Here is a 71,392-nt window from a genome sequence, read left to right on the forward strand (position 1 = left end):
AAGAGCCAATCTAAACATCGTCGGTACATATTTTTTGTCACTAACTCCTTCCTACTCCCATTTTATAGACATAATTCGAATACATTTCTTAAAATTCGTGTCGGATCAAAGTGGAACAAATTTTGGTAGACGGAGGCATAACTAATAAAAGTTTTGGTTTGATATTAGAAGTACGTTAATTAAATAGAGTCAACAGCATGATTATCTGAGGGATTTTTGTTTAGTGCTGCAGTCGTACGGCGGCGAATCAGGATAATTACTAATCCATTGGAACAGATAAAATAAAATATGTAATCCAAATTTCTAACTTTCCCTCTCCGCCATGAATGCCGCCGCTATCCTCCTCACACCCCTCTTCCCGGTGAACTCCAACGCCGCTCCGACGCTTTCCATCCCAAAGCTCAACATTATCCGCTCCCTCGCAATCGCCTGCCCCATTTCTTCCAGACCGGACTTCCGCGTCCGGGCTGACGACGGCGATGCCGACGGCGGAGGCCCCGACGACTACGACATGGACGACGACGAGGTGGAGGAGGTCGACAACAAGAAGGACTTCGATGTCGATTACGATACGGCCGCCGCTCTCGCCATCGCCGCCGCCGGCAACGCCGGGGAGGAGGAAATCGCGATGGTCCACAGCAAGAGCTTCGTGTCGATTCAGGGTTGGGACTCCGAGAAAATCGTCGATTATCGGATAAACGAAGACGAGTTTCATAAGATTTGTTTGCTGGATTGCGATTTTTTCATTCGGAAGCCGCCTGATCCCGATAATGACGTCTACGACTTCCGCGAGGTCGAATTCGACTTTATTATACTTGATTAATTAGTTAATTGATGTTTCTACCTCAATTTGCTGTGTAATTTACAATTCTAGGTCATTAATTATGTGCCTGATTAGACTAAGATATTATTGACAATTCTAGGTCATTGATTGTTGAAGATAAATCTAGTTCAATTGTATCATGTATGTTGTGTGTAAATGGTCTTGCTTCTGTTGTACATCTGCAAAGAATGTTGTTACTGTTGCTCATGTAGATTCTAGTATTAATCTGTGAAGATGAATTGTTTGATGATGTATTTCTCTCCTTTATTATCGTTGCTGATGAATTCGGTTATTATATCTTTCTGTTTAGATGTATGTCACGCCTCCAGATACTGACGTGTATGCGATTCCAAAGGTTCTCGCACCGATGCCTGAGAAGGTGGTCTCTTTTGTTTGGTGATGGTTTATATTTACGCCTCTGGTTCAAAGTTTGTTGATGAGAATGATTTTATAGCTTTGGATGTGATTGCGATTGACTATAAAGTGATCAACAGATGCATCATTATTGGACATTTGTAACTTTGTTTCGATTTGCAGTATATCCGATGTGCCCAAAGTGATTACGGCTGCTACAATGTGACAGAGCCACCGATTGATGCACCTAGAGATCCCATGTATAAATCGGAGAGGGAAGTCCTAAAGGTTAGTTAGGAAAAGCCTTTGAACTTTATCATAAGTGGTTTATTAGTAATAATTCTGAGCAAATAATATAAGTTTGCTTATCATTGCCCTTCCTACATAGAACGGTTGAAACTGTAATTATATTTGGGTGCACTTCCTATATAATGTAATATTGCTGGTGGAATTTGGATGATTCATGGTATATGATCATACCATTAGGCATTAGCATCTGCAATGTTCAATCTTATTTTAGGACTTTCCAAATTAATAAGTGATGCTGAATTTTCTATCAAATGAGTAGTCTGAGCTTCCAATTTTCATCTGCTGGGATTTAGAGTTGGCTTTCAAAATTTCAAGAATGTGTGGATTGCATGTTTCTCTTCTCAAGAAAATTATAAAAGACGGAAACTAGACATTCTTTTCCAACATTATGATATTGACTTAGTGCAATCATCTTTCTGTTGTTGCAGGTTTTCTTGACGAAACACTATAGGAACCGTCGGTACGGTGATCCAGAATTTATGCTAGATTTTGAAGAGATTTATGTCATTGACTCAAAAACCAGATCAATCTCGAGAGCAACAGTTATGGTAGGCACCTTTCTTTCAACTTTCTATTGTTTCTCTTTCAAATACAACAATAATGAAAAGAAATACTTCAAACACCCTTGGACATGTAGTAGCACTCTCTTTTAGCTCTTTGTGGTGTCCAATATGAGATTTTTATTATATTATTACTGATTCTCTATGCATTTCATGTTCGATCATCTCCAATGCACGCTACCTCTGTATAATATCTATAGCAATTTGTTGGATGATATGGTAAATGTGTACATAACTATGCATTCCTGACTAATAGAAGATTATTACCATACCACTAATCCTATTACTCGTCATGCTTTACAAATCATTGTCTCCTTTCTGCAGGTGACTGTTCCTGATGGCAAAGACCGGGATAGAAAAAAAGATTTACTCGTTGTTCGTGATAAAGGGAACACCTTCAAAATAATTTCTTCGGTGAGTATGAAAGAACTCACTGTTCTTGATGGTGTCCGTTCCCCTTCTAACTGATTCTGCTTATGCTTGCAGGAAGAAAGAGACGACCCAACCACGGTCATCGAGAAGGAAGACTGGAACAAAACACGGGATGAAATGGAGAAGCATCTTAGAAAGCTTCGTGACTTCAGCGTCTCAAATTGGTTCTAGACAGACAGTATCTTGTGTAGGAATTACTGTGAAATCTAGGAGGGATGATGAATACCAGCAGGTTCTTGTAGCATCTTCGCCCCATCCCTGCTGCATGCTGAGCGGTAGATCAGTTGCCGTCTGCCTGGCTAAGATCAAATATGAAGAGCAGAAATTTGGCTGAGTGAGGGGAGATATTCAGAAGAGGTGACAACAAAATTCACTTGTAATTTTGTTCCGTAGAACTGTTGTAGTTAAGTTTTGGTAGGGTGTAATATCTTTTGAGAATTTGCTGGATATAATGTTGTTTCAAAATCAAGGATAATATGTAGCTGAGAAATTTTACATGCATTTAAAACTTAAATTCTAGTGCTAGAATGCATGCAAGTGAAGGAGAACAAAGAGATGATACAATTTAATTAATCAGATGATGTGATTTAACTAAGGCTGCGTTTGGTACCACGGAATTGGGGATGTGGAATTGGAATTGGAGCCGCTGTTTGGCAATGCAAAAATATGTAGATTTGGAATTGAATTCCATTCTACAAATTCCAATTCAACCATTTCAATTCTATCCATTCACAAAAGAATTTTAATTCAATTCCATGAAAAAACGGGTCAAATTTTAAAAAATGCGCGGATCTTTACGGGTCAAAAATAAAAACGGGTCGTATAAAAACGAAGAAGATTAGATCATTTCTCATCTCCCTCTGCCACAGCCGCTTTCTCTCTCCCTCTTCTTTGCGCCCTAGCCGCTTTCTCTCTCTGCAACTGCGATGCGCCCCAGCTTCATCTCTGATGATCGATTGATAATCAGGTAACAATCCATTTAAATTTCATCTTTCACTCTGTAAATCAATGTGTTTTTTTTTCAATGCTGTAATTATTGATTGTACGTGTACTGTGATGGTCGTTAGAGATTGCAGTATTAACATTTAAGTTGTTCCATATTTTTGCTGATAAAAAATTGATCGATTTGTTGTAAACACATTCGATGCATTTCACATTTTTCACCTTATTTTTGTGCAAAATACAGTTTATAAGCTATAATCGAGCATAAAGGTTCATGCTTTGAGAACTATTTCTTAGACTTCATTAGATTATTGGAATTCAGTCACATTTCAAGCAGAGAATAGATAGTTGGTGTCGTTGACGTGATTTTTATGTAATTATTGCATTTAATTAAAGTGGGAAAGAAACAAAACATAAGGCAATTTATGAGAGCTACTCGTTTATTTCCAATTTTTTTTTATTTTAATCATGCAGTTATGGAGTAGCTTTTAATTCTGGGTATGAGGAACTTTTGCCTCTGTCTATGTTGTTCGTGCCATTGCCTCGTTCAGGAAGGAGAGCTGGGAGGCCAAGATTCAAGGGTTCCGGGATTTGGTGGTCTCAGAGAGTGAGGTGGTGGAGATATTCAGGAAGTCGCTGTTGGTGATCTGCACTTCGTTGGATAAGTGCAGGGAGATCAAGAGGCTTCTCAACTGGGAGGTTTAGATGGGTGATCTGATCAATGATCCTTCGACCCTTCGACCCTCATGGGATCATTCGATTAACGGACAGAGTTTGGGGTATTGTGATGCGAATGTGCATAATGATGTTAGCACTTCTAGTAGCCTTGTTTCCGTGAGGGCTGATTTGGGTTGGAACCCAAGTGCAATGCTGTGAGGGGGTACGTTCATGCCGCCTGTTTCTGGTATGCTGCCTAACTTTTCGGCTGATTCTGGTTTCATCGAGAGGGCAACGAGACTTTCGTGCTTCATAAGGGGGAATTTTGGTGAAATAATGAACCCATTTGCTGTTCCTAAACCCTAAACATGGCCGAGTTGTCCAAAGAGGGAGGTCTGTTTCTGGGGAGACGGGGGCTGAAGGGAGCCCTTTCAAGAATGAGAAGAGGAGCTAGAGTTTGCATGATGAGGCTAAACAGGTAGTTGAGGTGTCGGGTAATGACTCTGATGAGGCTAAGTGTAGCGATCGTGGCCCTGAAGAGGAGGTGGCCTGCCTGACTGGGGAGTCTCCTAGTGAAGGGCTTGGCTCTAAGAAGAGGAGGAGAAAAGGGGTAGGTTTTGATCTTGTTTTGTTGTTTATGGAGTATTTTATTTGCACATTGCAACAAAAATGTGTGCAGCTTAGTCTTTTGTAATTTGATTCAGTTGTGTTTGCATTTACTTATTCAAATAAGTGATTAAAAATATTTTTTTTTTATTATGTTCTTTAGATGCAAATGTATTTTTAACAATTATGTTATTACTTATAATATAGTATATAGGGGAGTGATCAATCGCTAACTCATCATTTAATTGCTAACTACAACTAATTTAAGGCCACATAATTTTAAAAAACGTGTGGTCTACAATTTGCCACGTGTAATTTTCGTTTTTATTAATTAAATCAAAAAAAATTTAAAAAAAACGCCAAATTAGGGTTTTGGATGAAAATGTCAATATAGTGTTTCGAAAATATCAACACAATGCTTTGAGAATGTCAACACAAATTTAGGATTGACATTGTATATGCTTTATATTGACATATTATCTTAGCTGTATTGACATTAGCCTGTGTACGAAAAATACGAAAATTCTAGATTTTTTTTTTCAAATTTTGACGTCGGAACATATGCATGTAGTATATCGTTGGAATCCTTATAAAATTATCTTTAATTTGATATATGTTATATGAATTTAAAGTTTTGGGATTTTTTTAAAAAGTTAGTTATAACTAACTTGACATTAATACCCCTATTGATTTTTATTGGAATTAATCCTATAACTTTATTGACATTTTTTGTTGATCGTATTGATATTTTGTGGTTAATGATCTAGGCCTTTAATTTAAATATCTAATGGCTATTATTGAATTGTTGTTAACAATTAAGCATTGAGTTAGCAATATAACACTCCACATAGTATATAATTAACATGATCATAGTTTTCTATGTATAATGCTGCTCTTGTATTTAAAATATATAAGCACACACACTACATATATGTAACTCGGAGTATATTGTATGTTGATAAAATAAATTAATTATGGTTGATTAATTATTTTAATTATGATAACAGTACTAGTTTTATGATATGTTAATAAAAAAATTTTGAATTTTGAAGCATAAGAAAAAAGTAGAAATATGATGATTATTAAAAAATAATTAATTTAAAAAAATTAGAATTTTAAATTGAATTCTAATTTGATTCTAAATCCTTTATTTTGAGTTACCAAACAAAGAATTTAGAATTATAATACAATTTCATATCAAATCTTTAATTATACCAATTACCAAACATAGGATTTGGTATTGAATTCGAATTCAATTCCTTCCAATTCAATTCCAATTCCAATTCCGTGTACCAAACTACCCTAATAGATGTCAAAATACTATTGGCTATTATTTTTGCCGGAACCGTTAAGTAAACCAAAACATGTTCTTTAGAATCATATCTTAAAACATGAATATATAAGACCACAAAGTTTTTTAACAATGTGTGATTATCAATTTTAGTGTTACGCATTTAGTTTTTTACTCAATTCATTCCAAAATTATAGTATCATCATACACACAATCGACATTAAAGGGCATAAATAACGCTGCAGGCCGGACCGCACTTGGTCCCAGCCCGCGTCACAACGTGTTGCCGTGCTAGAATTGGCGAGTCCCAGCCCGGCGTTGGAGGTGAAGTGGGCCGGATCCAGGCCTTAATTTCATATTTATTTGCAGTTGGAAATCCTTGCAGAAATGGAGAGGGAAGAAGTGGGACATGGAGAGGAGCTTACTTTTATGTTGAGAATTGGGAGTGTAATTATGATTACAATTTTATATTGGGAATTGGGTAGTGATAAAATTAAAAATGAAATTTATAATTTATAGTTTATAATTTATAATTTTCTCATTTTGATCAATTTTTTTTTTAAATTTCTTGGTTATAATTTATAATTTTTGAATTAAAAATAATATTTTCGTATTATAATTGCTCAACGTTTTCAATTTTTACAAGTAAAATAAGTTAGAGTTGTGAATAATGTAATTTAATAGTTGTTGTCTGGGATGGGGCCGGCATGGTTAGAGAAGTTGTGGTCTGTGATTCAAATTTAGGGAAATGATGACATGGAGTTGACTTGGGCTCTGAATCCGGGCCAGGGTCGTGGATGGCCTAACGTCGACAACCCTTGCCCGTCAATCGTCAGGGCTACAATCTGAGGCGCTCACTTTTTTATGTTGTTAGGCATGTAGATTATGGGACTAGTCTTTAATTTCACCTAATTTTATGTAGTGTTGTTTTGAGGATTAGGTGAAAAGAGAACAAAGTAGAAATGCAATTAAAGTAGAGATAATGTTGTTTTCATTTTAGAAATGTGTACCACGAGACATTAGAAAACATTTTATACTTAGTGGGACAAAGAGAATATTCTAAAATCATCCATTATATATATACTCCATCCGTCCATAAAAAATAGAGCAATTGGTGTATGACACGAGTTTTAATGTAGAATTGGTAAAATAAGAGAGAAGGGAAAAAAGTAAGAGAGAAGGAGAAAAAGTAAGTGAAAAATAGTGTTAGTGGAATGATGTGTAGGGTTATTATTTGTTGAAACTTTCCATAAATGAATATGTTCTATTTTTTGTGGACGACCAAAAATGGTAAATGTGCTCTATTTTTTGTGGGCAGAGGGAGTATATATAAGGATATATAATAAAAAAGGAAATCTTATAACTAGTTAACATAATTATTTTTTATTTATAATATATTTAATAAAAAATTAAAAATATATGCCAAATAAAAAATGCATGAAAAATAATTTTCTAGTGTAACCTAACCCAGCCCGCGTTGGTGGTGGGCTTGAGTTGAGCCCCAAGTTGCTTGGCACATGGCATATATGGTTTGGGTTACACCGGCTCAACTCATTTGACAACTTTATTACTCTCTCCGTCCCACAATAAGAATCACATTTTGTCATTTCGGTGTCTTCCACCATAAGAGTCACACTTTTATCATAAATGGCAAGAAGGTCACATATTCCATTAACTCACTTCGCTCACATTATATTATTAAAAAAATCAATATAAAAAAATAAACCTCATATTCGACTAACTTTTTCAATCCACTGTTCTTTATATTTCTGTGCCCACACCAAATGTGACTCTGATTGTGGGACGATGTAGTAGTATATTCTGCATATACTTAAAAATCAATTGTATTGAACCTATATTAGTCCCAATCCTTTTCATCTAAGGCATCTCTTTTCAATACAAAATCTAAAAATATTGTGTTTAGTGAGTTAAATGAAGATAAATAAAGGAGAGATGGAAAAAGTGGAAGAGAAGAGAGCAATACAAGATAGAATAAAATAAGTGAAGTTAAATGTTTTATTTTAACCATAAAGGAAAGTAACTATAATAACTGAAGACACTCAAAATGAAATCCTTCTACTCAAGTAACTTGAAACTAAGGGAGTAAATGTAAATCTTAATTTTATCACAGTACACATGTTACATTGCAAACATAAATATTTCAGCAATAAATTTCATATCCTCGCAAGTAAGTTGGAAATTACAAATTCTCATATTCTCATTTGAGAAGGCTTGTATCCTATCAACATAATCAAATTTATAAATAGGGAGGAGAAAATCTGTCGTTGATGTAGGAGGAAAATGCATAAAGTAGAGAATAGAACATTAGGCCTAGTTTCTTAGGCTGTTAACAAGAATATAGCAAAACATACAGTGAAGCTTATTACAATTGCAACAATTCATTCAATAAAGGGATATCCAGTTAAACCTATCTCATTCAATACAAGGGATATCCAGTTAAGCCTATCTCAACTCCAAATCAGGGGCAGAAACGATTCTTTCCGATCGATTTACCACGGAACACTCAGTATCATGATCTTGTACAATAATATTTACTACAAACTACAACACCTAAATCGATTCCAGTGCAACTGTCAGTCTACAGTTTCACAAGAGAATTTACCTTGAGGAACAAAAGCAGAATCCCATTGCCTACAAAAGGGATGATTGAAGTCAAAAAGTTAGCCTGCTGCAAAAATGTCAGTTGTTCGAATGATGCAGTAATGTACAAGCATAAACTTCCTCGTTTTCCTCCTAAAAAGAGTGTTTTTGTCAGCTCAATTAGCTTTCTGACTCCATTGCAGCCATATTTTCTTCGTAATTCAGGGTTTTGGCTGCATTGAGAAGCATATCCACCCCACCTGATTTGTTCAAAGCCTCGCTGCACTTCAGTTTTCCATTCAAGGCTCTCTTTTTGGATGTGTTTTGCATATGCTCGTATGTCCTCCGGGCTCTCTGGATACGCTGAATTCCACTATCGCATTTTAGGCAGAACCATTTCCCATTTGGTATGGTAGAGCGCGGTGGCTCCATGCAATAGATGTGGTACCCATGATCACAGCCATCGCATAGAACAATCTTGTCATCGTCTTTATCAGTCAAGCAAGCTCTGCACAGACAGGAAGGGCAATACCAACATGGGCCATGCGAGATAAGCTGCTTAGTTGTTAAACATTTCTCATGGTAAAACTTATGAGGACAAAAGTTGTGCCCACAAATTATATATTCTTCATCACCGCCAACTTCAGTTCTACATACTGTGCAGTGCTGAAACTCTTCAATGGCAACAAACTCATTTGAACTCCCCTCTAATTCTTCTGCTGTTACGTCATTCCCTAGGCCATCTTCTCCACTGCCATCACATGGTGACAAAAAGGCATTTAGCCTCTCACAAGCTATGCAGTTCTCATGAGAGGATTCAATTCCCTTTGCTATACAGTTGGCACAATGCCAACTTCTACTAGGGATTTCTGTAATGGCAGGCTCGATGCAGGAGATATGATATATCTCCTCGCATGAATCGCAGACTAAACCAGTTCTTCCATCTGCCTTTTCACTACAACGCCTGCAGGTATTGGCTTCATCAAGAGCACATGTCTCTGTAAGCTCTGGTTTAGTGTGCACAAGGAACTGTCAACAAATATAGAAAAAGTCATATCTGCCCCTTAATTACCCAAGATGTGATAGAAGCTAACTTAGTTTTCAAATATATTTTCCACTGAAATCTAAGTCTTTAATCACTTCTGTAAGTGTGTAACGAATAATTAGCTCCGAAATAGACAACAATTTAATTTTAGGAAAATTGCATATCTGGTCAGCAAAATGTGCAATATTACTGAACCGATTATATATTTTCAGCTCAATTCTCATATAAGCAGAAACTAAATCAAATACATTGAATAAGTGGAGGTCCAATTAATTTGAGATTGAAGGCCCCAATGCTTTTTCCAACTTAATGAAAAAGTACAGAAAAAGAAACAAATACCTCATGTTTTGCACCCTCAGACATGCTTTGATCTAGGTTGCTTACCTGAGGATACTAAATTTACATATATGTCAATACCAGCTGTGTAAGTAGCAGGAAACCAACAAATTAAGACAATCAGGCAAGAGCCATGAGACAAAACACGGAAACAGCATTTGCAGCGTAAATAATTTACCTGTTCGTGGAAAGAAATTATAGTTTTGTCTGATAGGCACTTTGCAAGAGCAGTTACATCAGAGCCAATCTTTTGGAGCTTCGCCCAAATCTACACAAGAAAATTCAATAATGATAACTGAAGCTCAAACAAATGCGATACATTTGAAATTATGAAGTATTTTCTTCTTCAATTTCATAATCCAAGATATTCCACAATGAAATATTCAAAGTAGACATAAATTTGTCCATAAATAAAATTCCAAGGAATATGTCTAAAGAAATACATCTAATGCAGCAAGATGATCACGCCCAACCCAACAAGCAGATATGTGTAACTTCAAAGAAAAGTACCTCTTGAACATCAGACTGAAATAGCAGTGGTGACTTTTCATATGCTTTCTCCTTCATCCTTGTGTTTATGCGATTCAAATCAAAAAAATTGTCAGCCTTTATGCCTTCGAAATTTTCAAGGAGTAAACTGCATAGCTGTGAAAACTGTTCTGACATAAAAACATCCACAAAGGTGGAAGTACAGCGCTCTGTGAATGTTGTAGCATTAGGTCCATTGACTAATCCGCTAGATGTCAAACCAAAATTGGACTTAGTTGCATTCTGGAGACCATCAAGCACAGTCCCAGTTTGAGATGTGCTTTTGCTCCAATCTTCACTAGAACGAACAGAATCCTAGAAACAAATCACATAAAAGAGTCAAGATGCTTCTACTAAATAGAGGATGTGGTTGAAAGAGACCAAAACATACCAATTTGTCATCTTTGAATTAAAACAAGTTAGGAGTACAAGTTAAGTCTTATGAAGTACTCCCTCCGTTCGCGAATAGGAGTCCCATTTCTTTCGGCACGGGTTTTAAGAAATGTTAAGAAAAGTTGGTGAAAAAAGTTAGTAGTATATGGGTCCCACTTGTATTTATTAGTTTTAAATGAAATGTGAAGTTGAATGTGGGGCCTTTTACCATTTATAGTGTAAATGAACCGGAACTCCTATTCGTGGACGGGCTAAAATGGAAAAACAGGATGTTCGCGGACGGATGGAGTACAAATGATATTTAATCACAAATTTTCACAAAAAATAAATCATCCTTAGTGAATAAATTGTAAGGTTAGCCTCCAAGATAAGAAAAATACCTTCACAGGAGTTCCAGTACCACTTCCTTCAGGAAAAACAAGTGCATTTTTAATGCATTTCTTCAATCCACCACTATGGAGCGACTGGCAGATTTGATCCAGAATAATGTTTCTTTTGTGCTTGAGTGAGCAATCACTGGAACAATCTGCATCTTTCTGAGGACATTTAGCTAGGTCAAGTAAGCACTTCAGTAACTGGGAAAATCGAAAGTATCTCAGCAGCCTTACAGAGAATATACATAAAACTGATAAGACACCCACAAAGACGGATGGTTGTAGAATCAGAAAATGAAAATTAGGTACAAAATATTTGTAAACATGGGTGATATTATAACATGCCATTGTTGAAGTAAAAGGGAAGTAGAGAAGAAACCCAATACTAAATCCCAAAAATCAAGGGGAATGATAATTCTGACTCGTCAATATGCATAACTCTCTCACGTACACTCATAGTAGTAGTCCTTAACTTATTATTACAAAAGAGTAGCACCACAGTATATCTTTCTAGCTATAAACTTTTCTAAAAACTGCAGTCTCTAGTCGTGCAAAATTGTTCCAACTGAGAGTCTACAGCTAGTGCTTCTAATCAGTGAAAAGGAAAATAAAATAAGAACTCATAAGCAGAATAATCTTCACATAATTTCAACAGTAAAGTGAACAAAATAATCATAATGATAATATACTTAAAAATAAGAAATAACAGCACCTTTTCACTCAGTTGACTCGCCGAATCATCAGAAACCTTCCCACACTCCATAACCTTGGTACACTTTCGCCTCTTGTAAGTAAGCAAACTATCGCCTCCCAATCCAGAAGGACCAGCTTCAGCATCGACTGCAACGCCATTAACCTTCACCTCCTCAACATCAGAGGATCCTACTAAACTCTCAAAATAACTTCGACTACCGTTGTCACTACTTTCTTTAAGAGCATCCACCATGCCTAATCTTCAACTAAGCAAAGCTAACCACCTAAGAATAGTCTCATAACAATTCGTACAAAATACAAAATACAATTGAATTCCGGAATCCCCTGCGAATTGCCAGAAACAATTGAATTAAGTTAAAATACAAAATTAATAAACTGCAATACCCCGCTCTCCCGAGAAAAGATGTAGACATTTCCGAGTATACATAAAGTCCAAAATTGGTCAAGAATTTTGAAATTCGTAGAGATTTGGGAACTTACTAGAGTTGGTGAGTAGAGAAAGAGAGGAAAAGAAATGTCGGATTTGGAACCCTAGAGAGATAAAGTTTCGCCCAAATTTTCTGAGAGAGAGAGCGGTTTTCCAAAATTTTGAAAAACGGGAGGTTGTTTTTTGTGCGCTCACCACTCTTTCCTTCCGGCGGTTTATTACAAACAATAATAATGCTCCACGACTAATTTTAAATTTTATTTAAAAAGGGTACTAATTTTCTTAATACTCCCTCCGGCCCATAATTTGTCACCTTTTGAGTTTTGACCCGGCACAAGTTTTAAAAAATGTAATAGAAAGTGGGTTGGAAAAGTTAGTGGCATGTGGATCCTACTTTTATATACTCCCTTCGTCCCATTAAATATGCAACGTTTGCTTTTCGGCACATGATTTTATATAGTGTTGTTTTGTGATTTAATGAAGAGAGAGTAAAGTAAGAGAGTAGAAAAAGTAGAGAGAGTATTGTTTCCATTTTTAGAAACGTTTCATTTTTAATGAGACAGACCAAAAATAAAAAACGTTTCATTTCTAATGAGACAGAGGGAGTATTAGTTTTATAATAAAATATGAGTGAGAATGAGTTAGTGAAATATGGGGTCCACTACCAAAATGGTAAAAGTGAAATGTGACAATTTTTTATGGACAGACGAAAATGAAAATAAGTGACAAATTTTCAGGGACGGAGGGAGTATTACATAAAAAATAGGGATATTGGTCCCTAAAATCATGAACTTTAGCCAAGATTTGGTATTTCACGCGAACTTTAAAATTGGTCTAGAATATCACAAACTTTGCATTTTGTTTGGTAATTTCCAAATCGAGCCAAATAAGATATTTTCATCAGATCTTATTTTACGTAAACAACCACAATACGTTTTATGATATTTTAAACTACTTTTAAAGTTCATAACAAGTAGGATAAAAAGTTACGTAAAAGACTATATTGATTTAATTGTGTCAAGTATGATAAAAAAAAGCCCCGTAAGTTAGTCAAATACGGTGATAGACATGCCGTGAGAAATACCAAATAAAGTGCAAAGTTTATAATATTCTAGACCAATTTTAAAGTTCTTGAAAAATACCAAATTTTGGCCAAAGTTCATGATTTTAGGGACCAATATCCCTTAAAAATAATTATATTTTTCTACTAAAATTAATTTTTATATATTTATAATAATTTTTTTTCTATAATGAGGTGGATCTATTTTTTTATTAATAATAATTTTATTATTTTTCTTTTCATGTCTTTTATTTTTTTAATTTTGCATTAAAAATTTTTGTTGTCCACGTCTAACTATTTATTTTTAGACAGATATAGTACAGTAATATTTTTTTAAATAGAGATACTTATCAATCGTCATAATTCATAGTCAATTTATAGAAAATGAAAATATGATACACCCCTAGATTGGCAGTGATAAAATGCAAACTCTATATATTATACAAACTCCAAACTTTTTAACACAACGTCAACAATATCAACAAAAAGTCAACACAATGTCAACCATTGACACTATGTTGATATTTTCTGTTGCTGCTATTTTATAATCTGTTAATATCTTTTTTATGGTCCAGATTATATTTTGAAGTTTGTACAATATTTAGAGTTTGCATTTGATGACATCCCCACTTAGATATGTTCGTTTTTTGAAAGGTATAAAATCATTATATTCATCAATTTCATGTTTGTGACGGGAAACAACAAATGAAAATTTCCCTGCACTTCTCTATAATAATAATAATAATAATAATAATAATAATTATTATTATTATTATTATTATTATTATTATTATTATTATTATTATTATTATTATTATTATTATTATTATTATTTTCTCATCATTTTTGTCTTTGTCGCGGCTTGATAATTATGCGACTGTAGGGATCAGATCGATAGGATTCGCTAATTACTGGGACCTCTTTTGTTACACCGCGTTAGTGAGATGGTCAGTCTCACTATTAAACAGACCAAGATACAAAAGATGTAATGTTATAGAACAAACTAAGTACTACAAGATACTAGATTATCACCCTAGCTAAGACAAGTCTTTCACCGGATACGATCTACCAACTATCTCGAAGTATCACCTGCAAACTTAGAGTAGTGAGTCAGTAACACTAACACAATAAATGATCATTCCGGATCAAGAACAGAAAAAGGGACAAAGCACATAAATTGGAAGAATATGGCTCAGGTCGCAACAACAAATACACCGGGCCAGGTCGCAACAAGATCAGATCTGACACCGAACCTCACAGGAAACCTAAGTGGTTGCCTTCCAAGAGGAAGGTCGCCAATTGAATCTCACTAAAAAAGAGAATAATCGGATTGGAATGAAGATCGAAGAATAAGACAGGCAAAATCGCCTGAGAGAGAGAATGTGTGTGTAGAGAGAAGGGAGAACTCATCATCGTAGAGAGAGAAGGGAACAGAATGGGAGAGTAAAGTGAGGCCATCCACATCTCTATCTCTTATCCGTCTCTTAACCGTCTCATCTCTTCACTATTCATGGGTCCCACTGTACTTTTCACCCCATCTCTTAACTAAGAGACAACACTTGCATACCTCCATCCCTTAACTATTTATTCAATTTCATTTTTTATTTTTATTTCCAACAAATTTAATTAATAAAAACACACTTTAATAAATAAAAGAAAATTACAATTTAAAATCCTAAAAAAATAAAAAAGACATAATTTAAAATACTAGAAATTAAAAATTGCACACTTAAATTCAAAATCTCAAAACTCAAATCATAAAAAAATGGAGGCAAAGAAGCAAAAGAAGGAGTTCTCTAGTGATGATCATCTAACGGTTGCCAAATTTTGCCAAAATGTGCTCCACTGGAATTGGGCGGGGCGGTAGAATCACATGTACTTGCCCGAACACACAACTGCTCTTGCAAAGACGGATGCACTCCACTTCGAGGCGGACTACTTGCGGTAGAGCTTCCCGGGGTTTCAGGGTCGAACCAATTTCCCGCCTCAGGTACTTCGTCGGCGAGAATCATGTTGTGCAAGATTATGCACGTAGACATGATGTCGACCATATTCTCCATAAACCACGTACGAGCCGGGGCTTTGATAATGTTGAATCGAGCTTGGAGAACCTCGAACGCTCTCTCCACATCCTTGCGAGCAGCCTCTTGCTTCTGCGCAAAAAAAGCCTGGTTTTTGTTCATCGGCCTGTTGAAAGTCTTCACTAAGGTTGGCCACTTCGAATAGATGCCGTCGGCAAGATAGTACCCCATTTTATACTGGCAGTTGTTAGCGATGTAGTTGATGGCCGGCGCTTTACCATTCAGAACTTCGCTGAAGAGGTCGGATGCGTTGAGCACGTTGACGACGTTGTTCGATCCGAGGACCCCGAAATACGCATGCTAGATCCATAGCCGGTAGTCGGCAACGGCCTCGAGTATAACGGTTGGGTGGGTGCTTTTGTGGCCGCTCGTGTATGACCCCTTCCACGCCACATGACAATTCTTCCATTGTCAATGCATGCAATCGACGCTGTCGAGTTCTTCCATTACCAATGCATGCAATCGACGCTGCCGAGCATCCTAGGGAATCCGTGCACTTGTTCGTGAAGTCGGAGCAGAAACTGACAATCTGCGGTGCTTGACCGCTTCAGAAATTCGTCGGTGAAGGCTGTCCAGACGCCTTTGTAGAAGTTCATCAAACAAAGTCTCCCAGTGCTTTTTCCGATGTGCAGGTATTCGTTGAACAAATCTGCCGTTTGTCCAGTAGCAAGCTGACGGATCGCTGTATTACATTTCTGGAGCGTCATGTGACTAGGACGGCCAATAGCGTCGAACCCTTCTTGGAAGTACTCTTCCCGGCCCGCCAATGTATTTGCGATATGCTGAAATAGCCGTTTCCGCATACGGAAACGGCGACGAAAGTAGGTATCTCCCCACATTAGGTTCTGACTGAAGTAATCGCGTATCAACCTTGCGGTGGCTTCCTCCCGATCACGATGGATGTAAATCCGGGATCGCCTTTGAGGAGACGCCGCGGCTTCCTCCTCCCTACGTCGATATTCTTCTAGCGATTCTTCCATTATTCGACGCATTTGCTCAAATGGATCCATGAATGGATTAAATTTGGGAGAAGAATAATATTTTGAGATGAAGAATGTAGAGTGTTTGAATGCGAATATAAAGTTTTTTTATGGTGGATAATTTGTGGGAATGATTTGGTATTTATAGAAGTGATTGGAGGCTTAAAACAAATTTAAAAAAAATTTAAAATTTAAAATAGCTGGCTATAAACGGCTAGAATAATTTTTGGGATTTTTTAATTTTTTTTAATTTTTAAATTTTTTCTGAATTTAAAAAAAAAAATAATTTTAACGGATATAAACACACCCACTCGCGGGCCGGCGAGTGGGCGTCACAGACGAACGGGAGAGCGCCACGTCGCCAAGGCACGTGGCGAGACAGCTCGCCAGCTTCCTTTCCCAGGCGAGACACGGGACAAGTTGGGGACAAGATTGATTCCTGCATCGCTGTCTTGATGCCATCTCGTCTCTTCAGGGACCGCATCGAGACGCCATGTGGATTCCCTGAGAGATGATTCGCTTAATTCAAAGAAGAAGCACACATATCAATCCAACGGCTGTCATTCACGATCCGCGGAGGTGCCAGGCGGCGGCCATCGGAAGTATCAGGTAAGTTATGGGTCGGATACAAGCTTGGGCCAACACTAATGACTTGGGTCGACTCATTTAATCTCATTAGGCCAGGCCCAACCGAATTAAATAGGAGCCCAATCACAATAGATCCTCCATACATATTCAACAATACAAATAAGGTTTTAGTAACTACCAAAACTAATTAGATGTTGGTAACTTAATGTGATTTAATAAAGTAAAATACTATTACATAATTCATATGGAAATTGGAATTATGTGACTAATAAGGTTTTTAGTAACTACCAAAAGAAATTAGATGTTGATAAATGGTAATAGTAACTTTTAATGTGATTCAATAAAGTAAAATAAAATTCACATGGAAAATAAAATTATATGACTGTAAGGTTTGTACTAGTAACTACCAAAAAAATTAGAAGTCGGTAACTTTTATTGTGATTTAACTATATATAATTCACATGTAAAATAAAATTATGTGACTAATAAGGTTTTTAGTAACTCGTGTGCGGCAATAGGTGTTGGGATAGCACTCAAGGGTTGGCTGAGAACAATAAAAATTGTCGAAGAATTTATACTTTCTATCTTTGGTAATATAACAACTTTATTTTTATATTTTCGGGGAAGAAGAGCAAGGAGCAAATAATTCAAGGGATATCAAGTAGAGCAAAAGATTATTTCCCCATGTTTTATGTAATATTTGTTAAACTGAATATGCATTATTTTGCTTTTGTTTTTTTTAGTTTATTTGTTTATGAATAGTTAAATTTTTAGAATTTTATGGACTGAAACTAGGAATGTCGATCAGGCTAACTCGTTCGGATTTGGATCAACCCACTCTGCTTGTCGGGATATTCGAGTTATATGAATTTATTAGGTTATAAAATTTTCAAGTATATAACCCTAATCTACCGAGTATCGGGATAACCTATCCGGCCATTCTGGCAAAAAAGCATTCGAAAACAACTCTCGAGATCAAAATTTTCTTCGACAAAATGATTCTAAATTTTATGTATTTTTCTCTTGTAGTTTTAGAATCACATAATATCTTCAAATTTCCATGACTTTTCTCAATAATAGTTGGAGATTAGTTGATCAAGTACAACATAAACAAAGAGAACTGAAAATAAGAGGAATCAATTTGAAATTAAAGCTTGCGTTTGAGTTTTTATTTTGGCATTATTCATAATAATTTTTTTATGAAATTAGAAATCATATCTTACATGAATCACTGTTAAACTTTAAACGATAAATATATTGGAATTTTGATGGGCTAATTCTCAATTTTGTCTTGATTGGTTTTGGCGCTGGTGAGCCAGTGATGGCAGGCGACGGGACAACGAAGAATAGGTCGAGGTGAAATTTGGAAGTTGATAGTGTGGAACCGAGTGGAAATGTGTGGAATGAATATTGAAAAAGACTAGTTAATTGCGATGCATGAAATCCAAAAGTACAAGAAAAATTTCTAAACGTTAGTATTTTTTAATTAAAAACTGCAACGGAAGAATGAGTCGATGAAAGCTTTGATTATTTACCCATTTATGAATGAGTAGTATGTTTATGTGTCAATGCAAAATTCGTGACATGAATATTGATATTTGATACATAACGTATAATAACTATATAAAAGGCGAGTTTTGATTTTAATGTTATTATTTACCTATTTATGAATTCTAGGGACAAATTTGAATATATATAAATTTTAAGCAAGATTTTGTATATGATTATTTACTTCACACGTTAAGGACCGGCCAACCAAGATTAAAATATGAATGATATAGGGCCTCGGCCCTCTATAATTAAGCCATGGAATGTTTAATTATAAGATTTATAACCGCTGCCTTATTCAGAAATCAGAATTGAATTATATTAATTTGTAACTGCCATATAGTATTAAGAATTGTATTGTATTAATAATATTTTGAAATAGCATTTTGTAAATAATTTCGCATGAGAAGTTTCAAGGTGGCTTCTTTTTTCACAATCGATTTTTTGCCAAAAACTATGTGGAGAAAATGTTCCCCTACCATAATTTTTTGATGTGAATGAAGTATTAAATTATCTTAATTTTGCATCTACTTCTTTTATTGTCACTACAAAAAATGCGCTGTTTACCGACGGAATATTCCGTCGGTAATTCCCCAAATTCCGTCGGTAATGTGCTTACCGACGGAAATTCCGACCAAAATTTCCCGTACGTAAATTGCTCGTCGGTAATAGTTACCGAAAGATAAAATCCGTCGGTAATATTTTCGACGGATTCTCCGACCGATTTCTGTCGCCGGTAATGCGAAACCGTCGGTAAATGCCGATTTCTTGTTCACACTAATTTCCGTCGGTAATTATACCAATTCCGTCGGTAACTAGATTCCACTATTTCCGTCGGTAATTAAATCATTTCCGTCGGTAATTAATAAGTATTTTTTACAAATTGATTCTATAATTTACAGTGAGAGTGTGAGACACCTATTTTCATTTATACAGTCAAATCACCTATAATAGCCAAAATAATCCAATAATGAAGATATGATAGATAAAAGGTATATTAGTTAAACATAACCAAAGTACGAATAAAAAAACACAAAATAGGAAGTTTATATCAAATTTGGAATTGTTGGGACTATCATGATCCGATTCATCTTCTCCTCCATCAATATGTATCAGGTCTGTGAAGCATCATCATCAATGAGTCGTGAGAAATTGGATTGTTGAGACATCAAGATCCGGTTCATCTTCTCCTCCATTGCTGAAATTTTGACACTTTGCGCATCTAAATCTTGTCGAAATTCCCCCCTTATTTCCTCCCTAATTTCCTCCCTTATTTCTCCTCTTAATTCAGCCCTTAATTCAGCCCTTAATTCATCACGCAATTCATCTCGCAAGGTTTGTGCTCTTGCGGACTCTGTCGAGGTGTAGAACACAAGGTTAGATGCCAAGTTTCCTATCCCGAACATCCTCTTCTTCTTGTCGAGCTTTCCTCCACAAACATCATTGATGAAGATGTCACTCAAATTTGGATTTTCGCCCTTTGTTGCTGCAATCGCTTGCACCTTCGCCTAGATAATAAAAAATTATACACATAACTTAAAACATTGAACTACACCTCAAAAAACATATTACTTGAATAATTGATAACAAATAACCAATATAACAAATTGTTCATGAAAACTTCTTCATTCCCATGCCCCTGACCTCTCCTACCCCCTAAACCAGACCCCCCACCCCCTGACCTCTCCTATACCCCTGATTTGATAGTTTTTGTGTTGTGATAGCATTTAGAGTCCAAACTTTGTAATCTCATATCCATGTTGTGAAATCAACTTCAGATAATAGTAAATATCCACTGCTGCAGTTTTAATAACAATATCATATCATTAATAACTTTTCCTTTCTTTCATTACCAAATTTAATATATTTCCCAATATACTAAGCAATCTTGCATGTTGCCAGTATAAGGAATCACCAAATAAAAGAAATTCAAAAAATTTATGTGCTAGCCACCTAATTCCAGTATGACATATGGAAATCAGAATACATTCAGCTCAAATTTGCAGCTAAACCCTATCACCATGCTTCATGTAGGTAGCCAGCAGCCCAAAGCAAAAATCCAATACAAAACTAGACTTAATTAGTCTTCTTCCAACCCTAAATATCTCAACAAATCCTTTTATTAATCGAGAGGGAGGTCCAAATTCTATCATAGATCCATGCTGTTTTTTTCTTGTGTTTTCACATCTTGTCATTTATTGTAAAGATAATCCAAAGATATAGCCAGCTTGTCATGTATTATAAAGAACATCTACATTAATATATACTATAACTTACATCGACATCTGCAGCCTTTTTGCAAGTGTATGTCCCATCTTTATAGGTGTGGAGTGATTTGAATCCGGCATATGCAACATCCTTCAATGATACACCTCTCTCGGCTGCCTATTTATTAAAATATAAATATAAGTTAAAATATAAATATATGTAGCGTATAAAAAAACACTTACCATTCGTAGAGATTTCTCTGTGACTGACGTTGACCCTCCTAAATGTGTCCTCATGCCCGTACCAGGTCCATCTGGTTCAGATCGTCTGGCCTTACTTGCAATAATTGACCTTTTGACAGTATTAGGATCTTGCCAGTAAAGTATCAATCCTGCCCACATCTCTTGAGGTACATAAATTGGCCTAGGTTGACCTTTATTGTACCTATCCTTCACTTCACTAATATAATCCGAGTATCTTCTACCAGCTCGCTGTCCCCATGCTTTCTTCACATCATTCTCCCATTCGGGGGGCCAAGAAAAAGATTTCTGTACAAAAAATGAAATACTTACTCGAAATTATTCATAATACATCTCCTTGACTTCCTCAGGTTAGTGCAAATCAAAATAGTTTTCTATGTAACAAAAATAATACTTACTCGAAATTCTTCATAATACAGCTCCTTGACTTCCACAGGTGTCCTTTTCCAGTTAAACCCAGTATTGTTTTGAATCTGATGAAATGAAGATGTAATCACCCTTGACATCTTACTGTGATCGGCTATTTTCCTATAACACCAAAATATTAATCAACTATTGATAAATAATGTGAAAGTAATAATTAGTAAACTAATAACAAACCCAGTATATGGATTCCTCTGAAGTGGAATCCTACTATCAAGCATAGTAGAAGTTGCTTCAACGGTCTCCTCTTCCCTTTCACCAGAAGTTTGTGCTGACTGCGTTTGAGTATGTCTTGTATGAGATGAGTTGCTGGTCTGTCCACTACCTATAGCATGACGAACGCGACGATCCATATCTAAAATAAGTAATTGAATGTTAGCGCAGATCATGGCAAAAATCATTTTTAACAATATCCGTCATCATCAAAATAAATCAATAAACATAGAAAAAATTAACCTTATCATATATCATCATCATCATTTGCAATATTGTCATCATCAGAAATTATTATACTATCATCTGAAGGGTATCCATCATAATCATCGATGTCGACCATTCCACCATTTGGATGAAGTACTGGAATGCTATCACCTATCGTTTGGTTACAATCCAACAATGACATATGCAATTCATCCTCTTGAAACGGTGGTTGTTCAGTTACTGTTGAAGATGTTACCGGATTTGGAACTTCAACTTTAGATCTTGCTTTGACCTTGCATACTTCCCACCAATCCTTTCTTGATTGATTCATGCTAGGATACGAACAATAATACACTTGATTAGCTTGATTCGCTAACACAAATGGTTCAAACTTGGATAACCTGCGAGTGTGGTTTATAGAAACCAATCCGAAGTCCTTATGAATTAATGTCCCAGAAGGTGATGGATCAAACCATTCACATTTAAATAATGTGATGCTCTTAAGTGGGAAACCAGGATACTCCAATACACAAACCTCCAATAATCTTCCATAAAAGTTCATCTCTTCATTGCCATATATCTCACCTTTAATGCACAATCCACTATTCATCGTGGCTTGACTTGACTCACGTGTTATGGTGTGAAACCTATATCCATTAATAACATACCCATGATATGTTTTGACCTTTACTAAAGGCCCTTTTGCTAGATCTTGGATATATTTGTTCATGTCAGAGGGGCCCTGATTCCCTCCAAATCTTTTGAACCATTCAGCAAATTGTGTGTCAACCATGTCTCCTAGATCAGAATCTGATAGTCTTGGATTTGCTGATAGCATTTCATCTTCAAACAACCTTTCAAAAAGAAAAGATATAAAGCATATGTATAGAAATATGGATTGAAAGGAAAACATTTTCGGTATTTTACTACTTACTTCAGATAAATGGTTGAAACTTCGGGACAATTGAGTAGAACATAAGTATGTGCAGCCTTGTATTCTGAACTGTCCAAATATCTTACTGACATTTTTCCAAGTGGACGTCCTGTTTCTTTGAAAATAGAAGGAGCATCTGGATCCTCGTTAATGCCACTACAACTTTCTCCACCACAGTTACGAGGCTCGTTCCTTATCTTGGTACTCACATGATCCTCAAAATAGTATGAACCAAATGTAGACACTTCTTCTAGCAAATAAGCATTGCTTATGGAGCCTTCAACTCGAGCTTTATTTTTTATATTGTTTTTCAACCTCTTAAGATACCTTTCAAATGGATACATCCATCGATATTGAACAGGACCAGCAAGGCGAGCTTCATCGGCTAAGTGAACTGGCAGATGTTCCATTGAGTCAAAAAAACTAGGTGGAAAGATACGCTCAAGATTGCATAAGATTATCGGAATATGATCACTAAGCCTGCACATATCATCCATTCTAACTGCTCGAGTTGTCAAGTTCTTGAAAAACATACTCAAATCTGTAATCGCTTTCCAAACATTTTGTGGAAGAAGCTCACGAAATGCAACAGGAAGTATGCGTTGCATGAATATATGGCAATCGTGACTTTTCATTCCATACAACTTGAGTTTACTCGAGTCCACACATCTACCCAAATTAGATACATATCCATCCGGAAACTTAAGACTTTTCACCCATTCACATAAGACCTTCTTCTCACGATTGTCAAGGGTGTATGAAGCTTTTGGAAACATTCCTGTTGTTTCATCGCGCTTTAATTCAGGTCTTGCACAATATTGATTCAATTCTTCCCTCGACTTAGTTGTATCTTTAGTCTTCCCTTGGACATTAAGCACTGTGTTGAAGATATTATCAAACACATTCTTTTCAATATGCATTACATCCAAATTATGTCGAATCAACAAGTCTTTCCAGTAGGGGAGATCCCAAAATATGCTTCTTTTCTTCCAACCTGAACTAGCACGATTAGACAAAATTCTATTCATCCCATTAGAGTCCTCCATCACTCTAACTAGACCCAATCTTTCTATCTCATTCAAGAGTTCTTCTCCAGATTTTGATTCTGGTGGGTCCACTAAAATCATCTTATTCTTTCGAAACGCCCTTTTGTTCTTTCGATAAGGATGATTCTGGGGCAAGAATTTTCGATGATTGTCAAACCATGATTGTTTGCCACTTTTCTCCAACGTAAATGCATCAGTGTTTCCCATGCAGTGAGGACAAGCCAATCTTCCAGCAGTACTCCATCCAGACAACATAGAATATGCTGGAAAATCACTTATGGTCCACATCAACATTGCTCGCATTTGAAAATTTTGCTTCAATGAAATATCATAGGTGGACACGCCTACTTCCCACAATTGATTCAATTCTTCTACCAATGGTTGAAGGAAAACATCCAACTTCTCTTTAGGATTACGTGGACCAGGAATTAAAACTGTGAGAAACATGAACTGCTCCTTCATACACAACCAAGGAGGAAGATTGTAGGGAGTTAAAATAACCGGCCACGAGGAGTACTGTTGTCCTAATTGTCCGAACGGCTGAAAACCATCAGTTGAAAGACCAAGTCGCACGTTACGACTTTCTGATGCAAAATCTGGAAAAATATTGTTTACGTGCTTCCACGCTAGAGAGTCGGCCGGATGTCGCATCACCTCATCATCTATTGATGTAGCATGCCAACGCATTTCTGCTGCTGTGGCTTTAGATGCATACAATCTTTGCAGTCGAGGAGTCAAAGGAAAGTAATACATCTTTGACACTGCCACTTGTCTGTTCTTGTGGGATTCAGATTGTTCCTTAAAACGTGAAGTCCCACAATATCTACATGTATGTAGTTCACTATCATTCCGCCAAAAGATCATACAGTTATTTGGACAACAATCAATCTTTTCAACTGGTAATCCCATGCCACGCAATAGCTTTTTGGTTTTATAATAGCTATTAGGTAATAAGTCCCCATCGGGCAACCCCTCTTTTATCAACTCAGTAAGCCGATCATAGCATCTCTCCGGCCAGTGATACTCTGCCTTAAGACTCATTAGTCGAACCACAAATGACAATTGTGAATGTCTCCTACAACCAGACCACAACTCATTATCAGCTGCATCTAACATATCATAAAGCTGTTGGGCATTAGGATTTGGTGGCTCTTCTGCCTCCTCATTGTTAAATTGAGGACCACCAACGTCTAATACCATTGTGTGGTAAGTGCTAGGTGCTCCAATTTCAAAATCCATTCCGATGTTTCCAGCTGATTCTGATTCTGATTCTGATTCGACTGTGTTTTCGACTGTGTTTTCGACTATGTTTTCAGATGGTTCTATTGATCTTTCACCGTGAAACCTCCATATGTGGTAATTCTTTACGAAACCAAACCTGGAAATATGATACTCTACTTCATCTGTGTCTCTAAAGCACTTGTTATCACATTTTTTACAGGCACATCTGATTTTGTCTCCATCCATATATGCAGGTTTACCACTTGCAAACTTGATGAAATTGTCAAGTCCCTCCAAAAATTCTGGATTAAATTCACCATGTGGAAGTATACGTCTATACATCCACTGGCGATTTCCACTCATTTTTATAATTCCTAATTGAAAATTCAGCTTATTTATTCATCAAAATATAAAAGCATCTTCACATATCATACAATAACACAACAATATCACATAGTATACCACTCGCTTCACCTTAACAACAAGTCGATGGAGCTAGGAAAGCTCCACCCCAAGCCTAGCCACCAATTTCTAACACTAAGGCATGCTCCTAAACAAATGAGTGTAGGCATGACCGTGAATAAGAGAAAATAAACGGAAAGCGGCTTACCCTTGGAGCTAAATTCTTCTCTTCAACTCCAAGCTATAAATCTCCTAGCTCCGCTCGTTGAATAAGAGACAACTGCAAAAAAATGGTGATTAATCAGTACACATGCCCTATTTATACTTAGTTTGTGAAATAACATTGATTTGTTGCACGTATACTGACTTAATTCCATCTAGGATGAATGAAATTCACAAACATGGTGCTGTTATAAAAAAATCGATCAGAAAAGAAAGCAGAATGAATTAGCTGTTATCCTCACATTAACGAAATGACTAATGAAAGCTACATAACTCATCGTTGTCATAATTATGTCTGCAAATTACCACCGGGTTTTATTATTGTATGTATGTAGTTCTTGCATTTTCTCCTCTCTTTATATGACCTAAAGACCTGTGGTTTTTCATTTCAGTACTCTTAACAGATAAAACTGATAAAAATAAAAGATTTAGGTGCCATAGCTGTAAAGGATTTTGTCCACAAGCTTGTGAGAACCTTTTAGAATACCTCATCACCATGAAAGAGATCACCTGTGAAAAATTAGTTAGACCAAAGCATTAACATCTGCATGAATCAACAAGAGGGAAAAAAGAATCAGTACATATCAATGCGTATGACATAAACTGAAACTATATTGGAATTGCTTCAAGAGTACTTGAATATCATAAACTGATAAAATTGTTTTGCAAAGATTTAACTAAATCTGAAACTGTTCATGCAAAATATTTAATAAAATTTGTATTGTAGTCCATCTTCGTTCCAAAAGAAAGGAAAATGAAAAGAACCCTGTGAAAGGCATTAGAATAAAACTGTTAGTTTTAATATAATATATTTGCGTATGTGCAGTTTCAGGTGGAATGCTCCAGCATGGCAAGTACAGCTGAGGAGATCGTAAAGCTAAATGGATATTTAAATGGTAATGGTCATTTTGGTGTTTGTAAAATCATGGATATTTGTTGGTTTCAAGTACATAGATGCAGATTAAAGATGATTGAGAAAGAAGAGAACAAACAGAATGAACAATTTCAGAAGCAAAAATAGAAGAGGTAACAACAAAACTGAAAAATAGAAACATTATATTGATAAATTAACTTGGATTCACATAAGTTGTCATTAACCATAAGCAAGCATTGGATCAAGAAAAAATAACGGGATAGTCCCAAAGATTCACATTTCCTTGTTTAAAAAATGATGTTACAAGATGAATGACTAACTAATCCAATGATGCAACACAGGACAAGGAACACTTTATAGATCAATTTCTCAGCATTTTACAGCATGAAGATCTGATGTGTTTTAATTAACATTTCTGTATAGAAAAGAAAATAAAATCACAACTAGAATTACTGGTACAAGGCAGTGATCACAGCTGATACACTTAACATATTCCTGCCTAAATCCAATAAGAAGGTAATACTGACTCATGTGATGGCAAAATATTTGGTCCTATAACTATAACACAATGGCCAACATCAAGACCAGCCATGGACAAAGAAACTTTAGTCTAAGTAGTACATTCCAAAACTCTATCACATGTAACAGTCTCACTGCAGATATCCCATCCTAGGCAACCTTAATGGCCATTGAATCGTGATTCGTGCATAGCTCTTGGATTCATAAAAGTGCAAGTAGAAGAAAGCATCTATGTCCATTGCCATATATTAGGAAATCTCAGACTATGCAAAACAATTTTACATTCTGTTCCAATATACCATCGGACTAAAATAAGCAAATGGAGATATAAATCATATAAGTCTAAACAAATGAAGGTAGAAGAAGCACTTGATCCTAGCAGCAATGGTATCTAAACAGCAACAATGGTATCGAAACAGACTCGAGTTCCCTCAAAGAGACTCGAGTTTCCTCAAAACAGATCAGCTAAACGTAAAGCAAATTTCTAATAGAGCAAATTTTCTGCTAACACATTACATATCACCTCACAATTAGAAGACCAGTGATGGCATATATACCCACTCACAATTAATTCTGCTAACACATTACAAAAACTTCCTACATATATTGATAATATTAAGTAGAAAAAACCCTTATTATAACATAACATGTAAAAGGAGAAGAATGAAGAGTAATACCTCTGTGAAAATGTGAAGTAAAAGAGTGGTGGAAGAGAGCGCTCAAATGAACCCTAGCAAATCCAATTTAAGAAAAACTCAACCAATTCCCCCAAATCCAACCTACACTTGCAATATTTGAATTCGCTGTCACCTTAATTCTTCAAAAAATGGTGTAATGGATAGGTGAAAAGGGGATTCTCACCTTAATTCTTCAAAAATTGGAGGTTAGAGCTGTGGACAAGGGTGGAGTCGAGAAAACAGAATGCCGCCGATTTGAGGGGAGGAGACGGCGGTGGCTGTAGGTCAGCGACGGCGATGGCTGTAGCTCGTCGACGGCGCAGGCTGTAGCTCGGCGACGGCGTAGGCTGCAGCTCGGCGACGGCACTGGTGTAGCTCGGCGCAGAAGAATGAATGACTTCAGCAAACGGTTGTGTTTTGGAAATTTAATTTAATTCTTAAGATTATTTAATTCTCTTATTGTGTATTGGAATATTTAAATTAATTCTTAAGATTACCGACAGATCAATTCGGTCGGTGATAGCTTTACATTAACAAATAGAGAAAAACAATTCCGTGTACAATAAAATGCCACTAAAAAAAGTGAGAAAATTACCGACGGAACTGTTCCCTCGGTATTCCGGCGGTAATCACAGACGGATTTGTGTATGTCGGTAATTCCGTCGGTAAATAGCGCATTTTTTGTAGTGTGTAATCATAGATTCCATGCCCATAAAATATGGCAACCGCATACTAGTGTAGCAAAATAATTAGATAACCTTCCATTTTGGACCAATCAAATTACCTTCATTTATGAAGAGAATAACTATTAATAAACAGGTAATAAATTTTATTGTGGATCATCATTCATGCTTAAAACTTTTAATAAGTCGTGAATCGAGAATCAATGTAATAAAACTTTTAAGATTTAATGATATTAATTTTATTTAACTATCAATTATTTTTATTTTTCTAAGAGCATCCACAATGGGCGCCCTAAGGTCAGCCCTATAGAGCGCCCTATGCTCCGCCGCATCATCATTTTATCCTTCTACCTATTCACCTGCGGTGGGATGCCCTATAGTCCGCTCTATAGTCTGCCCTAAGCATTTTATTTATTTGAATATTTAAACACTACAAAAATTGGAAAAAAAAAACTTCATTTCATTGAAAGTGAGAACATTACAGTACGAAATAAAAAACCTACAAATTCTTAACGGCGGTTACGGTTCTAAACTTCTTCAATCATGTCGTTCATGAGCTGAGCATGGTCTTGTTGGTTGCGCATTGAGGCCCGCCTAGATAGAACCTCATTGAAGCCCATCGGTAATCCTCGAACGGTGGGGTGGGGTCGCCGTGCTGGAGCTAGATCTAGACTCTCTCCACATACATGACATCAGCGATGACGTCCTTGTATCAGAACCGCGCCTGACCCTTCACTAGTGCTTACCGTGATTGGAGCACACCAAATGTCCGCTCCACATCCTTCCGCGCAACCTCCTGCTTTTGCGCGAATAAAGCTCTCCTGTCACCCATTGGGCAGCTGACCGTCTTCACAAAAACAGGCCACCTTGGGTATATGTCATCGGCCAAGTAGTACCCCATGTGATATTGACGTCCGTTGGCAGTGAACTCGATGGTCGGGCTGTTGCCATTGCATTGCTCTGTGAAGAGGTTGGATGAGTTGAGGACGTTGATGTCATTGTTCGACCCCGCTACTCCGAAGTAAACATGCCAGATCCAAAGCCGATGGTCAGCGACGGCTTCGAGGATCATCGTCGGGTGGCTGCCCTTGTATCCATTAGTAAATTGGCCTCTCCCCACCGTCGGGAAATTCTTCCACTCCCAGTGCATACAATCGATGATCCCTAGCATTCCAGGAAAGCCGTGCACCGTCTCGTGCATCTTCATCAGGGCCTGACAATCCACAACAGTCGGCTTTCGCAAATATGTGTTGCTATTTTGCCTCCACAACTCCCCTACAAAAAATCTTCAAGCAATCGCGACCAGTTGTCTCCCCGGCGTGAAGGTACTCGTCGAACATATCCGTCGTGGTGCCGTAGGCCAACAGCCGGAGCGCAACCGTGCACTTCTGCAACGGCGTAAGTCCGGGTCTGCCGATGCCATCTTCCCGATACTAGAAGTATTCATCACGAGCCTCCAACATTTGGACTGCTGAGAAAAAGTTCTCGCCGCATTCTGAAACGGCGGTGAAAAACGGTCAGGCCCCACCGTGGTTGGTCGACAAAATAGTCTGTGAACAGACGTTGGTGAGCTACGTCGTGGTCACGGTGGACAAACGTCCGACGTCGAATCGGCTTCGGGATCTGCTCCGCCTGGAACTGCTCCGCCGCTTCGCGCCCGTGCTCCATTTCGGCCAAGCATTCAGCTGCAGCCTCGTGAACGCAATCGAATAAGGCCCGAGTCAAGGCCCGAGTAACGCCCTCCGATGTACTCCAGTCGTCGTCGGGTCTCATTTTAAGTGAGAAAGTTAGGGAGAGAAATATTGGTGTGGGAAATGGAAGAGATGGGAAAGTGAGAGATGAGAGAGAATAATTAGTGTGAGAAATGGAAGAGAAATGGGGGTTTAAATAGATAAAAAATTCAAAAAAAAAAAAAAAAAGGAAAACACGTTGCATCGCCCGTGGTATCGTCCGCGTCGCCCACAGTGGGGCGGACGATACCGCGGACGATCTATAGGGCACGGATGATGGATTAACCATCGTCCGTCCCATTGTGGATGCTCTAACAGTTAATTTATCCATTGCACTATTTAACATTAACGCAGTTACAAATAGAGAATACATGGATAAAATTTAAATCCATTTTGTTTGCTTGTACGCCACTTACCACCTTCTCCTATTGCGGTCACTGAATTTTATGAAAACAATGGAGTAGTAATTGTTTGTGCATGATTCTTGCTCTTCACCAATAGTAGCTTTATGAATTCCTTTACTTTACAAACTCCTTTTGTATGATTATATTGTGTTACTAATATTTGTTGTATGTGTTCTCACTAAATGAAAGAAGATGGCATCGATGCAGGACAATGAAAGTGTTGAAGATGATGAATGGAGAATATTCGGTGGGCAGAGCTGCATGAGCATAGGCGAATTTAGGAATCCATTTTTTTTACCGAAATTTTCATTTCTTGGTTGTTGATTCATTATTTTTGATTAATAGACTTTTAATGATCTATTGTTAATCAATTTATAGAATTATTGAATGTTTAACTTATTTATTAAAGAGATTGATGATAAATTCAAATATAAATATAATATTTTATGTTCAACATTATTTAAAATAATCTACAAGACAAAATGGGAAGCTGATACGCTCGGATTTTGCACTGTTTTTAAGGCCATTATTTGGTCTGTTTTTTATGTCAAAGTCACTCTACACGTCCATTATTTGCATGTTTTTATCTATTTTGGTATTTTGACGTGTTTTGTGAGAAATGTGCATAATTGAGCCGAAAAAGGGAGCCAAAACGCCAAGTTTGGGAATCTGGAGTCAGACGGCGACCGGCGTCCGCCGCGGATGTGTGCGCGGCACCTGGCGGGCAGATCGATGCAGCGGTCCGCCTCGGAAAAATGTGCTTGGAAGAGAAGTTTCGCCCGGCGACCGCCGGAAGATGTGCGGTGGTCTGCCGCCGAGGGAACAGACTCTCTGGACTCCAGCGCGGCGACCGCCGCCAATGTGCGGCGGCCCGCCGGAAAAAGGCGGCGAATCCGGGAAGCCCTAGATTTGTGCCCAGTTTTACCATATTTTGGAGATTTTTTCCTTCTACAACAAGGCATGGCTTTTCCCTATAAATAAGGCCTCAAGCTTCATCAAAAAGAGAGAACTTCTACTTGCAAAATACTTCATAGAGATCATGACCTAGAGTACTTCATTGGTGCAAGGAGTTGGAGAAGGATTTCAAGAACATCAAGAACGACAAGGATTCAACCCACGGGTTTTATTTGCTTTAGTTTTATGTTCAAATTGTCTTCCCTTCATTCTATGTTTTTAGCTTATTCAACTATGTGTAACTAAACTCATAGGATTCTAGGGATGTGTTAGTAATGACTTTGGTTATACAAGTTCCGTTTTCTATTTAATATCCGTTTTGTTTTTACTTTGTTTCTTCCCTAAGTAGTTTTGATGCTGCATGATTGAGTGACACAATCGTGTATGATTTAATATAACTTGCTTCATAACTGTGACAGAGTTCTAGCGAGTTATATTCACTTAGTAGACGCTACAGTTAGCTTCCCTTAAAACGGCACTGTTAATTGAGAGTGAGGACTTTTCAAGGGTCTTAGGAGCTTTTTGGAGTTACGTGTTAGGATTGACAACCCTAATCTTGTAATCAACGTTTGTTTCGCATGAGCATAATCTAAGTGACTCGTTCTATCAAAGTAATAACTGTGATAGGGTATTGTAGTTGGAATTTTGTATAACCATAACTGTGAACACACATCCCTGGGATTCCCTTATCTCTATTGTCTCTCTTGATTAATTTGCTTTTAGTTGATCTATGCTTTCTATTGTTTTTAGTTTTTCAAAAGTTTTCAAAACCCAATTGTTTTTCCAGATAGTATTTGAGTCTTAGTAGAGGATAGACACTTTGTGTTCGTCTTCCCCGTGTTCGATATCCGGTACTAACCTTTAGCTATACTATATATACTCTGTATACTTGCAGGTTTATTTAGTGCTAATAAAAAGTGCATTATGTTTTTGGCGCCGTTGCCGGGGAAGACAATTCACTTTGGAGTGATATCTTCAAACGGATAATTTTGCTACTTTGGACTTTAATTTTTTTCAGTTTTTAATCTTAGTTTTTAATTCGTTTTTGTTTTTGGTTCTTGCAGGTTTTGTATGCGAACGCGCTCTGGGAAGGACAGCCTAGAACCGCTCGATTTAGAACTTGAAAGAACTCGTACGAAAATAAGAAGTGAAAAAGGATCAGGAACAATGGGTGACCGAACAGACATTGAAAAACTGCAGGAAATGGTGAAGCTACTGATGGATGAGAGAGAGGCGGAAAGGGCGGCCCAAGAGGCTTTGGAAAAGAAGAATCAGGAGATACAACCCGTGATGAACATGTTCAACCATGGGAATATGATTACCTTTCCCGAAGGACCTCGTATTGACGCTAATAATTTCGAGTTACGCATGCCCCTTATTCAAAGGGTCGAGCAAACTCCTTTTGCAGGTAGGGCTACAGAGGATGCTAACCGCCATATCTCCAAATTTGTGGAGATCGCAAACACTCTCAAACTGAACGGTGTCGACGACGATGCCATAAGGGTAAGACTTTTTCCCTTTTCATTAACTGATTCTGCTAAATAGTGGTTTGAATGTATGCCCAGAGAAAAGGTCTCCACATGGAAGGACATTGTAGCTGCCTTCCTCGACAAGTATTATCCGCCGGGCACAATTTTGAAGCTCAAAAGCGAGATCTTCTAATTCATCCAAGGCCAGGACGAACCCCTCTATGAGGCGTTTGCTCGTTTCAAAGCCCTTCTCCGAAAGTGCCCTAACCATGGTTTCACCGTGGACCACCAGGTAGGGATTCTCTATAATGGGTTTAACGAGAAAATTTGTGTTATGCTTGATTCAGGTGCAAATGGAGGGTTCTTAAGGAAGTCAGGTGAGGAAGCCATGGCAGTGATAGAGGAATTCGCCACCAACAGCAGGGGGTGATCGAAAGAAAGGAAAAGCCTAAAAAGGATAGCTGCAGTTGAAGAAGCCGAGGAAAGCTCCTTTGCAAAGGAATAGGCCGAGCTTCGAGTTAGGGTGGACCAAATGGATTCATCAAGGAAGGAGGACCCGATTCCACCAACCTCCATTATAGCAGTCTCTAAGCCTGAAACTCCTACCCCGACAGTGGAAGAAATCAACTACATGCAAGGAGGCGGCTGTTAGGTTTGGTATACTGAAAAGCATGTTTCGAGCAAGTTTCGCGCGAATAGAATCTTGCTTGTATACGTAAAACTCTACAATCCATTTTTAACCCGATTCAGTATTATTCGAGCAGTTTCGCACGAATAGAATCAGTATATTATTACATTGTGTTTGTTTGTGCATTTATAAGATGTTCTATAAACATTAAATGTATAAGAAGCAAACAAAGTCTAAGTCTTTTGCTTAGTAGACTGGTTGTGGGCGTCGTCCACTTTAAGATAACACGGTCAGATCTATGCAATGCTTTGCAAAAGAAAAAGAAGAATTTCACAACCTAGATAGGCTTAGACTACCTATCGTGAAAGGTTGCAATGTCAGTCTGCATATTTCTAAGCCTTACTGAAATAAGATGACATTGGTGTGGTATAGCACTGAACGGATCTAACAGCAAGACGTGTCTTTATGCTATCTACTGAAAGACTAGGTCTTGATAAAATATTATTTCTTAATCTACATATATTAGTATTGAGCATACGGTATTGATTATGCACTACTTTGACTTATCAAATGGTGCGGGTTTTTGGCAATTTGCTAGGGTCGACGGGGGAAGTGTCTCCCAAACGGAGTTAAATGTGATTTGGTGCCTCCTCAACAAGAAGGGATTCGACTATGGAACCCTTTTTACTATCTATGTGGATCGGATCACGAAGAAGGATGGCGGCGTCATATGTTGTGGTGGTTTGATCACGGCAATCGCCGAGCATTTGGAGGTTTCTTTCGTCGGTTTGACGGAAGATGGCGGTGAGCGCTTCATCACTTATGAGGTGATATTTTCGGTGGGGCTCTTGAAGACTGATTATTGGGGGCAAGGATTTTTCCTACAAGTGGCGGGAGATCACTTCCCCGTTCCCATCCCGCAGTTGACTAAGGTCGATGTTTTGGGCAAACCAAGCCAATTGGAAACTCAACACCCTGGCGCACCGGAGAGCCATTGAGGCTAACCCCGTCAGTGGGGAATTTAGGAAGAGGAACATCCCGGCTCGCATCCCCATCTTTGAGGCCGATGAGGACTCCGCCTTCGATGCTATCGATCACTACACCGAAGAAGGGAAGCACTCGCACGCCCAAGAGAGTCAAGTGCCGCCGCCACCGCCGCCCCAACGCCGCCAAGAAGAAGAAGAAGAGGAGGAAGTCGAGGGACATTGTCGCCGGACTAGAGCAAACCGCCGCCGCGGAAAGCCAAACCCCGATGAGGAGTTTCAAGCAAATACCTCCGCCCAACAAGGAGATATCTACTCTTACATGCAAAACGTGTCCAACACTTGGGACACCCGATGGGCGGAGCAACAAAGAGAGAACGCCTACAACCGCCAAGGATGGACGGCTCAAGGCGATTGGCGCACGGCGGAGCAACAATTTTGGAAGCAACAAAGGCTAGAAGACGTGCATCGCCGTCAACAAATTGAAGAGCTCCAAAGGATGGCCGCCGAGGCTCGACAAGAGCGCCAAACAATGAGTGGCGATATCGCCTATCTTATTGGCGCATTCGACGACCTCAATGCCCGTTTCCCTCCTCCTCCTCAAGATTGAAGAAGTCAAGCTCAATGACTATAAATGAGCATTTGTGTCATTTTTTTGGATGATTTTAAGACAATTTGTTATCTTGTTTTTGAAGATTTTTGTTTTAAGTTAAGTATTTTTGGTTTTAGTTTAATTTTTGTGCGTTGAAAATTTTTCGCAGGTTCTGGCCTCTACGCGACGACCGCCACATGTGTTGCGACGGTCCGCCACCTGCTCGCTGGAACAATCTGTTGCTGCGTGGTGACCGCCGGACATGCCGCGGCGGGCCGCCACCTGGGCGCAATTTCCAGCGCGATTTTTCGAATTTTTTCGAAATTTCGCCTCGTCAAGCCTCGACGCGAAATTTTTCAAGGTACGTTTTTTTTAAGTAGTTACTCACGTCCCTACCAACTCTAAAAAAAAAGAGAAAAAAAAAGAGAAAAATAAAATAAAATGTGTGAAAGGTTGTGAAAAGAAAAGAAAATCAAAGGATTGGAAAGTGAGTTGAAGGAGATAAATTAAGTGTTAAAAGTGTCTTGGGTTTAGAAATGTGGAGTTATATTTACTCTACTTGGGATATTTTTATTTTTAGTCACTTTTTAGCCAAATATTCCTCACCTACCAAAGAGCCTACATTACAACCAAAGATAAAGACCTTTCGGACTTTTGAAGCTTAATCACATTTAGTAGAGGAGGGAGTAGACTTTGAGCAAGCTTATGGTAAACTTTGCATGATGTATGATTTGAGTGCTTATGTACACATTATCCTTATACACTTTGAGAGTGAGAGAACACTTCCCATCTTTGGAGGTTTGCCACGTGCGAGGGCTTGAATTCAAAGTGTTCCACGAGTTAGTAATGAAAGTGCACTAATAAGCCTTGCTTGATTTGATTGCGTTAATACATGCTTAATCTATTCTTTCATCTTTTGAGGCAATTATGACATCTAGTCCTTGTGCATTCCGTGCGTCTATTCTTGTATCTTTATTATTTTGTTCGAGGACAAACAAAAATGTAAGTTTGGGGGAGTTGATACGCTCGGATTTTGCACTATTTTAAGGCCATTATTTGGTCCGTTTTTTATGTCAAAGTCACTCTACACGTCCATTATTTGCATATTTTGTCTATTTTGGTATTTTGACGTGTTTTGTGATAAATGTGCATAATTGAGCCGAAAAAGGGAGCCAAAACGCCAAGTTTGGGAATCTGGAGTCAGACGGCGACCGGCGACCGTCGCGGATGTGTGCGGCGACCGCCGGCACCCGGCGGGCAGATCGATGCAGCGGTCCGCCTCGGAAAAATGTGCTTGGAAGAGAAGTCTCGCCCGGCGACCGCCGGAAGATGTGCGGCGGTCCGCCGCCGAAGGAACAGACTCTCTGGACTCCAGCGCGGCGACCGCCGCCAATGTGCGGCGGCCCGCCGGAAAAAGGCGGCGAATCCGAGAAACCCTAGATTTGTGCCCAGTTTTACCATATTTTGGAGATTTTTTCCTTCTACAACAAGGCATGGCTTTTCCCTATATATAAGGCCTCAAGCTTCATCAAAAAGAGAGAACTTCTACTTGCAAAATACTTCATAGAGATCAAGACCTAGAGTACTTCATTGGTGCAAGGAGTTGGAGAAGGATTTCAAGAACATCAAGAACGACAAGGATTCAACCCACGGGTTTTATTTGCTTTAGTTTTATGTTCAAATTGTCTTCCCTTCATTCTATGTTTTTAGCTTATTCAACTATGTGTAACTAAACTCATAGGATTCTAGGGATGTGTTAGTAACGACTTTGGTTATACAAGTTCCGTTTTCTATTTAATATCCGTTTTGTTTTTACTTTGTTTCTTCCCTAAGTAGTTTTGATGCTGCATGATTGAGTGACACAATCGTGTATGATTTAATATAACTTGCTTCATAACTGTGACAGAGTTCTAGCGAGTTATATTCACTTAGTAGATGCTACAGTTAGCTTCCCTTAAAACGGCACTGTTAATTGAGAGTGAGGACTTTTCAAGGGTCTTAGGAGCTTTTTGGAGTTACGTGTTAGGATTGACAACCCTAATCTTGTAATCAACGTTTGTTTCGCATGAGCATAATCTAGGTGACTCGTTCTATCAAAGTAATAACTGTGATAGGGTATTGTAGTTGGAATTTTGTATAACCATAACTGTGAACACACATCCCTGGGATTCCCTTATCTCTATTGTCTTTCTCTTGATTTATTTACTTTTAGTTGATCTATGCTTTCTATTGTTTTTAGTTTTTCAAAAGTTTTCAAAACCCAATTGTTTTTCCAGATAGTATTTGAGTCTTAGTAGAGGATAGACACTTTGTGTTCATCTTCCCCGTGTTCGATATCCGGTACTAACCTTTAGCTATACTATATATACTCTGTATACTTGCAGGTTTATTTAGTGCTAATAAAAAGTGCATCAGAAGCCATTTTGATTTTTGAGTGCTACAAAAATAGTCCCTGGACTATGGGTTTATCTCGCCAATAGTCTCTGAACTTTAAAAATATCTCCACTAATCACATAAAATTGGATTTTGAACAGCATGTTTCGGGTTGGGTACACACGGTATCAGGTGCGGGATACCCGACTCGGGTATCGGGTTATACCCGACCTAGTGCGGGACGGGTATCAGGACGCTATTTCGGCTGAAATTGGGTGTGGGTGCCCATGTCGACACCCCTAATAATAATATCATATTGAAACAGTTAAAATGTGAAAAGACGAAATTGCCCAGCAGCCCAAAAGGGCATTTTCGGAAGAAAACAGTGCTAAAAGACCAATTTTGAAATAAACCCTTCGTCCAGGGACTACTAGAGATACTTTTAAAGTCTAAGGACTATTGACAAGATAAACCCATAGTCCAGGGACTGTTTTTGTGGTTCATTCTTTATTTTTTGGTTTATATTAATGCGATCTATAAATTCTATAAAATTTTATTTGTGATTTATAAAATCTGTATAATTTTATCTTTTATTGTTTCATTTACTTAATTGACATTTCCAATTTTATGTGAAGAAAATTCAATGGGTCGTGCAACACACATCATTGATACAAGTAACAAGAAATAACCAGATTAGTCATTAAGTCACGACTTAAGATTGAATATAAGGACGATAAGTTATAGTAATGGCGGAGCCAGATGAATATACAAGTAACAAGAAATAACCAGATTAGTCATTAAGTCACGACTTAAGATTGAATATAAGGACGATAAGTTATAGTAATGGCGGAGCCAGATGAATATAGAACTAAGTAGTAATTAGAATTACTAATTAATACGTTGATAAAATAATTACCCTAAGGTGATGTTCGATTAGTTGTACAAAATTAGACAAAGATACATTATAGGATTAAGTATTGAATAAATCATGGAGATTAATTTACTTAAATACCCTTATTACCTCATGCATCATCAACCCCAATTTATTGAGTAGTGATGTTGTTCAATTTAATGACAACTAGACACTATCAGTTTCCATGTGTTATTTCTCTTTAATTTGATTACAATTTGTTTTATCTTTCTATTATCATGCTTATTTTCTTTTCTGTTGGGACTTGTGAATATAGAAATTCACAAAAATCATGAACTCTAACACCATCTCCCAATTTTTTCCCCCTCTTTTTAGTCGCCATTCGTGATTTTCTCTACTTTCATTTGACAGTTCCATAAGTAGTGCCATCTTCATTCATGAGATAAATGCAAGTAAGCATGTTTATTTGGAGAGAGAAAGATAGAAGTAAATGCAAAGAAAATGGAGAAATTTGTCTTCCGCCTAGACAATTTTTGTCTCAGGGTCGGGGGGGAGGTGTGATCTAGAGTCATGCATTTAGTATCAGGCCTCGAAAATAAGGAACTCAGTTGTCTTGCAAACTGAACACCGGATTCCATGGTTTGTGGTGAATAACGGCAACCTAATGGGGCCTAAGATGTTCGTTTTTATGCAGTATTTTTATTATTTAAATGCTTTCTCATTTTAATTGTTTAGTTCTGCTTTAGTAGTTAATAACCAATCATTACCCATTAGTCTTGATTGACTGATAGTGGTTGAGAGCCATATTGCAGTACTCAGAATCAGAATATTAGTGGATACGATATTCGTACATACGTGTAGCTATTATGTACTGATCAAGTGATGTATATTTTTAATGCTAAGAAAAAAATATGTACTCAATGTCACAAGAAAACAAAAGGTTATGAGTTCTATTAAGCATCATGTTTATTAGTTATGAAAATTTTACTCGAATGCATACTCTTATGGGCTTATGAAGCTCACACGGTCACACCTCCCTCGATTTTCTTTTTCATATTATTATTTTTTATTTCACCATATCAAACATGCAATTGCTGATCACTAGCTCCCTGATTCAATGACATGTTAGAATTTTCAACATATGTATATAAGAATATTCTGGTTCGTAATCCAGTGGCGGATCCATGGAGGAGCAGGAGGGGGCGACCGCCCCTTTCCGGCGACTCGCTACCATGGATCCGAACGTAAATTTTCCATATATGCCCTCTCTGATAGCTTCCGGCGTTGCCCCTCCCCTCTTCGTTAGCTTCTGATAAATTTTATTTTGCCCCTTTCATTTTAGGATCCTGGATCTGCCACTGTCGTAATCATTATATACTACTCTTTTCGGTTCTCATTAGAAGACTCGTCTTGCCATTTTCATTCGGCCTCCATTAGAAGTTTCATTTCACTTACTTGATAAATGTAACTCATTTTCGACTAACTCACATAATTCACATTCTATTCTAAAATTAATATCTAAAACTACGACTCATACTCCACTAAATTTTTCTATCACTTTCAATTATAAAGTAAAACAATTTCTCAAAACATGTATCGGTCAAAAAATACTCTAATAGGGCCCGGAGGGACTAATAGATCTGAATTAAAAATTGTATTTTACCCAGAAATCACCGTCTTATACATTTAGTAAAATATATTTTTGAAGAGACAAACTTTTTGGCACGGAGTTTAAGAAATGAATGTTGAGTGTGTTAAATAAATTAGGGGTGGCAAAATGGGTAGCGGGTAATGGATTATTCCCATTTCGACCCGATACCCGCCGGGTATTGGGTACCCGCTACCCGACGATAATGAGAAACATGGCGGGATCGAGTAGTGTGTTTTAGAGTTTTGCGGGTATGGATATACCCGTTAGTCCCGATAATACCCGATATTATTAGTATTAGCTATATACAACTTTTTAATACTTTATAAAATCTAAAAGTTCTAAGAGTTTTTTTGAAATATTTTCATATTTCAACAAACATACATTTGAAAACTCACCAGAACTAGCTATAGAATGTCCCCTCACTTTTATTCTCTATCTATTCAAAGCTTACAATCAAAATTGATACAATTAATTTTGATTTGCATTTAATTTTGAATTTGGAATTTGGAAATGTGCAAATTATATATTAAAATATACAAATATGATGTACATACATACTCTGATCATATTTTGATTATTTTCAGTAAGTGAGACTAGAAATCACCACATTTGTGCATAGTTGATAGTTGGAATTTTTGCATGAAGATTGAAGAACAAATTAAAAATAAAAAATCTAAAATCATAGTGCGGCAACAATCTAAAAATTCATTACTAAAAAAAACTCAAAGCATAAGTAATTGGTTTCATGAACTCAACCTTTGGTTTGAAGAATTTTCTGCACGATTGAAGGGTCATACTCAGCATTCGGGTTTCGGGTCGGGTACGGGTACCCGCAATGTCGGGTACGGGATACCCGACACGAGTATCAGGTAATCCCGATATGTTGCGGGGCGGGTATTGGGACAACAAATTTAGCTGAAATCGGGTATGGGTACCCGACTTGTCGGGTGAGGGTACCCGCAGATAACCTATTTCGCCACCCCTAAAATAAATATATAAAAAAAGTAAGAAAGAGAAAAAGGTAGAAAAAATAAAGTAAACGGTGAATAAAGTAGAGAAAATAAAGTAAGAGAGAGTAAAGTAAAAAAGAGAAAAAAGTTATTATTTATGTAAATGACTCAATTATGAAGGAACTTTTTGAAATAGAAAAATGACTCAATTATAAGAGAACAGAGAAAGCATTATATTATGAATTGAGTAAGAACTCTTGTACAAAGACAAGAGGAACATGAGAGTTAGACAGAGGATAAAGTTAAGAGGTAAAGTAGGCCAAAAAGTTAAGTGTATAATGCTCCCTTCTTTTGTCAAATAGGGGTCCCGTTTTTTTATAAACTTGAATTTTTAAAAATTGATCGATTTTATAAAAGACAGGGTAAAAAAATTAGTGGAAGGTGGACCTACTTTTTATATTGATTTTATAATAAAATATGAGTGAAATGGATTATTGGAATGTAGGGTTCATTAGGCAAAAATGGTAAAAGTGAAATGAGACATCTATTGGCTAACGGAGGGAAAAGGAAAAATGAGACATTTGGCGGATGGGAGTATTAGAAATGAGTCACTCACTCCTTTAAAAGACCTTAAAAGGTGAAGAGTTATCTATGCTTATATAGATGAGACAAAATTAATATCAAGTCGATATGTGATAAGATTTAAGAGATATTTAACACACCCCAAACATTTGGCTTAAAATATACCTTGTCCCTTAAAAATAGAAACTATTTCTATTTTAGGTCGTCTCTGAAAAATTGAAACTCTCTTAACTTTCTATTTTAGGAAGTGACCACAACCCACTAACTCTATCTCCAGTACTTTTTCTCTTCATGTTACTTTATTCATTTTTCTTCTCTCTTTTAATTTACCAATTCTTCTATATTATTTTACCAACTAAGCATTAAAACTTGCGGCGTTTCAAAAATTTATACTCCCTCCGTCCCTGAGAATTTGTCACTTATTTTCTTTTTCGTCATTCCCTAAAAATTTGTCACATTTCACTTTTACCATTTTTTTTAGTGGACCTCATATTCCACTAACTCATTCATACTCATATTTTATTATAAAACTAATATATAAAAGTAGGATCCACCTATAAATAATTTTTTCAACCTACTTTCTATTACATTTCTTAAAATTCGCGTCGGGTCAAATGGTGACAAATTATAAGGGACAGAGAAAGTATTTTTTAAGGACGAAAGTAGTATAAACGTAGACTTCCACCTGACACTTGAGGTAAATAAGACAAGAGATTATCAACTTTATGTCCCCTCTAATATCATTGATTTAAGAGATTTTGAACGTAAAATTTGTTATTGTGTATATGATGTGAAATTACAAAATTTGTTAATTTAATAAAGTAAAAGTTAAGAGATAAAAGTTGTTTGTAACCCCTCTTTCAGATTTTATTGAGGCGAAAAGGGTAGTAAGGATTAGGTTATGATTTTGGTGGGCTTTTATTTCTTTGTTTTCTTTTTTTATTGGAGTCTGTTTTTGTTATTTGTAGTTGAGTATCAGCAATGAGTTTTCTTCAATGCGTTTTTTTATCGAATTATTGCAGCTATTCATCGGCTTATTGCTTTGTTTTTGAAGGTTCTAATTATTTTATGTTAGTTTACTATTTGATGGGATGCATTTTTAGCTTATTCAATAACTTGATGTTTGAATGATTTTTGAAGGTTCTAGTTATTCTATATTTATTTAATCATTGATATTTATATTCGTAACAATATTATGAATCGGTTAGTAGTCAGTTGAATCCGACCCAATTGATATATAGCTCCAGATTTGCTTATGGTTTTGAATTTTTTTTTAACTCATATTCACACATGGATCTTATCGTTGTATAACATAAATTAATTAGTGTGGACGGAATTTAAAATTAATGATGCGTCGAATAATCTAAAAGCAAAAGGGCCGTAGCGTGTCAGTTGATTACCACTATCCAAAGCTTTTCCTATGTATATTGCCTTCATCACGAAGTTATTCGCGTGAATCATACTCCACAAATTGACTCGGATCATTTTTTTTCTTTAAAAATAGTTATAATTATTATTGTGTTCCCACTCATAAATCTCGATCATTTTAAATAATTAGTAAAATTTTAACTTAAATGATAGTAATTTTTAAATAATCAATCTTATATTTCATCGATCCATCTCATTAGTCGAAATAACCGCCCTCTTAATACATTGTAAATAAATTTCTATTATTTTGAGAGACCACAAAAAATCATACTAGTACTACATTTAATCTTAAAAATATTCACAGTGTCGTCAAGTCAACTGAAAACTCCAAGAAGACGTCTAAATTTCTAATTCAATAGAAAATTAATAAATGTAGAAAATGTCGAATTTCAAAAACTATATTCCAGTGTATAGTGTTTAGATTATGAAGCCAAGTAACCCTTCTTTAACTATGATATATGTGTGTGTGTCGTAAAAGATGGATCTTAGCTCGAGGTTTGTATTCTGTTTATAAAGAAAAAGAAAAAAGAAAATTATAAAAGGTCATCATTTATTTTCAATTTATTTTAAAATGAAATTTTAGAAATTTAAAGTTTGTAAGGGTTGAGAATATTCTTAATTTGGGACGTCATAGAATTGTTGTCGGACGACGAGTCCACATAGGCAAATCACGGCGGCCACTACATCAACTTCAAATAATTTACTACTCCACTAAAACAAATTGAAATTTTTATGTACTCATCCAAAAATACATTTTGCATACAATTTATAAATTAGTTGAAATTTTATGTATTTGTGGACCACTTAACCCACTGAATTAAAAGATTTACTACTATGTTAACTATTACGCAAATATTTGTATATTCTAATTGGATGATGTGTCCGCTTGTGTGTGATGCACAAATCATTAATTTATTTTTATATAAATTCAAAATTTGAGTCTCCTTAAACAAAGTCTTTATCAACAATTTGCAATAAAATTACTAAAACCAACACGATTCATATTATACAGTACAAAAATAAAATACTAAAAAATATCATTACATATTCAAGATCAGATTGAAGCAAAATATCGTAATCTTTACTTCTGATTTTAAATCTTGTGAGTCTAAATCTATAAATCTAAGCCTGAATATGGCATAAATCAAAATAGTATATAAAAACAAATTTAAGAGATGAATAGCAAAAAAACATTTCGCATTCCATGCTTAATTATATATTCTGTCTTCCTTTATATAGTGAAATGTGAATGCAGAAAATTTTGGAATTTAACTACTCCTATTTTTACAAATTATGCATTAAAAATTAAAATATAACAATTCTAATCATAATTATATAAATTTTATCTAAACTCACATTTTATATATGCATATATTATAAGTAGTTATTTGATACTAAATATTAGTTGAACCACTACCCTTATTAATTAAATATTGAAAAGTAAAAGAGGGAATAAGATATCGGAAATTAGCAGTGGATTGCCAAGTGAATGATTTCAGTCGTTTCATTCGTACCAAACAAGCCCTTAGACCATTTCCATTTCCATTTCCATTTCCACAGCTCTTTCCTCTCTTTCTTTCTCTTCTCTTGGACTGGACATTGGAAGGATTCCATTTACCTGCATTCCTCTAAAGATCCAACCTTTCTTGGATTCTCTCGCTCCCATGTTCACGATCTCATGTTTTCATATTCCAACTTGGTGTTCTTGAAAAAGGAATGATCTTTTGAGGATTTCTCAGCTGGTTTTATTTCAATTTTGACTTGGTGTCTGAGTTCCGATTTCGGGAGCCCCCCTTTTCATTCTCGAACTAGACTGGTTAGTTTTATACCCGAATTTCATATACTAATTTGTCGAGTTGCAGCTAAAGTGAGTAGAATTAGAATGTTATCCGGTGTTTAATACAGTATGCTTTTACTTGTTGGTTTCATATTTCATTTTTTGACATAATCTTATTCTGATTATTTCCTCATGATAGTTTGGCTGTAACTTTAAAAATGGTTAATCATGTCTTCTGTTTACTGATTGTCTTCATGCTATGTGCTTTCAATCTGATTTTGTTTGTTCATGTCATTGTATTGATCAATGTGGTTTGTTTTCAGGTAGCATATGGCTAATGGGGCAGCGGTTGCTGAGAGGGCTACCAGTGACAAGCTGGCTGCTCCAGATTGGGCAGTAAATATCGAGCTTTGCGATACGATAAATATGGATCCTAGGTATACCTACTGCTCTCCTTTGCAAATCTGCTTTAGTTGCAACTGCTAAACTGTTTGGTGATGATAATTGATAACTGATTAGAATGTGAGATCAAATACTCTTATCTGCCTTTTTTTGAGTTTTGAAATTCTGTTTTGAGTGGATGAGGTGAATTTCTGGATCTAATATCATATCTGGATCAAAAATATCAGGCAGGCGAAGGAGGCACTAAAGATAATCAAGAAAAGACTGCGGAGTAAAAGCCCTAAAATTCAGCTCCTTGCACTGTTTGTAAGTATTTCTTCAACTTTTCTGGGTTCTGAGAGAAATGCCTGCTCAATCCACTTAAATGGTTATGCCAAGTTAATAAGTGATGTTTCTCTTTGATAAGTTTACACCCCTGCATTTCCAAGCATGCAAAGAATTGTTGTAAAAGTTGACATAACTGGTTTATGCCCTCTTTTTTTGGCTTAAGAAGGGTCTTAGAAATAAGAGACTCCCATTGCTTGTCCAACATAACGATGGAATTACTTGCATGTCATTTATTGAGTGTACATTAAAGATATGGTACGTCTCTTATATATCGATTTATTCATTCTTTTGGTTAATTCTGGTTCTATACATATATGTTCTTTGTGCATGGTCTACATCACGATTGAGTTATCTCAGCTAAAAAAGGCGTCTACTGCTACATAATTTAGGTGGTAGATACTCTGAGCAAAAACTGCGGGGAGCTTATATTTCAGCTTATTGTTGAGCGGGATATTCTGCGTGAGATGGTCAAAATTGTAAAAAAGAAGGTACTGTATCCTTTTTATGCGCAACTTTTCTTGTATATTCTTGAATGGATCTCAATTTTCTTATAATGCATGTTTCAGCCTGATTTAAATGTGAGGGAGAAGATACTTGTGTTGATTGATACTTGGCAAGAAGCTTTAGGCGGCATGAGTGGAAGGTTTCCCCAATATTTTTCTGCTTACAATGAACTGAAGGTGACTAAAGTCTCTCCTTGTTTCTTACTTATCTTATCTTACTCTAGAGCTGTGTCCACTTTGTTATTTTAAGGTCGTTTTATTGTGTAGAGTAGAGTAATCCCTGGTATTTAAGTTATAACTGCGCTCCATGAATGGGCACTTTTATATTCCTCTATGCTGTCAGTTTTTGACGTTGATACCTGAAGAGAAGTGAGGGACTAGTTAGGTGGCATAGGGTCTTTTACTTGCGGGAACAAGTTTTCTTGTGGTTTTTCCTTCTCTTTTTGAGGAATGAACCACGAACATTATCGAGTCTGGTTTTATTTATCTGAATTCTTCTAGGCTTGGCGTTATATGTTTTTTTCAAAAATATGCAGCTTGCTGGTGTTGAATTTCCACCCCGAGAGGAAGCCAGTTTAACATTGTTCGAACCACCAAAAACACATACCATATCTGAGACTACTTTCCCATGTGAGGATGCAGGCATTGGATCATTGTTGGAATCTGATGCCTCTGGACTCAGGTACATGCTACTCTAGTTGTTCTTATTTTACGTATGGTGTTTTATTTTCGCTTTGTGAGTCACTTCAAATGCTTGAGATGCTTTTGATCAAAACATGAATTTTCATGTTTTTGTTTTCACCATTCAGCCTGGGGGAGATTCAGACTGCTGAGGGACTCACTGACGTTCTTATGGAAATGCTGACCGCCTTGGATCCAAATAATTCTCAGGTTGAATTATGTTATCCTTTTTTTCACTCCATTAATATTTGGTGAATAACTGATTCGTGATTTTTGTAACTCAATCAATTTATCATCACCATAGGGAGTGAAGGACGAGATCATTGTCGACTTGGTAGATCAGTGTCGTTCATTCCAAAAACGTGTCACAGTTCTTGTGAATGAGACCACGTAAGATTCTAAAGTTCTTTTTCTGCATAGCTGTTGGCTGAGTTGTAAGGTAAATTGCAACTTTTCCTGCCTTTTGCAGAGACGAAAACCTTCTATGTAGAGGATTAGCGTTGAATGACAGCTTGCAGGGAGTTCTTCGTTTCCATGATGATATTGCCCGTGGAACTCCCCCAGTTCCAGTGGGGAAAATAGAAGCTCCGATTGCACCTCTTATGAATGTGGATCACGAAGATGAAGAATCAGAAGACGATTTTTCTCAGCTGATGTGCAGGTTTAAAACAAATTCTTCTGCGTAACGAGACTACTTTTTCCAAGTTTATAATGTTTTGTTTCGTTAAAATTTGCAGATCATCGAGGGATGTATTGAAAGGGCAAGCACGAAAGACCGAGCCTGCACATTGCAGCCCTATTCTTCCTCCAACAAAACCAACTAGCACAGATTCTGGCAAAGTTGGATATCTCAGTGACAACAAGCGTTCGTCTAGTGCTGTTCCGGTTCACTCAAGCAGTAAAAAATCCTTCCCTCCACCAAGTCCAACGCATTCTTCATCTTCTGACGACGATTTCATCAACCCCACAGCATCCGCACTTGCTCCAACACCACAAGCACTCAACGGAGCAGCTGCAACGAGCAAATATGCGGATCCCTTACCACTTGCAGGTAACCACCTTCTGCCTCCGCCACCAATCAGGTATAGCCAGAGGCAGCAGTTTTTCAAGCAAAGAGACGCAAATGGTGGCGGTGCATCAAGCTCAAGTAGTCGGTCTTCTGGCTCCTCTTTTGACAGCCTGATCGGGCAGACCAAGAATATGTCGCTCAGATCGCCACCGGGTGCCACCGAGCAAGAAAAGTCTGATGATGCTCTTTTCAGAGACTTGGTTGAATTTGCTAGAGCCAAGTCATCATCACCCAGACCAGATAGGTCAGTGTGACAGAAAATGTAGTTGGCTGTGAGTTTGGGTTGCTGTACCTTCTTCCTCCATTACTAGAACTCTTGAAATGGAGTATATATTTCTGGGTTTAGGAGAACTTAGGTGTATCTGCTTATTGGTGATGTAAATCTGTCCCTTTCCCACCTCTCTAAATGTCAATTTAAGTGTGTATTCTTATAAATTTTAAGATACCTATACTATTTTCATTCATTTTAGGTGTGTGGATTGTTTAGTACTTTAATGCTACTGTATTATATACTATGTGTATATATACAGAAATATTTATACAGGATATTAATTTTGCTTGAAGTGAGAATACAAGAACCAATTGCACTGGTGCACTTATCTGTAGTGAAAGTCTTAATCATTTGCATTTTAATACTATTAATACTACCAATGGTAATGTTGTTTACTTTGTAGATATTTTATATACAAGAGATAATAGTCATTTAAAGTTTTGATCAAATTCTGGTATGATCCACAAATTTTAAGATTAGACGATAATCAAATATGAAGTTTTATTTTTCTTTAATTGCCTCATCTATGCACAAATCGACATTTTTTTGTAATGTTAAAAATGACACTATTTCAATCATATAAGAAGAGGAATATAATAAAAAAAGACTTAAATTAGTGAAACACATCGTTTGAATATCGATAAAAAATGACATTTTGTGCATGGACGAGACAATTAAGAAAAATTGAAATTTCCTAATTTAATATCTTAATTTCAAAATACGTGAGACATACCAATATCTGACAAAACTTCATAATAAATCGCTAGTACTACTTATTATATATTTGGGTTAATTTCAAAATACGTGAGACATACCAATATCTGACAAAACTTCATAATAAATCGCTAGTACTACTTATTATATATTTGTGTATTGTTCCCAGGACAAAAAAAAAATGGTTGTCATAATAGCCAATACCTATCCACTCGTACATATAACTCTTGATGCTACTGTAGGATATAGTTGTTGGGATGACGACATTTTAAGTTAAAATAATGAAGAAATTTAAGTTAAATCTCAAAATGATATAAATATAAAATTTAATATTATAGTTTAGTAATCATTTATAAAGTTAACCCAAATTAAATAGTACCATTCAAATTAAATTGTTTATATCTCTTAAAAACATTTGACTCTATCAACAAATTAACATGATCCATGGTTTAAAAAATAAATAGAGGAAGAAAGTTTATTGGAATGTAGGTTACACTAACACCCAAAAATTAAATAAACGGAATATGATACAAATGGAGTGTTTTATTACTCCGTATTATACTTGTATCGCTAGATTTTTTTATGTAATAAGTTGTGGGCTTTTATATTCATTTTTATTTTTATTTTTATTTTTATTTTTATTGTCGGGTCTAATAATAGAAAAGGAGGAAACGAGCCTGAAGAAAAAGCCCTAGAAAATTATCCATTCTCCTCACGCCTGAACTTCCCCAACCTCCATTCAAGAAATATTTAAAAGCTTGAAGCTTCACACCATTGCGAAAAATCACAGTAAAATTTGGAACACTGTAGATTCAAATTTTGGAAAAAATTTCTGAAGAAATCAGTCGTCTTTTGTAATTTTCCCCAAAAATTGGGATACAGACGAAGATAAGATAATTGGCGGCGAGATGATAGGAAAGGAGAGCGATGCAAGCTGTGAAACGGCTATAGTGAAGGAAGATGGACACGAAATTGGTAAACCGGACAGAGAAGCAAGCTGTGAAACGGCTACAGTGATGAAGGAAGAGGGAGAAGAAAAAGCAAATTTGGATGGCATAGAGAGAGAAGAGGAGTGGGACGGAGAGGAAGACGACGATGAGTTTTACCTATCATCAGACTCGGAAATAGCGGAGGCGTTGGACTTTCTGGACGCGAGAGAAGATGCGGAGGGCGGAATACTTGATGGATCCTTCACGCCGCTGCACACGCGCCGCCCCAACGCTCACGGTGGGCTCCACTCTCGCCCGAACAACTCTTCTCTTCAGCCCATATCAAATAAGTCGCAGAAAGTTGCCAATCACATCAGGGCTTCGCCTTTGGAGGTATTGACCTCAAGGGATAAAGATTGTCTTTTTATTTTGCATTTTTGTTGAATTTGTGGCGTGTAGTGTTTGTGTTCTGCTGATTTTCAGGAATTTTGTATTCCATGATTGATGAATTATCCAGGTTCTGTGTTTTCGGATTGCAATTGGATTCTGGAAACATTTAAGTGTAGTTTATCTTGTATATGTATTTGTGCCATTGTGTGTGTTGTTCAAATTGGACTTTTGAGTGTACCCTTTATGGCATTTAGAAACTGTTATGGATGTTTTATACGGAGTATTTTGGTGATTGCTTGTCTGCTTTTTAGTTTCATATCGTGCTCATTGGTTGTGATGATGTGCAGGAGTGGGAAGGAAGGTTTGATGTTGGTATGTCAAACTCTGTTACCACTGCAATTCGTGGCAGTGTTCGCGATATGGCTATTGGTAAAACAAGGACAACTGAGAAAGCAGATCGCGCAACAGTCGAGCAGGTATATCGTGTTTGGTAGAAAAACATTGAATGTGCGGGCTTTTAGATCTTTTTCTTAGGTCTGCTTCCTTGTTTATTGACAATTAATTTCATTCTTGGGAGCTGATTGTTGCAACATTTTGCATGACATTACTGTGATGGAGTCATCACGGAGTAGCAGGATGGTATCAATTGCATTTCTATTGGAACTATACTCTTATACTTAGAAATCTCTTCTCAGGCAATTGACCCTAGAACCCGTATGGTTTTATTCAAGATGCTTAACAAGGGTATCTTTAATGACATAAATGGCTGCATTTCCACTGGAAAAGAAGTAAGTGCAAACACTCCTTTCTGGATAAAATTCTTTTAATATTCTTATTTTTGCAACAGTCTTGCATATTGTGTATGTGTATTATCCAGGAAGTCCCAAGTGGTTGAGCTTTTTATCTCATTGCTTAGTGAAGGTGAAAGTTGAACTTTGAGCCTCATATTGTTTTTTACTTTCTTCTCTGCTCCAACAGGCCAATGTATATCATGCTACTAAATCCGATGGTCAGGAGCTTGCTATCAAGGTTTACAAAACATCAGTCCTTGTATTCAAGTATGTGACCATTTTGGTTCATCCCCAGTAACTTTTTCTATGCCCCTTGCTATAAAACTCGTTATAGAATGAAAATGTACTTGAACTATTAGATTGAATAAGAAAAGGGAAAATCGTCATATTAACTCTTCGACTATTTTTCACATTTGTGGAATGAATCACTTACTGGTTTCCTTCTTGCGGATGTTGGGCAGTGGGGATGGTCTTGCAATTAACATGTTTATTTTTGTTAATTATTTTCCCTCAAAAAATCTTCATATGTTCTTATGTTTCCTGTGTCTTGCTTGCCTTCAACTATTGTGTGGAGGTGATTAGTTCACCAATAATGGCGTTTATCTTATCTCCTCTTGGAACCAACAGGGATAGGGATCGCTACGTACAAGGAGACTACAGATTTAGACATGGATACTGCAAGCACAATCCTCGAAAAATGGTTAAAACATGGGCTGAGAAAGAAATGAGGAATCTCATGAGGTAATCTTCTGAAATTCTGCATTGCTCCTTTATGTTAAAATAAAGAAAAAATTGCGAGTTCTGTTCTGCACTTCAATCGGCAGCAGATTCCCTTTAAACATGGTGATGTGCCTCAAGAAAACTCTTAAGGAATTGATGCAGTGAAACTAATTTTTTTCTCTGATTTGTTTCAACTCCTGCCTAAACCTGAAGGCTAAGAGCAGCAGGAATACGGTGTCCAGTTCCAATACTTTTGAGACTCCATGTTCTGGTGATGGAATTTATAGGTACTTTTGCTGTGTTTGGTGATTGTGGTACTTATATTGCATGTATCTATATCTCATCTCATAAATTTTGTCAGATTTGGTTATCAGCAAAAGCGTGATGCCTAAATTTGATTTTTTATTTCTCCAACACAGGCAAGGCAGGCTGGGCTGCTCCTAGGCTCAAAGCTGCTGATTTATCTGACGACAAGCTACGCGAATGTTATGTTGAGGTCATTTCTGCTGCCTGTTAAAATATTTCCCGTTCCTTTTTTTCTGAAATAAATAAGTAAATAGAAAACTGACTGCTGCCTTTACCTTCTCAATGCCAGATGATTATGTCGATGCGGACATTATATCAGAAATGTAAGCTAGTGCACGGAGACCTTAGTGAGTATAATATACTTTATTATGAGGTAATCTTTTTTTCTTTTCTTCTCATATTGAATAACAGAATAAGTACCATTTTCCAAACATATACATCTATTACTAGTTTAATTGATTTATTGTATTATGCAGGGCCACTTGTATATTATTGATGTGTCACAATCAGTTGATCTCGACCATCCTCATGCCCTTGATTTCCTTCGAGAGGATTGTATCCATGTTTCAGTATGTGCCTCTCCCGATTATTTCCCTTGGTTACACTTTCCTTGTTTACTTTATGTTGTATGTACCGAGTTTTATAACTTGTTCACTTGCATACAGGATTTTTTCAAGAAACATGGGGTTGCTGTTATGACAATACGGGAATTGTTTGATTTTATAGTTGATCCCACTATTGATGATGACTCTGTGGATAGTTATCTAGAAGAGGTACAGAAACTTCAACCCAAACAGATGCAATCTGAACTCATATCTCTTTAACGACTTGTGACATTCTTCCTCTTGTTTATATGCACTAATCGATAGGTGCAAAAAAAGATTTTAGCTAGAGGCAATGAGATCTCAGCTGAAGAAGAAATCGCAGATTTAGTATTTGTCCAGGTTTGTGATTTCATACACCTCTTCATATACATCTTCAAATATTCTGGTAAAACCTACCTATTTGATACATCTTCACATATTGTGGTAAAAACTGACCTATTTCTGGCGTTTGAACATATATTAGCAATGTTGCAAATTACAAAATAATTTGCTGTTTGTTGCCAGACATACATTCCGAAGACCCTGGATGATGTAAAGCACGCAGAGGAGGACGTGCAACGTATTATCAGTGGGAAGGACACCGGAGAAATGTACTATCAGACGATCACAGGTCTCAAGTCGGCCCTTACTGTGAACAATTCTTCGCAAGTAGAATCGGGGCAGCAGCAATGCGATGGTAAACTTGAAAATGAGGGCCACGTCGAAGGAGAATCAGAAGAAGAAGAAGAAGAAATGGAGGAGAGTGAGGGGGACTCTGAGTCTGACTCAGAAGACGGTTCCTTTTCTGATGGTGATAAGCAGACGCCGGCAGAGAGGAAAACAGCCAGAAAGAAGAACAAGAAGAAAGTGAAGGAAGAAAAGAGAGAGTCGCGCAAGAACAAAGTACCAAAAGCTGTTAAGAAGAAGAAGAAGAAGTTGGCAAAAGCCAAGAAGACTCGTTGAGAAACAAAGCCAAAGGCTTGATTGTCGAGCAGTTTTAGAGAGTTTCGTGTGTTTCGAGTTCTTGGATCGAACTTGTTACATGTTCCGATAGCAGTTTTCCCTCGGCATAGGTTGTTTACGCACATTGAGATGAGATCATATGGGAGCATTTTTGGGAGCTTTTCTTCTTCATGCGATCAGTTGTCAATTTGTGAATTATGCAAAGTGAAAATGGTTAAAAAAATAGCTGAAAAACGACACTCTTTCCTTCAGTATATGTTTGTGTATCCTAGAATAGGAGCTTTATTTTATTTCCTACTTTGTTCTTTGTTCGCTTAATTTTTCCTACTTTATTCTTTGTTTTCTTAATTTTTTAAACAACATTACGTAAATTTGTTCTTTGTTCACTTAATATTTCCTACTTTATTCTTTGTTTTCTAAATTTTTTAAACAACATTACATAAATTCACGGATGTAATCAAATACCAATCATATATCTGATACAAACTGTAAACTTTATTTATGTCATATCTATGGTTATAAGTGAGTTGAATTTCTATGTCAACGGATACAACAATACTGTCAACAAGAGCCGTATATGGAACTTGATTTTTATATAGCTATATGCATATATATGCGTTCCTAATTTATCTCCAATCTCCCAAACTACATGTAAAACTCTAACTTTTTCTATCTTTTTATTTATTCTTGAAAGGACATAGTTTGCGGACCCTGAAAATTTTTTGCTTTCATTTCTTTTGTCGAGACAATGATTTTATAAAATTGGACTCAAACAATTATTATGTCACTAGTTTAATTAAAACCATTTATTAAGAGCCCAAAACATATTTTTATTATTTATTTTGAAGCCCACTTTTGGAGAAGCCCTAATTATTCTATGAACTTAAGCGGCCAAAACCCAAATTTCTGTTAGAGCACCCCCAATGGTCCGGCGATACACTCGGCGATTTTTCGCCGGCCGTTGGGATGGTTTCGGCGATAATTCGGCGTTAATTCGGTAGAATTAACGCCAACTCCCGATTCATCGCCGAATCATCGGCGCCCACTGTAGGCGCGATTCGGCGATTTTTCGGCGTTTTTTTTTTCAACGGCTATAATTCCTAAACTATATATAATTCCTCCTCCTCCTCCATTCATCACACACAATCTTCATTCTCTCAATTTTTCAATCTCATTATCTCAATCTTCAATCTTCAATCTTCAAAATTATGAGTTCAAGTAGGAAAAATTTTCGAAAAGGTAAGGGCAAAGAGCCAAGTCCGCAAATTTCCAACCCCACTGATGAAGCAAATCAGCAGTGGATGAACTCGTTGTTGTCGATGGGTTCTCCTCCCGGCCAATATCCATATGCGGGTCCGTCCCCATTGCAGACTCCTCCGGTGCGCAGACTTTCTCCGTACTTCCAGTCTGCCCTCAGCATGCCCTCTCCAGCCGACGATGTGTATCGCCCCCAGATAGTCACATCGTTGTTCGACACCCCTGGATCAACCCTAGACGACGAAGGATCTCAGGACGCGACGTACACAACGGATCCGACACTCAGCACGGACGACTATGAGGTGGAAGAAACGCCCGCCGAGCCGCCTTCCAGGAGCAGGAAGGGGAAGGCGCCGGCGTCGACGGCTGCGACTGATACGGCTTCCGATGAGAAGCCGAAGCGGGTAAGGACTACTTACACCATGGAAGAGTCCGAGCTGATAGCCAACTGCTGGGCGGACACGACGCAGAACGCGGAGCGCAGCAACTACCAGACTGAGCTCATGTTCTGGGAGCGGGTTGCGGAGAAGTACACGAGCAACAAGACTGCCTCGATGAAGGACCATGGCAGCAAGGCCATCCCCCGGCATTGGGAGCGCCTCATGAGGGACTGCGGCCACTTCAACGGTATATACTCTAACTTGATGACGAACATGACGAGTGGCCAGAACGAGCACATGGTCCGAGATGAGGCCATGAAGAGGTATAATGGCCAGTTCTTGTCGAAGGGCTTCAAGTATTGGAACATCTATGATAGGCTGAAGGATCTCCCCAAATTCCGGACGGGGATGCACACCGCGCTGCACGGGAAATCGGTGCGCTCGCGACTTAGCGGTGCGGAGAGTGAGGGAAGCGCGACCCCCATCGACTTGACTGGGGATGGTCCGCACGAGCGCCCTGTGGGAGCGAAGAAGGCGAAGGGGAGGCGGAAGGGGAAGGGCGCATCGTCGGATGCCCAGTCGGAACCCCAATTCATACAACAAGCCACGCTCTCTGCCAATGTCGCCAATCTGACGCAGCTGTACACGCTGTACTTCACCGGCGGCGGAACCCCAGAAGAGAAGCAGTACCTCTGGTCGACCATCCAAAATATGAAGATCCTGATGGGCCTCCCGCCGGACACCCCTCCCTCTTAGTTTTTTAAATCTTTGTTTTTTATGGTTTTTTATTTGTAGTTTTTTTTCTCGTTGTATTATATTTTCCAATGATTAATACAACGATGAATTGTTCATTATAAATCTATTTATTAAACACATTTGTAGGGAAAATTAAACAATATTAAAAATGATGATGTAAAAATGAAATGTTGAGTTAGGGAAAAATAAGGGAGAAATAAGGGAGAAACCATTGGAGCAGTTGGCTAAAAGTTGGCTAAAAACTGGGGATAAATTTTGGTGCTGATGTGGCTCTGATGTGGCAGGAGTTAGGGAGAAATAAGAGAGTTTTTAGCCGGACCATTGGGAGTGCTCTTAGGGGATGAACTCTGCCAAATGAAAAAGAGGAAAATCAGTTCAAGTAATGTCAACAACAATCCGAGATTTTTTCTACATATACATATCTGCCCATGAGCTTTCATTCAAAATCAAAAGCCACCCTCAGTTTCTCACCTTTCAATCCAAAATTATGAAGATAACCGATGACAATTGACAGCAGCCGTGCGGCAGTGGCGGCGAGGGCGAGCAGCGACGGCAGCGGCTTCGGTCTGGCATCACAATCTTGATGCAGCACCGGAGCAGCAGGCTAAGACGAACATCGACGGCGCTGTGATGGAGACCGAGGAGAAAGGCCGAGAGTGCAGTGTGTCTCCGAGAATGAATCGTGGAGGAGGAATGGAGAGAGAAGAAACCAAATGTTGGTGTTCTCTGACAGATTTGAAGCAAGCCTGGGAGAAACAGGATGGAGAGGTGAGAATAAGTTGCTGTTTTTTTTTTTTAATTGTTGGGCCTTGTGTTTAGTTAAACCTTTGGGCCATAGGATTTATGGGTTGGAATTTGTGAATCCATGGGCCAGATTACAAATTAAAAAGAGATGGGCTAAGTGGAACACTCAAGATGACGAAGGCTTTTCATGCACGCTATTTGAGAACGGAATGGAAAGACAAATTAAGGAATTTAACGAATGAGGTGGGCTTTTCGAACTAAAGTGTTTTCAAGAGCTTTCGTTTTAATATATACCAGTTTGAGCATTAAAGTGACGAAATGTCTTCTAAGTATGATTTGCATATTATACTTTATTCCAATGATGACGTTCACTCAAGATGACGAACACGCTATTTGAGAACGGAATGGAAAGACAAATTAAGGATTTAACCGAATGAGGTGGGCTTTTCGAACTAAAGTGTTTTCAAGAGCTTTCGTTTTAATATATATCGGTTTGAGCATTAAAGTGACGAAATGTCTTCTAAGTATGATTTGCATATTATTATACTTTATTCCAATGATGACGTGATATATGTGCTTAAAGTGAGAGTGATTGCTTTTGTTAAGATGTATAGCTTTTTGAGTGGTTGTAAATTTGCTCTACTTTGTTGATGTGATGTGAATTGATGCTCGACCTTGACAGAAATATGATTTGTGTTTCAAATACGTTCTATGAGAAAAATAAAGTTGAGAAGGGTATGTCATGCCATGTTTTTGTTTTGAGAAAAGCCTATTTGTTTGTTTACCAAAGGAAGTGTCCCTACTAGACCTATTGAAATCGAATTCGGGTCTGACTAGGGAGTGAGTCCCTACTCAGGCTAGTGTACACCAATTGGGATCGTGAGCCGTCTTTTGGGTCGACCGGTCCAGTGATCGAGTTTGTGGCCACATTCTCGTTTCACAAGATGTTGTTGTTGGTTGATGTTGATGTTGATGATGGGCTATGGAGGGGAGTGACCCTACTATGCCGAATCATGGTAATCGAATTCGGGTCATAGCAAGGGTAGAGGTGCCCACGGTTCCAGAACCGACGGTTACGGTTAGGAATCGTCGGTTCCGGTTTTGAAAATTGTCGAACCGGAACCAAACCTGGAGGGTGTTTCACGGTTACGGTCTGGTTCTAAAACCGCCGGTTTCGGTTCCGAACCGGTGGTTTTTCGACGGTTTTCTGCCGGTTTTTTGCGGTTTGGTTTCATGGTTTTCTGGTGGTTTTTGGCGGTTACGGTTTGGAATCGCCGATTCCGAAAATGTTTCGGTTCGAAAACTTTTAAACCTGAACTGAACCACGGTTCAAAAAACAACAATTTCGGTTCGGATAAATTCTCACGGTTTCGGTTCGGAACTGTAACCTGCGGTTACGATTTTAGTTTTAACCGTCGGTTCGGTAAACCTTAGGCAGGTCTAAGCAAGGGCGCGTCCCTACTTGGACTAGTGTACATGATGGAGACCGTGAGTCATCTAACGGGTTGACCGGTTTTCTTGCTCGTGGAAAGTGGCCACCTTTCACGGCACCGGAAAGAATATATATGGCAGTTTCTTAAATTACTCGAGGAGAAATGATTGTGTTTTTGAAATGATGTGGAGAAAGACTTGGAGATGAGTCGAAAGTTGTGCTTATGAAATATTTTTAGTGTCTCGGGCCTTTTAAAAGTTTAAACCATGAGGTCACTCAATGGTGGCTTGACATAACTGCATGTGTTTTCCTGCAGGTGTTTTTCCTATGTGCAGGTTGAGCTGTGAAGAGCCCCTGAAGGGTGTTGAGCATAAAAGTGAAGAAGATAACAAATAAAATATTCAGAATATATTATGTCTTCATACATAATATTATTTTTCTCTCGAATGCTTCCGCTGAATGTTGTTTCTTTTAATCTAATGTATTGTAGAGATAATATTAATTTTGAGTTGTTGATTGTCGAAATGATACTCCGATTTTATTTGAGCTATTCCATTTATTTCGAGGTATGGTCGAGTTGTGTTGTTTTTCCCTTTCTTCCTCGATTATTTAATCCTCCCCTAGTCACGATCAAACGTATTTTCTATCTTTAGAAAATGCGGTCATGACATTACCAACATTCAATCGAAATAATTATTCAGCCATGAAATCTCACATTTCTCCAATAAATCATTCATTTCAATATCAATATTTAACACATTCTCTCTAGAATAATCTTCTTTGGCTGGAATTTATCTGCTAAATCTTCTCCGACATAAGCTTAATAGCCACGTTTGTATTGTAGAGATTTCTTACGGAGCTCAAGGTGTCACACCTCAACCCTTATGACGTATGCACTTACTATAAATAAATTCAAATATTTAAAACAAATAACCACATTTCGAGTATTTACATGCAAATTGCAGTGAGACCCTATTTCGAGTAATTTCAAAAACCACTATTTATCATATACATATTTCAAACATTCTAAATTGTAGTGAGACCCTCATCTACATGCAAAAATGATGAGGAGGAGAAGGTTTCCAAAACGCGTCAGCCGCCGACCCTGATAACATGTGGAGTTCCTATGACTCACGTCAACCCAAAAGGTTCACTTATATCTTTTTCCTGAAAAATATTAGTGGTTTATATGAGCCACAACTCAGTGTATATAAACCTTACATTTAATTCCACATCCCAGATATCAATATATTCTTTAACCAATATATATAACAATAACCAAAAATATTAGAAATAATTTCATGTACATATGCATATGCCACACTATTCAATTTATTATTCTATAACAAATCAAGCCTGACATCTAGGGGTGGCAAATCGTGCGTGTTGTGTCGTTATCGTGTCGACATGATAACGACACGACACGATAACAACAAACACGAACATGACCAGTTAAGAAAACTCCAAACACGAACACGAACACGACCCGCTACCCTCAGACACGAACACGACACGAACCCATTAACGACACGAACCACTTCGGGTCAACACGACACGATAACAACACATATACGACACAACACGATAACAACACTATAATAATAATATTATAATATATTAATATTATTTCTAAGATGAAAATTTTAATTTAATTTTAAATTTTTAAATTTTTAAATTTTAAAATAAATAAAAATAAAATTAATATTATATATACTTAACGTGTAACACGAACACGACATGAAATAATATTATAGTATACTTAACGTGTAACACGAACACGACACAAAATTTTCGTGTCCTTATCGTGTCGACACGATAAGGACACGAACCCAATAAGCTTTGACACATACCCATTAATTTCGTGCGGGTTCGTGTCGTGTTATCGTGTCGTGCCAAAAATTGCCAGCCCTACTGACATCTGCCCGGGATTCCATCGTATCTGACCCGAAGGTCTCATTGCCATTGTACATATATATATGACCCGAAGGTCCATTGCCATTGTATATATGACCCGTAGGTCCATTGCCATTGTATATGACCCGTAGGTCCATTGCCATTGATATCAGACCCAGGCAAGACTGTCACAGATCATTTTTAATCCAATGATTCAAATAATTCTAAAACCATGTGTAAAAGTATCAATTGCATCAGTTTCATTTATCTATCATATTTCATCCAATAATACATTTATAATATATAACATATATCCATAGCACCAATTTCATATCCATATATTCCATCAATTAACTCCAATACTAGAGATAAACATATCCATTGCACAAATCACATATCCACATCATATTACACCATCAATATCAAATAACACATAACCAGTTCAGGCTCACGTCATATAATTCAAATATTTACTCCAATTTACATAGCAATCAACCACATAAAATATGTAAAATCAAAAGTATGATTTATACACACCTGATTAAGATAGGTACTTTAATCGAATCCCCAACTCCTCCTGATTTACAATTCTCGATCGTATATAAATGCTACGTTGGAGTAGTTTCTCCCTCAAATTTATTTTATCTATTTCTACTAAATCGCTAAACTCTCATGGCTAGTTCCCTCTTTTTATCTCCTAACTTTTTTTTTCACCTTCTCCTACAACATATCTCCCATTTCTCTCGTGTAATATGTCGGTTTTAAAGACTCCTCTCCTGGCCAAATCTAATCTCCTTTCTAATATATATTTGCCGATATTTTTACTTAAGAAAGTCATGTTTGCTATTTAGAGAATTAATTTATAGTTAAATGATATATGCATGTTACCAATGTACAAATTTTAGATGTACACGTGTGGTTCATGTGTTCTTTAAGGTTAATAAGTTGCCACACTTGCATATTTGTATTTCTTTCCATGCTTTTCCATGCACACGTATTGGCATTAGTTTAATACATTATACTATACTACGTATATATCATTCCACTATTATAACTTAAATTGCTTACTCAAATATACAATGTATGGTTTATATATTCTATTATTCTTATAATTAATAACTAGATGAATATGTCTACCATGTCAATAACAATAAAATATTTTAATATACAAATTCATTTTAGATCAGGGATGTTATATATACTCCCATGCACACCTTATACCTTTATAATATCTATGTAACATATATAAATATCATATATATAATATTTATTATACAACTAATAATATAAATATATAAAGATAAATAAAAATATGTCAATATGCAAAATGATGCATGTTTCAGATTAGGGATGTCACACAAGGGGTTTTTCATGCTAATCTGAATAATAGGTGAATCGTAATTGTGTTGGACAATATGTTGATCTTTATAGTTGTCATGCTTATAACTATGTTCACAATAGGTTTGTTTTGTGTACAGTGGCAGTCCTCCCTGATTGCAGACCCGAGCTGAAGTCTTATGTTAGCTAGGAGTTTGAAAACATTAGACGATGACATTTCCTTTTATGAGAATATGCCAACAACTGTCATTTTGATGCTCGTAGATTCGGACACAAATTCTCAAATGGTGTCAAAACCTGGCAGACTGGCAAGGAGAAAAGTTGGCTGGCGACGAAGAGGCAACCGGTTTGCAAGAGGGTAGTACAACCAAACGTAGACGTCGTTCTAATAGATGTCAATGCAATGCGAAACTTACATTGAAGTATTCAACTGATTCTGGCAGTCCACGATATGTTATCAACAATTTTATAGAACAACACAATCATGAGATGATCGAAAAAAAACATGTTATATACATGTAATCCAACCGTAAAATTAGGGATATTTTGATGTGAGCCTCGTTGGCTCGCCAAGACTTCGCGACACCTCTCCGAACGAATCAGTCTCTCGTCGACCGTATGGCCTGCGAAAACTATGATAATCGGGTTTTGGCATGACACTCTGTGACTTGTAGCATCTATAACATGAACATGCTTCGAAATATGGATGAAAGTTGCAAGAACTTGTGGTGGCCATGACATTCTTACAACTTTATAATACGGATGGATATGGATTCGACGTGAAATATGGAGGTGAATATGGAACGAATGATGCCACGATTGAGGGCGGAAACTCAATCGATAAATCAATAAACTATTCGAAAACGAAATTCGAATAGGAAGATCAAGAGTAAACACTCAAGAAACAAGCACAATTTTATTAATCACAAAAATATTCTCCTCTCCCTCACAAGAAGATCGAACGTGCCTTTTTATAGGCTATACTTGGTTCCAAAATAATTAAAAATCCTAAAAGATTAACTCAAATCTTAACAAAACTCCTAATGAGATAACTACTACTAATTATATAATCTAAGATAACTCCTAATTCTAATATGTAAATAAACCGAAAACTAATATAGTATCTACTAAGGTGAATCTTTCTATTCTATCTCCAACATAAATTAAGAAATAAAATATTCACAGGACATCTTATAAATCTCCCTATAACTAACGTAAATTATAGGAGATACACTTTAACTAACCTATAATTGAGATAGAATTAATTCTAATTAATTTAACTAGACTTATCTACTCCTAAATAATAGTAATCTCCGAATTCTTCCTCTCGTTTCATCCAACTCAAGACTTCGGGCCAAGCTAAGTTTCTGCTTCTCATGCGTAGCTTCGGGATCGAAACGAGGATCACATCATATTCATTATAAATTCATGCAGGACTACGCAAATGCCAATATTGGACCTACAGTGACTTTAAATTTGTTGAAGGAGTTCATGGGTGGCTATGATTCTATGGGTTTGCACGTTGCTGACATACAAAATGGTACTCGCGACATATTGCAAGAAATGAAAGGCGTTGATGTCCAAATCATTCTAAATCAAATGGAGGAGAAGAAGAACAACAGTGATAGTTTCCATTACAAATTTCAGCAGGGTAGGGATGGAAAGTTACTTAGTCTTTTTTGGTGCGATGCTGTGTCGCGAAAGAACTACAAGATGTTCGGTGACATTGTATCATTTGATACTACGTACTCAACAAACAGGTAATCAAACTTGATACTACGTACTCAGAGAATGATGTTGTCTTCAATAACGACCCCATTGGAAAATCCCTAAAAAATGCTGGAATCCAATATTCTCGGTGTGCAAATATGGTTGTGAACCAAGATTCGTTTTGTAAATCATATTGGTCCATAATGGTCAGCCAAATTTCTTCAAATTCCTCTGGCTGCAACAATTCATACCATACATAGATGTCAAAATCCTTCTTCAAGTCTTCTTTGGCTAGTATATTTTTGGAAACCTTGTCAAGAAGTTTCAACATAATATGTCACATACACCAATGATGCTTAGTACCAGTTAACATACGTTTTATAGCAATTTTCATCCCCCAATCCTGAACGGTTATTATCAACTTAGGCGTGACACTCATACATTCGGCAAACTCACTAAGCAACCAAGAGAATGGGTCCGCATCCTCATTTGACACGAAGTCGGCCCCCAATAAAACATGGCTTCTGTGGTTGTCTTTTCCAGTAAATGGGCCAAATACCATGTGATACCTATTCAACGAACATATCAGCAAATGATCGTCAGCAAAATGTCACCAACAATTCAACACAGATTCTGGAATGTCAACAGAACATAAATATACAGAAAAAGTCAGCGAAAAAAATACAAGTTTGATTACCTGTTTTCTGAGTACGTAGTATCAAATGATACAATGTCACCGAACATCTTGTAGTTCTTTCGCGACACAATATCGCACAACATCCCTACCCTGCTGATATTTGTAATGGAAACGAGTACGTAGTATCAAATGATACAATGTCACCGAACATCTTGTAGTTCTTTCGCGACACAACATCTCACAACATCCCTACTCTGCTGAAATTTGTAATGGAAACTATCACTGCTGTTCTTCTTCTCCTCCATTTGATTTAGAATGATTTGGACATCAATGCCTTTCATTTCTTGCAATATGTCGCGAATACCATTCCGTATGCCAGTAACGGCGCAACCCACATAATCATAGCCACCCATGAACTCCTTCAACAAATTGAAAGTCACTTTAGGTCCAATATTGGCCTTTGCACAGTCCTGCATGAATTTATAATGAATATCCCCAAGTTTACGGTTGGATTACATGTATCGAACATGCTTTTTATCGATCATCTCGTGATTGTGTTGTCCTATAAAGTTGCGGACAACATATCGTGGACTGCCGGAATCAGTTGAATTCTTCAATGTAAGTTTCGCATTGCATTGACTTTTGCTAGAACGACATCTACGTTTGGTTGCACTGCTTTCTTGCAAACCGGTGGCCTCTTCGTCGCCAGCTAACTCTTCACCTTGCCTGCTGCATACAATAGTTTGTCAGGTTTTGACACCATTTGAGAATTTGTGTTTGAATCTACGAGTATCAAAACGACAGTCGTATATTCTTCATAAAAGGAAATGTCATCGTCTAATGTTTCAAACTCCTGGTCAACATAGTGCATGACAACTATAAAGATGAACAACATGCCAACACAAAATCAAACTTCAAGCCTTGAAAATATCAGAAGATTTGCAACAAAAGTATCAAGAATGTCACCATAAGAACAAACTAATGCAGCAAAAAATGTGATCGCAGATTATCTAAAGAGCATCAACTCAAGCATCAAAATGCAAATAATATTCAACAAATTCTTCACCAAAATGTCACCATGAAAACGTAACGATGTCACAGGGACATCTACAGATTCGAAATGTCAACTACGAATCAACCTCATTCATCCACGAACATAAATATTCAACATAAACCAAAAAATATAAACTTGAACTCGAAAAAAAGGGCACGGAACTGGAAGATGAAAAACTGTTTTCATCAATACGATTCACCTATTATTTAGATTAGCATGAAAAATACCTTGAGCTCCATAAGAAATATCCATACGATATAAACGTGGCTGTTAAGCCAGAGAAGATTATTCAAGACAGAATGTGTTGAATATTGATATTGAAATTATGATTTATTGGAAAACTACGTCAGAGAAGAAATGTGAGATTTCATGGCTGAATAATTATTACGATTGGATGTAATCTCTTTCCAAAAATATGAATATTGGTAGTTTGAGAGATTGCAGATAAATTAGGGACGCATATATTGACTTTTCACAACTGAATTTGGTACATAGTATGATTGTTAGTGGTATGTAAGGTTTGAGTGAAATTAGGGATGCATATAACTGATATAAATAATCGAGTTCCATATATACCACGATGGAATATTTGCATCCGTTGACATAGATATTCAACACACTATTAACTATAAATCTGACATAATTAGTTGATAGGATTAAAGTTTTGAGTTTGTATTATAGATAGGGTTTGTATTTGATTACATCCCTATATATATATATATATATATATATCAATTAATGAGAAATTGGTACAATCTCATTGGATGATGAAATAAAATGGGATGAGACTAGGAGAGATTAGTCGGTTGAGGTGGCTTGGAGGAGACCTCGGTCTATACGAGAGGAATGCCAATTGATTCAATTTTTCTTTTTCTTTTTTTAATTAGGAGTGATGTGGCGGTTGGCCATGCACCATCGATAAACTTTGTCTAATGCTCATTACTCTTCTCTAACTCAATAAAGAAACATATATAATTTTATGAGTTTGTCAAGGGGCTACAAATTCTGGATGGAGCTCTGATCGCGAGTGAAGCTGATTGGTGGGTTAAGAGAACAACGCAGGAAGCTACTATTCTCAAACTAGATTTTCAGAAGGCATATGACACAGTCCGATGGAGCTTTCTTCAAGAATTGATGCAGGGCATGGGCTTTGGCGACAAATGGACGACATGGATTATGGAACAGCATCAATGTCCATTCTTGTTAACGGTTCTCCGACTTCGCCGTTTCAATTGCAGAGGGGTTTGAGACAAAGAGATCCACTTTTGCCTTTTTTGTTTCTTTTGGTAGCAGAAGCCTTTAATAGACTGGTTATCAATGGAAAAGAAATCGGTGAGTTTGAGGGAATTTTAGTGGGGAGGAAACTATTTCCAATAACCCACCTGCAGTTTGCCGATGACACAATCCTATTCACACCGGCCGACAAGAGGATTTTAGACAACTACAAGAAATTTCTTAAGTGCTTTGCTCTTCTTTCGGGGCTTAAGATAAACTACCATAAGGCGGCCCTCATTGCGCAAATCTAAAGATCTCGTGGATGTGGTGTTTCAAAGCTACCTGTTACTTACCTTGGCATCTCCCTAGGTGCAAGCCCACGTAAAGCTCAAACGTGGAAACCAGTCATCGATAAGGTAGAAAATAGATTGACACTTTGGAAGGCAAGAAGCCTATCAAAAGCTGGTAGATTGGTGCTTATCAAATCAGTTCTCAATAGCATCCCGATGTACTACCTCAGCCTGTTTCGTATGCCCAAAATGGTGGCTGAAGGGTCTGTTCAGGTACATTCCTCGGGTTTTCGTATGTAATTTTGGAGTGTATCCAACTGATCAGGAAGAGATTCCCGACCCAGCTGAGTCGTTGGTACGACAACCGAGACCTGGCTTCAAACAAGTTTCCTCAACCCACTTCTACTGAAAAGTATAATGGAGGTAAGGGTCGAATCCCACGAGGATGGACACGTTTTGATAACTGCGGTGACTTTCCTGGGTGTTTTTGGTTAGCTACCACGCTTGGGTTGAGATTTTACCTAGACAAGAAATAAAGGTGGTATTCTACTGACTAGTAGGCGTGAAAATAACAGGCATGTGGTGGTGTTCGTGAAAGTAGGGGACAAGGTGTCTCAGAGACATATGGAAAGTAGACAGTTACTAAAAGAGGAAAATTAGACAACAAGGTATATCTGGTGGCTGGGGGCTCTCTGACAGGTCTGGATAGTACAACTGAAAAGTAGGGAACAAAAGCAAAAGTAACTTAAAGGTAAAAGTGGTCCAACTAAAGTTGATTTTGACGTTTTCTTCTTCACCAAGTATTGACAAAAATCATATGAACATAAACACCATAACTAAACTTCAGATTCATAAATTCAAACTCAAGATCCATCGATTAAAATGCTCAAACTTAAATTAAACGGTGAAACTACAACTTTACTTCTACTGACTGACATGCAAGGTGGTAATCACGGCGTAGAAAAGAAACTCATGCACGAAAACTTGACTAAACATAGCTACAACTTCGAATCAACAACTCCAGATAAGAAAGCACTCAGAAATTAAAAGCAATAACTAGATCTAACTTTCCTAGGCAGAATGAAGCAAACTCGAACCGAAGCGACATGCGAAATAGAAACTTCATAACGTAAATGTTAGAAAATAACAAAGTACTTCAAAAGAGCAACAACGATGAGTGTTTGCAACAAAACCAACGATGAAAACAAGTAAGGATTAAACTAGAAAGCAAAGTAACGATTGTTTGGCCACTTCGGGCGATGATACTACAACACTACTATGATAACTGGCTGGAACGGCGGACTGATGACTTCTCCGGCAGACTTCTAGACGTCAAGTGACCATGGCTGTGGCGAGGAATTGGATAATGCTGAAGGAACTGATCTTCTCGAGAGAATTCTAACTAAGTGTGGTGGCTGGACTTTTGAGGCGAACGCTTCTCTCTCTCTAAGTGGCTTCTTTTATAGGGAGGCTTGCCCTTGCTTTTAGGGTAGACTTCCTTCAAGTTTTGACTTTTATGCCCTTGTTAATGATCATCCCAGCTATCATTCTTCTCCATCTCGAGCCTTTTCTCTGGCATGCATCCTGGTCAATATTGCACCCTTCTAGCGCCCATTTCACTTGCATCACCTGAATTGTCTCCTACTGACTTGGATCCTTTAATCCTGCATACTTGAGCAACTGTTTTGCAGATAATGCATGCATTTCACGACATACTGACCAGTAACCAAGGCTTAGAATACGACTTATCAAACTGCTCACACTTACCACATGCTTGTCCTCAAGCGTGAAGACAAACAAAAAGAAATAAGTCGAATTCGAGCCTGGTTACTCCCCCTGACCGACTCTACCTAACTAGACTCAAGACTCTGACGCAAAAGAAAATAAAACAAACAACGACACAAACACGTAAAACATATAGTTAACTTAAACACATAGAACAGGCTATATTTTCAACCACCCTTTCCTTCGAGATCAGGTGCAATCCGGCCTTAAGCAGCCTTGAACTTCCGCCGGCCCCCTTCTCTTCCCCAGTCAGTATTTCTGCTCGTCAGGACCACCCAATCCTAGGCCAAACACTGGGTTCACTCAGTCACTCATTCCTCACAGGGGATGTTAGGACTGTTTTCTCTCAATGCTAAACCACAGATGTTTCGGACTCAGATCTCACATGCAGCTCCTGAAGGTCTTTAAGGCTTGTAATGGGGCTGTTGGTTTGTAGTGTTTGGGGTAGTTGTCCCTAAGGCTCTAGGGTTCAAAAACTAACTACTTATTTGATGAGGGAGAACTGTGTGCATTCGGGCTTCTGGCTAGGGCTTCTTCTTCGGCTGGACAATTTCTGACATCGGTTTCCAACTGGTCAGTATCTTCCTTGTGGCTTCGCCACCCTTATTCCTTCTTCCTCCTTTTTCTTTTTGTGGTCAAGTATTTGCGACCATTTTCTTCAATTTTTTTCTGTGGCTTTGCCACCCTTATTCCTTCTTCATTTTTTGGATCTGGAAATTTCAGATCGACTTTCTCCTTCTTTCTTTGCTTTTCTTTTCTTCAGCTGGTTCCTTTTGTATGTCCTCCTGGGCGGTTGCTTCCTTGCCTTATGCCTTGCACGCACACAGTTCCAGTGGCTGATGGGTTATTTCGGGGTAGCGTTTTTTTTTATTTTTTTTATTTTTTTTTTTTTACGTGGGGGGTATCCTACTGCCTTCAGGGTTTGCTACACGCGGTCACCTTGCCCTAGACATCATGTGGTAGCCTCTCTTCTTTTTTCAGTATTTAGTGGAAAGTAGTTCCACTTTGGGGTTTCTAACTCACCTTTTTAAGAGGGCTTTCGTGTCTGACCTAAGGGATGGGTTTTTCCTTCATACTTGCATCATCTATACTGGCTAGGGGTTACTGGAGGGGGTGGTTTCTGTTTTCCGGCATGCCTTATCTCCCTCAATTCCCCTCACCGTCAGTTCGAGGCAGTTGAGTTTTAAGTTCATTCATAAAACATAACACATAATTCCTAGACCTAAACAAACCTTAAAAAAAACTAACATGCACTGACTCAAATAACACACATATATACATGTCATACTGGCCATTTGCTCCCCCCTCTCGCTTCACAAGTGTCTGCCCCAGATACGGGCTGTGAAGTGAAAATTGGGAATGGCTAGTATGACAGACACACACTTATAACAAACACATATTATATCTAAAACTCCTCACACTTAGACTATGCAATAGGCTAAGTGGGAGAGTTTGAGCTACATTCCTAGATATATAAAACAAAACAGAATATTTTACAAACATGTTATATAAATATATAAACTCCTCACACTTAGACTACGCAGTAGGCTAAGTGTGAGTTAACGTGCTAATGACGCAACACAAAAAAAAACATACTAAAATACATGCACCAAAGGATCAAACCCTTTACTTCTCACACTTAGACTATTGCATAGGCTAAGTGTTACGAATGGGGTTTGCTCACAATTAAAACACATAATTCTACCTATTTAATAAAAGTACAAAAACATAAACAAAAGAAAAAACTTAAAAATTAAAAAGAAAACTAACTGGTCAGTTGGCGGTGGTTCGGTCAGATGTTCCTCCTGCTCCTTCTTGGGGCAGGGGTGTGTACAGGTGGGTCCGTTGGTTCTTCTTCAGTAGGTCCGGGTTGGTTGTCATCATCCTCCTGTTGTCCATCGCCTTCTTCTTCCTCAGGTCCGGTGGGTTCTTCTTCCTGTCCTCCATGTCCGCTTGTTCCAGCTCCACTGCTTGCTTTTCCTCTTGCCAATTCCTTTAGGATACTCTCCATTAGGGTTGTCAGCTTCGCCATCTCTGCCCGTGATTGTCTATTCTCCTCAGCCAGCTCAGTCACTGCCTGCTCCAGATTTTCTTGCCTCAGCCTCTGCGCTTGGTCGATCTGGACAGCTTGCACCTCCTGGCCTTGTTGTGCCCTTCCTCCAGGGGCTTCTCCCATTTGGTAGAACTGGGGTACTCCTTCTCTGTAGTATACCAAGTTGGTGCGGACGAAGAAGGGTATATCAAATAGGCCAGGAGCGTCGACCATGTACATTGGAGACAGGTCTTCTGCCTCTGTTATGATGATGTTATTGCGCACGAAGGCTCCTAGTATGTGGCAGAGCGACAAGTTTCTGGCTGGGTAGGTGGCTATCAGGTGACATTGGATTTAGTGGAGGCGAACTGGCCAGCATCGGCGTGGGTTAGCTCCTCCCAGGCTTCCTGGGGCTCAAATTCTATATGTCGCCTCGGTACCCCCCTCTCACGGCTTCTCCAGTCCGGTCCTATAGCCTCCTCCAGGCTACACATACCCAGTCGCACAGTCCACTCTATCAGACTCATGGACAGTTCTCCACTGAATATCCTAAAGGAAATTGACACCTCGTCTAGGTCCGTAGTGAGTTGGAACCTAAACGTGGTGAAGAACTCCTTCGCTAATCTCACAGATATTTCCGGGTCCCTATTCTCTAACAGCCACTCAAAACCCAATGCTTCCATACTGGCCAGGAAGGAATCACGAACAGACAACTCATCCAAAGAGGGTATGTGGAGTACCTTTCCGCACTTGACTTGCTTGCTACTGTCGTCCTTGTCGTCAAATGCGTCTTGAAGCTTTTTGGTGTCGTAGTGCTTCATGTCCTCCATAAGCTCATCAGTGAGCGTTACCCTCCACCGCCGGTACACGATCCTCTCTACCGGAGGATGGACTAGTTCAAGGTGGTTGTCGGGGAGCTGCTGTTCATGGCATTCTTCTCCTTCCAGAGAGATATCACTCTCCGAGTCAGACTCCTCGCTAGAAGTGTAGTCGCTGTCGCTTGATCTCCCTCTCTCTTCCGGCTCTCTGATCACTATACTGGCATTGGCAGTGCGCTGTTTCTTCATGATTTGTTTCTTCTTGACATGGGCTTTCCCCTTCCTCTTCCTTTCTTGAATGTACTTGGTTTTCTTCGATTTCCATTACCTCTGCTTCTTCGTCGGCTTGTGTTGAAACGTCCTCCTGGGTGGTAGGTTTGGTCACCACGCGGGTACTAGTATCACTTCTTGCTGTCTCCTCCCGAACTACTGACTCTGATGCGAGGTTCAGACCCTCAGCCACCTTGTCAG

At 37.7% G+C, this 71,392-nt stretch overlaps 6 protein-coding genes across 19 annotated transcripts; 4 read left to right on the forward strand and 2 right to left on the reverse strand.

Moving 5' to 3' along the window:
- Positions 1–271: 271 nt before the first annotated feature.
- PTAC6 (plastid transcriptionally active 6) lies at positions 272–2,986 on the forward strand. The gene is made up of 6 exons (XM_089065296.1): positions 272–793; positions 1,134–1,202; positions 1,361–1,465; positions 1,915–2,034; positions 2,371–2,460; positions 2,533–2,986. The coding sequence occupies exons 1-6, from the start codon at positions 323–325 to the stop codon at positions 2,647–2,649; spliced, it is 972 nt and encodes a 323-aa protein (XP_088921422.1). The 5' UTR covers positions 272–322; the 3' UTR covers positions 2,650–2,986.
- Positions 2,987–8,354: 5,368 nt separating this feature from the next.
- Positions 8,355–12,598, reverse strand: LOC125199496 (PHD finger protein EHD3-like). Of its 4 annotated transcripts, XM_089065309.1 has the most exons (8): positions 12,446–12,598; positions 11,964–12,289; positions 11,258–11,452; positions 10,621–10,799; positions 10,467–10,524; positions 10,135–10,224; positions 9,960–10,013; positions 8,355–9,604 (listed from the first exon to the last, which is right to left on the reverse strand). In XM_089065309.1, exons 2-8 carry the CDS (start codon positions 12,195–12,197, stop codon positions 8,756–8,758), a joined length of 1,659 nt encoding a protein of 552 aa, XP_088921435.1. In that variant the 5' UTR covers positions 12,198–12,289; positions 12,446–12,598; the 3' UTR covers positions 8,355–8,755. The 4 variants fall into 4 exon arrangements, with proteins under 4 accessions (XP_088921435.1, XP_088921432.1, XP_088921429.1 ...); XM_089065306.1 differs by having other exon boundaries at positions 10,467–10,799; positions 11,258–11,413; XM_089065303.1 differs by having other exon boundaries at positions 9,960–10,004; positions 10,467–10,799.
- Positions 12,599–19,609: 7,011 nt separating this feature from the next.
- Positions 19,610–28,556, reverse strand: LOC148934123 (uncharacterized). Of its 11 annotated transcripts, none has more exons than XM_089065342.1 (10): positions 28,451–28,556; positions 28,040–28,221; positions 27,856–27,957; positions 26,273–26,295; positions 25,772–25,843; positions 21,718–21,895; positions 21,516–21,645; positions 21,100–21,405; positions 20,927–21,034; positions 19,610–20,157 (listed from the first exon to the last, which is right to left on the reverse strand). In XM_089065342.1, exons 6-10 carry the CDS (start codon positions 21,891–21,893, stop codon positions 19,762–19,764), a joined length of 1,116 nt encoding a protein of 371 aa, XP_088921468.1. In that variant the 5' UTR covers positions 21,894–21,895; positions 25,772–25,843; positions 26,273–26,295; positions 27,856–27,957; positions 28,040–28,221; positions 28,451–28,556; the 3' UTR covers positions 19,610–19,761. The 11 variants fall into 11 exon arrangements, with proteins under 11 accessions (XP_088921468.1, XP_088921474.1, XP_088921463.1 ...); XM_089065348.1 differs by having other exon boundaries at positions 26,261–26,295; XM_089065337.1 differs by having other exon boundaries at positions 26,273–26,329.
- A 6,103-nt stretch (positions 28,557–34,659) lies between these two features.
- Positions 34,660–35,316, forward strand: LOC148934124 (uncharacterized). The gene has a single exon (XM_089062196.1). The coding sequence runs from the start codon at positions 34,660–34,662 to the stop codon at positions 35,314–35,316; it is 657 nt and encodes a 218-aa protein (XP_088918322.1).
- A 9,332-nt stretch (positions 35,317–44,648) lies between these two features.
- Positions 44,649–48,376, forward strand: LOC125219213 (TOM1-like protein 3). Its single transcript, XM_048121126.2, has 10 exons — positions 44,649–44,969; positions 45,254–45,367; positions 45,560–45,638; positions 46,049–46,147; positions 46,226–46,339; positions 46,699–46,844; positions 46,972–47,053; positions 47,148–47,233; positions 47,313–47,504; positions 47,581–48,376. Exons 2-10 carry the CDS (start codon positions 45,261–45,263, stop codon positions 48,164–48,166), a joined length of 1,491 nt encoding a protein of 496 aa, XP_047977083.1. The 5' UTR covers positions 44,649–44,969; positions 45,254–45,260; the 3' UTR covers positions 48,167–48,376.
- A 1,189-nt stretch (positions 48,377–49,565) lies between these two features.
- Positions 49,566–53,885, forward strand: LOC125223030 (uncharacterized). The gene is made up of 12 exons (XM_048125978.2): positions 49,566–50,219; positions 50,564–50,692; positions 50,912–51,004; positions 51,195–51,274; positions 51,635–51,748; positions 51,941–52,014; positions 52,147–52,223; positions 52,323–52,406; positions 52,510–52,602; positions 52,699–52,806; positions 52,903–52,977; positions 53,143–53,885. The coding sequence occupies exons 1-12, from the start codon at positions 49,806–49,808 to the stop codon at positions 53,578–53,580; spliced, it is 1,779 nt and encodes a 592-aa protein (XP_047981935.1). The 5' UTR covers positions 49,566–49,805; the 3' UTR covers positions 53,581–53,885.
- The last annotated feature ends 17,507 nt before the right edge of the window (positions 53,886–71,392 follow it).

Source organism: Salvia hispanica, chromosome 1, assembly GCF_029641045.1.
Source record: "Salvia hispanica isolate PSC_SH4W2 chromosome 1, Shi_PSC_v1, whole genome shotgun sequence".
NCBI classification, from domain to species: Eukaryota; Viridiplantae; Streptophyta; class Magnoliopsida; order Lamiales; family Lamiaceae; genus Salvia; species Salvia hispanica.

Excerpts from the sequence above, each read along its gene's own strand:
- LOC125219213 (XM_048121126.2), top strand. The coding sequence starts at position 45,261 with ATGGCTAATGGGGCAGCGGTTGCTGAGAGGGCTACCAGTGACAAGCTG. Across the intron at positions 45,639-46,048 it reads TTCAGCTCCTTGCACTGTTT|GTGGTAGATACTCTGAGCAA; the intron begins GTAAGTATTTCT and ends TACATAATTTAG. Across the intron at positions 46,340-46,698 it reads CTGCTTACAATGAACTGAAG|CTTGCTGGTGTTGAATTTCC; the intron begins GTGACTAAAGTC and ends AAAAATATGCAG.
- PTAC6 (XM_089065296.1), top strand. The coding sequence starts at position 323 with ATGAATGCCGCCGCTATCCTCCTCACACCCCTCTTCCCGGTGAACTCC. Across the intron at positions 1,203-1,360 it reads TCGCACCGATGCCTGAGAAG|TATATCCGATGTGCCCAAAG; the intron begins GTGGTCTCTTTT and ends TTCGATTTGCAG. Across the intron at positions 2,035-2,370 it reads TCTCGAGAGCAACAGTTATG|GTGACTGTTCCTGATGGCAA; the intron begins GTAGGCACCTTT and ends TCCTTTCTGCAG.
- LOC148934124 (XM_089062196.1), top strand. The coding sequence starts at position 34,660 with ATGTTTTGGGCAAACCAAGCCAATTGGAAACTCAACACCCTGGCGCAC.
- LOC125199496 (XM_048097482.2), bottom strand. The coding sequence starts at position 12,197 with ATGGTGGATGCTCTTAAAGAAAGTAGTGACAACGGTAGTCGAAGTTAT. Across the intron at positions 10,014-10,134 it reads TAATTTCTTTCCACGAACAG|TATCCTCAGGTAAGCAACCT; the intron begins GTAAATTATTTA and ends ATGTAAATTTAG. Across the intron at positions 9,605-9,959 it reads CTGAGGGTGCAAAACATGAG|TTCCTTGTGCACACTAAACC; the intron begins GTATTTGTTTCT and ends ATTTGTTGACAG.
- LOC148934123 (XM_089065320.1), bottom strand. The coding sequence starts at position 25,524 with ATGAGTGGAAATCGCCAGTGGATGTATAGACGTATACTTCCACATGGT. Across the intron at positions 22,815-22,894 it reads GTTTCAACCATTTATCTGAA|GTTGTTTGAAGATGAAATGC; the intron begins GTAAGTAGTAAA and ends TCTTTTTGAAAG.
- LOC125223030 (XM_048125978.2), top strand. The coding sequence starts at position 49,806 with ATGATAGGAAAGGAGAGCGATGCAAGCTGTGAAACGGCTATAGTGAAG. Across the intron at positions 51,275-51,634 it reads ACATCAGTCCTTGTATTCAA|GGATAGGGATCGCTACGTAC; the intron begins GTATGTGACCAT and ends TGGAACCAACAG. Across the intron at positions 51,749-51,940 it reads GAAATGAGGAATCTCATGAG|GCTAAGAGCAGCAGGAATAC; the intron begins GTAATCTTCTGA and ends CTAAACCTGAAG.